Here is a 68861-nt window from a genome sequence, read left to right on the forward strand (position 1 = left end):
GGAGAGTCTGTGAGACACTTATCTCCAATAAACCACTAGAAAATTGGAAATGGTGCTGTGGCTCTAAGTGCTCTCCTTGAGCTGAAGAGCTGAGGGACAGCGCCCAGGCCCAGAGTTCAGGCCCCACAACCAACAAAACCAAAAAATACCCCCTGTAGTCAACTTATGAGGAGCATCTCCAGGCTTTATTCACATCTTCCTTTTTCTTTCTTTCATCCCTCCCTCCCTTTCCTTTCCTTTCTTTTTTTGGCCAGTCATGGGCCTGAACTCTGGGCCTGGGTACTGTTCCTGAGCTCTTCAGCTCAAAGTGAGTGCTCTATCATTTGAGTTACAGTGCCACTACCAGCTTTTTCTGCTTATGTGGTGCTGAGGAGTCGAACCAAGGGCTTCATGCATGCTAGGCAAGCACTCTACCACTGAGCCACCTTCCCAGCCCATCTTTCTGTTTTCTGAGTCATCCCTCTTTTTGAAACTCTTGTCTTGCATGGCTGTTCCCAAAGGAAGCCAGCCTTCCTCCAGCCCCAATATTATCCAGTACTAGTTTCCTTGTAATGGCAGCCACAGCAGAGATGTGGTCATTTTGGTTGGTCAAAGAATATGTTAACAAGGGCAGAGGTAGGTTTGTAGTCAGTACTGGGTCTTGAACTCAGGGCCTTGCTGTCTAGTTTATCCTTTTCACTCAAGGCTGGTACTGTACCACATGAGCCACACCTCCACTTCTATGGTTTGCTGGTTCATTGGAGATGGATGTCTCATAGACTTTCCTGCCCTGGTTGGTTTTGAGTCTTAATCTTCAGATCTCAGCCTCCTGTGTAGCTAGGATTACAGGCCTGAGCTACCAGTGCCCAGCTTTTATTTCTTACCTGAGACCCCTTATTCATCAGATAGGGCCACACATCTGCAGTCACTGGCTTTGACTGGTTTGGAAGAATAGGATTTTTTTCCCAGACCTGGAGCTTGAACTCTGGGCCTAAGCATGGTCCCTGAGCTTCTTTTGCTTAAGGCTAGCACTGTTACCACTTGAGCCACAGTGCCACTTCTGGCTTTTTCTGTGTATGTGTTACTGAGGAATCGAACCCAGGGATCCATGCAAGCTAGGCAAGCACTCTACCATGAAGCCACCTTCCCAGCCCCTGGAAGTATTTAGGCACTTTAGGATTTTTGTCTTTTTATTTTTTGTCAGTCATGGGGCTTGAGATTTGTCCACATAGCCAAGACCTAGGATAACACCACTGTCGCTTGCTGATGTCACCTAATTTTTATTTGGGTCAGTCATAGGGCTTGAACCCATGGCCTGGGTGTTGTCTCTGAGCCACTTCAAGTCACAGTGCCACTTCCAGTTTTCTAGTGGTTAAAGGTCCCATGGACTTTCCTGCTCAGTCTGGCTTCAAATTGTGATCCTCAGTTTTCAGCCTCTGGAGTAAGCTAGGATGACAGGCATGGCCAGAACTTCTTCAAACTGTGCCTCAAGTTTCTGCAGGATTTCCCAGATCTTTAACAAGGGCTAGGTGCTTCCTCTGCACTTTCCTCCTCACTGGTGCCCAACCTTCCTTCTTTCTTTCCTCTAAGTTTATACTCTACTCAGTAGGCTGTGGCAGGCATGGCAGGCACTGTCAAAACCATTCCTGAGAGCCAGGTTCAGGTGCCTCACACCTGCAATCTTAACTACTCAGGGAGGCTGAGATCTGAGGATCTGAGTTTGAAGCCAGGCTGGACAGGAAATTCTGTGAGACTCATGTCCAATTAACCACCAAAATGCCAGAAGTGGAACTGTGGTTCAAGGGGTAGAGTACCAGACGAGTTAAAAAGGTCAGGGACAGGGCCCAGGCCCTGAGTTCCAGCCATAGTACCGGCGGGGGGGGGGCACCCAGTGGCTATCATCCAATGTAATTCCATTTTCAGTGCCTCTTGGAGGTGTCCCACCCCTAACTACCACGTATAAGAGCCCATCATACGGTGCCTCCGACCCAGAACGCCAACCCTAAGCAGGTTCTTCAGATCCAGGAGAACACGGCAGACGAGTTCCCGGTAGCCACGTGGGGGGCCCAGAAGGTGGAACCCGCTGGAGCCCCGCCTCCCGGAAGTCCAAGACTGAGAGAATGTCCTGATTGGTTGCTGGTGATGTCATAGGTGCCCTTAGGGGGGGCGGGCTGGAGATCCGGGTCTGGAGTTCTCGCTCAATCTGAAGCAGGATCCAGGGTGGGATGGGGCGGGGGGTGGGGGGGGTGGGGAGGTTGCACCCAGTGGAATGTTCTGGGTTATTGGTCCTGATCCTCCTCTCCTCTCTGTGCCAGGATGTTCGTGTACCCCTCTGCACTTGCTACTGTAGCCCTTTATTACAGTCGCCCTCGGAGGCTGGTTTGAGACAGAGGCTTCCGGATTCTCCAGGTTGGTTAGAAGCCAACCTCGTCCTTTACAATGAATCGGCCGCGCGGGGCGGGGCTTCCCATTGTGCCAATAGAAACAGTGACTCGCTGATTGGGCGGCTCCGCCCTCCTCCCGCCCTCCCGCGGCTTCAAGCCTGGCCATTGGTCGGCCGGAGACCAGCGCCCCGGACGGGAGTCGATCCCGGGCGGAGGCTGAACCGAGCCCTCGCTCCCTTCAAGGGGTTAAGCGATGATGTTGGTCAAGGGGCGGGGATCTGAGGCAGGTGGGCGCACCTCTGGGGTGGGGGTGGCGGGAGGGGATGGGGGGCAGCTCTGGGCTCCACGTGGCATCCCAGAGCACTCAGGTCCTCGGCCCGCAGAGAGAGAGAGAGAGAGAGAGAGAGAGAGAGACAGACAGACAGACAGACAGACAGACAGACAGAGAGGAAATGGAAGAGAATATTCATCTCCAGCCCCTGCTTCGGGGAGACGCTCTCCCCCCACCCCAATAAAGAAAAAAGTGGGGGGAGCAGATTTGCGACCTGTTTCCCAAGTTGAATTTGAGATCAAGTAGTTCAAGCTATTGTTAGGGCGGCTGACGCCCTGGCATCCCCCCCACCCCCAAATCTGGCCTTCACCTCCCTTCTGTTTCCCCCCGCCCCCCGATTGGTGAGGATACTGACAGCACCTCTTAGGCACCCGAATTTCAGACCAAATTCGGGTAACAGAGTTTGGAACTCGTATTCAGGAGAGGAGGGCAGAAGGAAGGTTCAAGCTGGAACAGCGCCCTAAAGAGAGAGGCGGGGAGTAGGGGGGGGGAGGGCGGCGGCCGAGGGGCGGGAGGGCGGACCCGACGGCGGAGGAACGCCGCGGCCCATTCAGCACCGTGGGCAGCGCTCGCGCCCTCGACCAAAATGGCGGCCACGGCTTCCGTCGCCGGAGTTGCCATGCGCGATGGGTCGTACCACCGGGTTTCGGGCATCCGGGCGGAGGTGGAGCAAACCATCGGGGCGGCCGGGAGCCATGTTGGAGCGTCGGGAGGCGGCCGCCGCGTCGGGGATGCTGCGGTGGGGGCAGCAAAAGCCGGGGCCGTATGCCAAAGGGGCTCTGGCGACGGAGTAGATGGTGCCCAGAGGGCGGTGGCGGCGCGGAGCGACAAGCCGAGGGGTGGGGGGCCGGGCCGGCGGCAGGGGCCTGGGAAGGGGCCCGAGCGGCTGGGCGGGCCCAAGGCCCAATCCCTGGCGGGGGGCGGTGGAGGCTGGACCGGGAGGCGGGGGGTGATGGCGAGGCGGCCACGGTGGCAGGGTCTCGGGGGATCGTCGACCCCGATACTCCTGCTCCTTCTCCTCGTCTCTTTGTTCCCCCTCAGCCTGGAGGAGCTGGGGGGCGGCTGGGACCCCGCTGTTGCGACGGGGCCAGGGGCGCAGCAGATCGGTGGCGAAGCCTTAGCTCTTTGTCCCGAACCGCCTGAGGCCCGGGAGGATGGAGAGCCTGGCCTAGAAGTGCCGGAGTCTGTCTTCATGGGGCTCCGAGCCGGGCGGCGAAACATCCGGAACGGTGGAGGTGCCCCCGAGCTGCAGCCCGCCCAGCCCGAGGTCCCGGCAGCGCACAGCCGAGAGCCAGGGGCAGGACGGGGGCCGGGGGCACCGGCATGCTGGCACCCGGAGGTGTCTTCCTGCGGGTGGCCCGGGCCTAGGCGGAGAGGCAGTGTGTCGCCAGAGGCTGTGCCCCCAGGGGGGACGGGACTGGGGGACATGTCTCCCCTCCCATCAGACCTTCCGGCTCCATCCGATGACCCCGAGTCAGGGTCCTCTCGGCCACCCTCGAGGCGAGGAATCGGCCAAACAGTGGAGCCCTCCCGCTGCTGCAGGGAACCGTGGGCCCCAGGACCCCAAGGGCAGGGCGGAAGAACGGCCCTTCGACGGGATTGTCTCCCCGGCGGCGGCGGTGTGGCCTCCGGTCCCGGGTGGGATTCAGCACCTCGGGCGGTGAGGAGAGCTCCTCCGCCCGCTTCAGCACCCCACGAGTCGCGGACAGCTCCCCGGCGGGTTTCGGAGCGCATGCGCTTCCGCGGTCTCTTTCGCCTCCGCCGCCGCCGGCGCCGCCGCCGCCGCCACCACCACCACCATCACCATCATCTCCGCCGCCTCCTCCCGCAGCCGAGGCGCGGCCCTGGCGGCCCCGCGGTGCCCGAAACCCGACGGCGGCGGATGGCCTCCGAGGAGCGGCCGCGCCCCCGTCGCGCCGCCAACCGTCACCCCCAGTTCCCGCAGTACAACTATCAGACCTCGGTCCCCGAGAACGAGGCGGCGGGCACGTCGGTGCTGCGCGTGGCGGCCCAGGACCCGGATCCCGGCGAGGCCGGGCGGCTGGTGTACTCGCTGGCGGCGCTCATGAACAGCCGCTCGCTGGAGCTGTTCAGCATCGACCCGCACAGCGGCCTCATCCGGACCGCGGCCGAGCTGGATCGCGAGAGCATGGAGCGCCATTACCTGCGGGTGACGGCGCAGGACCACGGCTCCCCCCGCCTGTCGGCCACCACGATGGTCGCCGTGACCGTGGCCGATCGCAACGACCACGCGCCCGTGTTCGAACAGGCCCAGTACCGGGAGACGCTGCGCGAGAACGTGGAGGAAGGCTACCCCATCCTGCAGCTGCGGGCCACCGACGGCGACGCGCCCCCCAACGCCAACCTGCGCTACCGCTTCGTGGGGCCGCCGGCCGCGCGGGGCGCCACGGCCTTCGAGATCGACCCGCGTTCCGGCCTCATCAGCACCAGCGGCCGCGTGGACCGGGAGCACGCGGAGAGCTACGAGCTGGTGGTGGAAGCCAGCGATCAGGGGCAGGAGCCGGGACCCCGCTCGGCCACCGTGCGGGTCCACATCACGGTGCTGGACGAGAACGACAACGCGCCCCAGTTCAGCGAGAAGCGCTACGTGGCGCAGGTGCGCGAGGACGTGCGCCCGCACACGCCGGTGCTGCGGGTGTCCGCCGCCGACCGCGACAAGGACGCCAACGGCCTGGTCCACTACAACATCATCAGCGGCAACAGCCGCGGCCGCTTCGCCATCGACGGCCTCACCGGCGAGATCCAGGTGGTGGCGCCGCTCGACTTCGAGGCGGAGAGGGAGTACGCCCTGCGCATCCGGGCGCAGGACGCGGGCCGGCCCCCCCTGTCCAACAACACGGGCCTGGCCAGCATCCAGGTGGTGGACGTGAACGATCACGCTCCCATCTTCGTGAGCACGCCCTTCCAGGTGTCGGTGCTGGAGAACGCGCCCCTGGGCCACTCGGTCATCCACATCCAGGCGGTGGATGCGGACCACGGGGAGAACGCCCGATTGGAGTACTCCCTGACCGGGGTGGCGGCCGACACGCCCTTCGTGATCAACAGCGCCACCGGCTGGGTGTCCGTGAGCGGGCCCCTGGACCGCGAGTCGGTGGAGCATTACTTCTTCGGCGTGGAGGCCCGGGATCATGGCGCCCCGCCCCTGTCCGCCTCGGCCAGCGTCACCGTGACGGTGCTGGACGTGAACGACAATCGGCCCGAGTTCACCACGAAAGAGCATCACCTGCGGCTGAACGAGGACGCCGCCGTGGGCACCAGCGTGGTCAGCGTGACGGCGGTGGACCGCGATGCCAACAGCGCCATCAGCTACCAGATCACGGGTGGCAACACCCGGAACCGCTTCGCCATCAGCACCCAGGGCGGGGTGGGCCTCGTCACGCTGGCCCTGCCGTTGGATTACAAGCAGGAACGCTACTTCAAGCTGGTGCTCACCGCCTCCGACCGGGCCCTCCACGACCACTGCTACGTCCACCTCAACATCACCGACGCCAACACGCACCGGCCCGTCTTCCAGAGCGCTCACTATTCGGTGAGCATGAACGAGGACCGGCCGGTGGGGAGCACCGTGGTGGTCATCAGCGCCTCCGACGACGACGTTGGGGAGAATGCCCGGATCACCTACCTTCTAGAAGACAACCTGCCTCAGTTCCGGATAGATGCAGACTCCGGGGCCATTACCTTACAGGCCCCCCTGGACTACGAGGACCAAGTGACCTATACCCTGGCCATTACTGCCCGAGACAACGGTATCCCACAGAAAGCAGACACTACTTACGTGGAGGTGATGGTCAATGATGTCAATGACAACGCGCCACAGTTCGTGGCCTCCCACTACACCGGGCTGGTCTCCGAGGATGCGCCACCTTTCACCAGTGTCCTCCAGATCTCAGCCACCGACCGGGATGCCCACGCCAACGGCCGGGTTCAGTATACTTTCCAGAATGGGGAAGATGGCGATGGGGATTTTACCATCGAGCCCACCTCCGGAATTGTCCGGACGGTCAGGCGGCTGGACCGAGAGGCAGTGCCCGTGTACGAGCTCACTGCCTACGCGGTGGACCGTGGTGTGCCCCCGCTACGGACGCCGGTGAGTATCCAGGTGACTGTCCAAGACGTGAACGACAACGCACCCATCTTCCCAGCCGAAGAGTTTGTAGTGCGAGTCAAGGAGAACAGCATTGTGGGCTCAGTGGTGGCTCAGATCACCGCGGTAGACCCGGATGAAGGCCCCAATGCCCATATAATGTACCAGATCGTGGAAGGGAACATCCCCGAGCTGTTCCAAATGGACATCTTCTCTGGAGAGCTGACAGCACTCATTGATCTAGATTATGAAGCCCGCCAGGAATATGTGATTGTGGTCCAAGCCACCTCTTCTCCCTTAGTCAGCAGAGCCACCGTGCACGTCCACCTCGTTGACCAGAATGACAACAGTCCCGTGCTCAACAACTTCCAGATCCTCTTCAACAACTATGTGTCCAATCGCTCAGACACCTTCCCCTCAGGCATCATCGGCCGCATCCCAGCCTATGACCCGGATGTCTCTGATCATCTCTTCTATTCCTTCGAGCGTGGCAATGAATTGCAGTTGCTGGTTGTCAACCAGACCAGCGGGGAGCTTCGACTCAGCCGAAAGCTAGACAACAACCGCCCACTGGTGGCCTCCATGTTGGTAACGGTCACAGGTAAGAGGCAAAGGGTAAGCAAGGCACTGCATGTCCCAAAGCTACCAGGGCCTCAAGCCAAAAAGGGACTCCATAGAGTACCTCAAAACAGAGAATTAAGATGGGCTTCAGTGGCTCACGCCTGTCATCCTAGCTACTCAGGAGGCTGAGATCTGAGGATCACAGTTTGAAGCCACCCTGGGCAGGAAAGTCCATGAGACTCTAATCACCAATAAACTAGTCAGAAAAAGCCAGAAGTGGCGCTGTGGCTCAAGTAGTAGTATGCTAGCCTTGAGTACAGAGAGGCTCAGGGACAGAGCCTAGGCCCTGAGTTCAAGCCCCAGGTGTGGCAAAAAACCAAACAAACAAAAAACAAACACCAAAAGCATAATTACTTTCAAGAGTCCCTTTTTGTGTGACTTGGCTAGCACTGAGGCTTAAACTCAGGGCCTGGGTGCTATTCCTTAACTTTTTCACTTAAGGATAGTTATACTGTTTGAGCCACATTTCTAATTCTGGCTTTTTGCTGTTTAGAGACTAGAGTCTCCCGCTTCAGGTGGCTTCAAACTACAATCCTCAAATATCAGCATTCTGAGTAGCTAGGATTATAGATGTGTGCTGATGCCCAGCTCCCCCCCATACCCCCCATCCTGGGCTTTGAACTCAGGGCCTGGGTGCTGCGTCTGAGCATTTTTGCTCAAGGCTAGTGCTCTACCACTTGAGCCATAGCTCCATTTCTGGCTTTTTGGTGGTTCATTGGAGATAAGAATCTCATGGACTTTCCTTCCTGGGCTAGCTCTGAACTGTGATCCTCAGATCTCAGCCTCTTGAGTAGCTAGGATTATAGGCATGAGCCACTGGCACTCATGATTATTTACTTTTATTTTGTTTTTTGTCGGTTGTGGGGCTTGAACTCTGGGCCTGGGCACTGTCCCTCAGCTCTTCAGCTTAAGCCTAGTGCTCCATCACTTGAGCCACATCACCACTTCCAGCTTTTTCTGTTTATGTGATGCTGAGGAATCAAACCCAGGGCCTCATAGGCAAGCACTCTATCACTGAGCCACCTACCCAGCTCCCCCCCCCCCGTGATTATTTACTTTTAACAACCATTTTTGGTTAAGTACCCAATATGTAATTGGTTTGGGGACAAGGTAATCACCTCACCATACTAAAACTACAGGACTCAGGTTTAGAATTGCAAGCAGCTTGCTACTCAAAAAAGTGTGTGTGTGTGTGTGTGTGTGTGTGTGTGTGTGTGAGAGAGAGAGAGAGAGAGAGAGAGAGAGAGAGAGAGAGAGAAAGAGAGAATGAGAATAAAAGTACAAAGTCTTCCTTGAGCTTGCTGCCCCAGGGGTTCTGGGTATTGAGTATTTATTCACTGGCCCCAGACCCCTTCTAGTGTCACGGAAGAGCAGTTTGCTGACTAGAGTCAGGGGCATGGGTAATTCCTGATGTAGAATCCTCCTTGTTGCTTGGAGAAGACAGTTTGCTGATTCTGCTATGCTGAGGGAAGGGAAGAGGGAGGCAGCCAGGAATGAATGGCCCTGGCTTGTCTTGTGTCCCGATTGAAGGTAACCTGCTGATCATAATCACAAGAACTGTGGGTTATCAGAATGGTTAGCTGCCCTGTGGGTGGAGACTCCCAGAGTTGGGATCCAGACCAGAGCTTGGGTGAACCTGTCTGATCAGCCCCCTTGCTTGTGTTGGCAATGTGGGTAGGTGCATCCAGCCTTGGTGCTGGGTGGGGAGGTCAGCCTGTTGACTCAGAAAAAAACAAAAAACAGCTACCGACCCCCCCCCAATGACCACTTACCACTGCCCCTTCCCCCGCAGATGGCTTGCACAGCGTGACAGCGCAGTGCGTGCTGCGTGTGGTTATCATCACCGAGGAGCTGCTGGCTAACAGCCTGACGGTGCGCCTGGAGAACATGTGGCAGGAGCGCTTTCTGTCACCGCTGCTGGGCCACTTCCTTGAGGGCGTGGCCGCGGTGCTGGCCACGCCCACCGAGGACGTCTTCATTTTCAACATTCAGAACGACACGGACGTGGGAGGCACCGTGCTCAACGTGAGCTTCTCGGCGCTGGCACCTCGTGGGGCCGGGGCGGGCGCGGCAGGGCCGTGGTTCAGCTCCGAGGAGCTGCAGGAGCAGCTGTACGTGCGCCGGGCCGCCCTGGCCGCGCGCTCGCTGCTCGACGTGTTACCCTTCGACGACAACGTGTGCCTGCGGGAGCCCTGCGAGAACTACATGAAGTGCGTGTCCGTGCTCCGGTTTGACTCCTCGGCGCCTTTCCTGGCCTCGGCCTCCACGCTCTTCCGACCCATCCAGCCCATCGCCGGCCTGCGCTGCCGCTGCCCGCCCGGCTTCACCGGCGACTTCTGCGAGACGGAGCTGGACCTCTGCTACTCCAACCCGTGTCGCAACGGGGGCGCCTGTGCGCGGCGCGAAGGGGGCTACACGTGCGTCTGCCGCCCGCGCTTCACAGGTAAACATCTTGCGGGGGGGATTTCTGGCAAAGCTTGGGGTGGGGAGGGGGGCAGAACGGGGACGGAGCCTCTCCTCTGGGGGAGGCAGGCCCTCCCCGCTTCCCGCCCAGTGGTTTAGGTGCACTTTGAAGCTACTGGAGCCTTGATGAGCCCTGAGGAGGCGTGGTCAAGGGCGTGGCCAAATATGGGATTGGAGTATGGGCGTGTCCGGTTGGGTGGGACCTGGATAGGGTCAAACGGTGGGCGTGCCCATCCGGGTGGGGGGCGTAGTCTAATCTGGGATTGGTGGATAGGGCGGCCTCAGGCTGGTTGAGGGCGTGTCCACAGGCAGCTTAACCATTCAAAAGGCTCGTAACCCGGCCCGGCCTCCTCGCCCCACCCCTTTCTCCCCCCACCTTTGGAGGGGCGGGCCGTCTGGGGCGTGGGCGGGGCCTGGTAGCCGCAGCGCTGACTGGCTCTGGCTCCCGGCAGGGGAAGACTGCGAGCTGGACACGGAGGCCGGCCGCTGCGTGGCGGGCGTCTGCCGCAACGGGGGCACCTGCACCAACGCGCCCAACGGCGGCTTCCGCTGCCAGTGCCCCGCGGGCGGCGCCTTCGAGGGCCCGCGCTGTGAGGTGGCAGCTCGCTCCTTCCCGGCCAGCTCCTTCGTCATGTTCCGCGGCCTGCGACAGCGCTTCCACCTCACGCTGTCCCTCTCGTAGGTGCCCGTCCCGTGTGTCTCCGAGCGTTGCTACGCTGTCGCTACCGTCGTTGTCTCTTGGTTTCTCACTGCCCCCCCTCACTGATGTCCCCACGGGGGGGGGGACGCCACACCCTCCCCTGACACCCATGCGGCCCTCAGAACATCCGGGTATCCAGGGGCCGGCACCTTCCCCGCCTCGGCTCCGCTTAGGCCGAGGCCTGGATGGAGGGTGTGCGGGTTCCGTTCGGCCTCGAACTCCTGCTCCTCCTAGGTTTGCCACCGTGCAGCCCAGCGGGCTGCTGTTCTACAACGGGCGTCTGAACGAGAAGCACGACTTTCTGGCCTTAGAACTTGTGGCTGGCCAAGTACGGCTCACGTATTCCACGGGTGAGTGCTTCCACGCATGCGCATGACACTGACCTGGGTACAGGTGTTGCCAGAACAGCTGACAGGAAAAAAAAAAATCCATGAATTCCCTCAGGTGTCCCTCACTGTACATATAAACTCATAGCTCTGTGGCCATTCTGTGTGTGTGTGTGTGTGTGTGTGTGTGTCTGTGTCTGTGTACGCGCGTGCACATGTGCTGTTACTAAGGTTTGACCTCAGGGTCTTGAGCCTTTTTTTTTTTTTTTGGCCAGTCCTTGGGCTTGAACTCAGAATCTGTCCCTGAGCTTCTTTTTGCCCAAGGCTAGTGATCGACCACATGAGCCACAGCACCACTTCCAGCTTTTCCTATTGGTGTGGTACTGAGGAATCAAACCCAGGGCCTCATGCATGCTAGGCAAGCACTCTACCACTAAGCCACATTCCCAGCCTTCCTTTTTAAATTTTATTTATTTTTATTGTTATTATAAAGGTGATGTACAAAGAGGTTACAGTTGTAAGTCAGGTAAAGAATGCATTTCTTTCTTTCTCTCTCTCTCTTTTACCCCCATTGGTCACGGGGCTTAAATTTAGGGTCTGGGTACTGTCCCTAAGCTTTTTTGCTCAAAGCTAGAGCTGTACCACTTTGAGAAGAGCACCACTTTCTGGTGATTACATGGAGATAAGAGTCTCATAGACTTTCCTGCCTGGGCTGGCTTTGAACCACAATCCTCATATCTCAGCCTCCTGAATAGCTAGGATTATGGGCATGAGCCACTAGATCCTGGAAAAAGTACATTTCTTCGTGGACAGTGTCATCCCTTCCTTCGTGCTCTTGAAGTTTTTCCCCTCCTGTCCCCACATACAAGTTGTATAGTTCATTTTTCACATAGTATCCAGTGAGCACTGCTATTATATTTGTTCACCTTTTGTGGTCTGGAGCTTTTTCTTAGCATTTTCATGCCTCCAGTCCTTTGGACATTCTCTCTGGGAAGGTCTATTTCTCCAGGACGTGTGGGTTGCTCTTATCTATTTAAGGGAACCCCAATCCTGATGGTGTGTTCACTAGAAGGTATCCTAATCAGCCATACACTGTGTTTTTATTGTTTTTTGTTTTTTTGTTTTTTTTTTGGTCAGTCATGGGGCTTGAACTCTGGGCCTGGGCACAGTCCTTGAGCTCTTCAGCTCAGGTATCCTAATCAGATACATTCAGGATGACCCTGGGAATAACTGTGCATAGATGACTAGGGTGGGGGTGGGATAATCCCAACAGCTCCAGACTATCCTCTCCATGCATATTTACTTCCCTTATGCATATTTATTTCCCTCATGCATATTTATTTCCTCACAGGTGAATCGAACACAGTGGTCAGCCCCACAGTTCCAGGGGGCCTGAGTGATGGGCAGTGGCACACAGTACATCTGAGATACTACAACAAGGTGGGCACCGCCCTTAGCATAGTGTTTGTGGGGTAGGGTGGGGGTGGGAGTTAGGATTCTGAGTTCTGTCCCTCAGGGGTTACCCTAGGGGCATTGTTGACTGCTGTGCCTGGGTCTTTAGCCCCGGACAGATGCCCTAGGGGGTGCTCAGGGCCCTTCCAAGGACAAGGTGGCTGTGTTGAGCGTGGATGACTGCAATGTGGCTGTGGCTCTGCAGTTTGGTGCCGAGATTGGCAACTATTCATGTGCGGCTGCTGGTGTACAAACAAGCTCCAAGAAGTGAGGCCCCTACCCCACCCCCCATCCCTATGCCCACTGCTAACCACAGCCCATCCCAATGCTTCACATACCCCAGCCTGCCAAATTCCCTGTCCTCTCCCCTACACTGCCAGGGTTCCCTCTCCAGTCAAAGATCCTAATGCCTACTCACTCTAGCCCCCGATCCTGTTTTTACCTCTTGAGTTCATGCTTCTACACACAAATAAGTCTTTTGGTAATCGTCAGGCATCTGGTCTACCAAAGTCTCCACCTCCGCCCCCCCTTACCCCTCCACCCAAGTGTCTAATGTCACACATCCCCAGCCTTGTAACTTCACACCCAGCCCTACTGATCTCACTTCCCAATCCCACTTCTCCATCTCCTATGTCAGCTACCCAAGTGCCTCTCCTTCATCAGAGTCCTTACCCCCCAACTCCCCAATCTTTCCCCAGACCATCTGTTCATCATGATCTCTCCTTTGCACCCCTAAACTCTTTCCCCTAGCTTGCCCTCTTTCCTCAATCACTCTGCCCTCAGTTTTTACCCCCTCCTCCTCTCCCCCCATAATTCCCAGTGGCTCTCCACAAGTGACTCTGTCCTCTGGTCCCAGTCCTACCAATGACCCAGACCACTGACCCCCAGGTCCCTGGACCTGACGGGCCCTCTGCTTCTGGGGGGTGTCCCCAACCTCCCGGAGAACTTTCCCGTGTCCCACAAGGACTTCATTGGCTGCATGCGAGACCTGCACATCGACGGCCGCCGAGTAGACATGGCGTCCTTCGTCGCAAACAATGGCACAGTAGCAGGTAGGCCTGAAGCCTCCACTAGCCTCCCCCACCCCCCAATTCCCTTATGGCCTTGTCCCCATAAGCAGTGGGTGGAGGGCTGCACAGGGTGACTCTGTATCTGACCCCAACGAAGTGCCTTTAGGGCCTTACCTCTCTACAGCTCCATCTCTAACCCAACATGAGGCTGAAATCTGGTCCATTTTCAGTCCTTCTACACCCCAGTATCCTGAGATCACGTACCCTTTTGTCATGTTCTCGTATCTCCCACACACCTTCCTCTCCCAGGCTGCCAGGCCAAGCTGCACTTTTGTGACTCAGGTCCCTGCAAGAACAGTGGCATCTGCTCAGAGCGCTGGGGTGGCTTCAACTGTGACTGCCCTGTGGGCTTTGGTGGCAAAGATTGTCGGCTCAGTGAGTTGGACAGACAACACAGGGCCGGAGGGGGCTCAGAGGGGAAGGTCTGTTTCTAGGGAGGGGCCTATAACCCTGCTTCTCTTATCCCCCTCAGCCATGGCCCATCCTTACCATTTCCATGGCAACGGCACACTGAGTTGGGACTTTGGAAATGACATGGCTGTGTCTGTGCCGTGGTACCTGGGGCTGGCATTTCGGACACGGGCAACACAGGGGGTCCTGATGCAAGTGCAGGTTGGGCCACACAGCACGCTCCTCTGCCAGGTGTGTCTGTTCTTCTAAATCCTTTCCTATCCCTTTGATTCTCAGTCTCTGATGAGAAGTTTAGGCCTGGTCACATATCATATTTCTCAGATATCCTGGAAATATGGATAACCCCTGCCTCGGGCCCCTTGACTCTTTTCCCCTCTGCAGGTGCAAGAGATAAGCGTAACTCTTTCTTGTTCTAACTGACCCTTGGTCCTGCCCTTTGCCCCCAACCCACACCAACAACACAATGCCACCTGGCATAGTACCCTGGCTGCAGGTAGATCTTTGACTCTCTTGTTCTGCTCTTTGATCTTCCTGATTGCTGAACCCTCTGATCTGATCTCCTAGCCTCAGCCCAATGTGGGGCTATAACCCTAGGATTCTACATCTCTACCCACAGGTAGATCAGGGGTTGTTGTCCATAACAGTAACCAGAGGCTCAGGCCGGGCTGCCCACCTCCTGCTGGATCAGATGACTGTCAGTGATGGCCGATGGCATGATCTGAGACTGGAACTGCAGGAGGAGCCAGGTGGCCGGAGGGGCCATCATGTCTTCCTGGTCTCCTTGGACTTCAGCCTCTTCCAGGTCTGACCTCTGACCCCATTCTCGGTCTTCCAATCAGACTTCACCTCATTTGACCTTACCCCCTAGCCCACTTCCTCTCTGTTCCCTCTGATGTTCTTCCTCCAGTCTCTCTACTCATATCCCTGCTCTAAGCCCACTCTAACAGCCAGGTGAGCCCATGGGGAGGTCTTCATGTCAGGGAAGCTAGTCAGAATCCTGGCCTAGTCTTGAGGAGTCTTTATATAGCCAGAACTTTGCCTGACCTCTTAAAAGCTCCTGATCCCTTCCCTAATCCCACCCTACTTCAGATCAAGATTGTAATAGTTCAAAGTTGGCTCCAAGAAGGAAAAGCCCTCTCTGAGCACTGGTTCATACTAGGCTAGAAGAAGGCCAATGCTGACTCTAGGATATGCTAGGGTTCCATTAGGTACCCCACTCTTAGGACTGATGATCTACCTCCTCCAGGACACCATGGCTGTGGGGAGTGAGCTTCAGGGCCTGAAGGTAAAGCAACTCCATGTGGGCGGCCTGCCCCCCAGCAGTAAGGAGGAGGTTCCTCAGGGTCTGGTCGGCTGTGTCCAGGTGGGAATCAGCATGGGAACTTGGTATGGGGGCCATTAAGGGTCATGAGTGGGATATTAGCAGCTCCTAGGGACTTGAAAAGCAGCATTAAAGTAGGTTGGCTTGGTGGGGTGTGGGGGAGAGGAGGAGGGAGGGAGAATAAAGATCCAGAGCAATCAGGAATAGCTCAATCCTTTGTGTGTGGTAATGGAGGTGAGAGTCATTAGGAATCTCATTAGGGCAGCGTTTCAATGTGTGGGTGCTATGTTAGGGCTGTCTTTAAAGGACAGGGGAGACTGCATGTCAGGGAATCATCAAACAGAGTGCCTGGCTCTGGAGCGCTTGATGTTGGGGTACCTTGACCTGGGGCTTAACCCCTTGCTGGCTGTATCCACAGGGGCTGTGGCTCGGCTCAACACCTTTGGGGTCCCCAACCCTGCTACCTCCCACCCACTGTATCCACAGGGGCTGTGGCTCGGCTCAACACCTTTGGGGTCCCCAACCCTGCTACCTCCCACCCACCGAGTGAATGTGGAGCCGGGCTGTGTCGTGACCAACGCCTGCGCATCGGGACCCTGTCCATCTCATGCTGACTGCCTTGACCTCTGGCAGACCTTTTCCTGCACCTGCTGGCCAGGTAGGGCCGTGAGGTGGGGTGTGGGGGGGGTGGAGACTGGAGGGCGCAGAGACCTGGCTGCTGTCCCTCAGCTCTTCAGCTCAAGGCTAGCGCTCTACCACTTGAGCCACAGTGACACTTCTGGCTTTTACAGTTTATGTGGTGCTGAGGAATTGAACCCAGGGCCTCATGCATGCAAGGCAAGCACTTTACCATTGAGCTACCTTCCCAGCCCCGTTCTAAGCTTCTTGACCCTATCTGTAGGTTACTATGGCCCGGGATGTGTGGATGTGTGTCTCTTGAACCCGTGTCAGAATCAGGGGTCCTGCCGGCACCTCCCAGGGGCTCCCCATGGCTATACCTGTGACTGTGTAACTGGCTATTTTGGTCACCACTGTGAACACAGGTGAGAGGCTGGAGACTGAGAGGCTGAAGGGGTCAGGGAGGGTCACTGAGCTAAAGGGAAGGCCCTTATACTTCATTTCATCCCCAGGATGGACCAGCAGTGTCCTCGGGGATGGTGGGGGACCCCAAACTGTGGGCCCTGCAACTGTGATGTCCACAAGGGTTTTGACCCCAACTGCAACAAGACGAATGGGCAGTGTCACTGCAAGGTTTGCCTGGCCACTGACCTTTTTTTTGGGGGGGGTCGGGGGAGGACCGTAATAGGACTTGAATTTAGGGCCTTGGTTACTGTCCCTTGTTTACCCAAGGCTGATGCTCTACCCTTTGAGCCAAAGCTCCACTTCAGGATTTTGCTGAGATAAGAGGCTCACAGACTTTCCTGCCAGAGCTAGCTTCCCTGTCAGAGCTAGCCTCGAATTGTGATCCTCAGATATCAGCCTCCTGAGTAGCTAGGATTACAGGCACAAACACTTGGCTCCCCTTGACTTTTTATTTATTTTTATTCTATCTATCTATCTATCTATCTATCTATCTATCTATCTATCTATCTATCTATCTATCTATGTTGGCTGTAGGGCTTGAACTCAGGGCCTAGGCGTTGTCCCTGAACTCTTTCAGTAAGGCTAGTGTGCTACCACTTTTTTTGGGGGGTCTGGTCATGGGGCCTGAGCTCTGGGCCTGGGCGCTGTCCTTCAGCTCTTCAGCTCAAGGCTAGCGCTCTACCACTTGAGCCACAGCACCACTTCTGGCTTTTTTTTTTTTTTTGCTTATGTGGTGCTGAGGAATCAAACCCAGGACCTCAGGCATGCAAGGCAAGTGCTCTACCACTGAGCCACCTTCCCAGCCCCTGTGCTACCACTTTGAGCCACATAGTGCCACTTCCAGTTTTCTGGTGGTTCATTGGAGATGAGAGTCTTGGGGGACTTTCCTGCCCAGGCTGGCTTTGAACCACGATCCTCATATCCTCAGCCTCCTGAGTAACTAGTGTTACAGGTGTGAGCCACCAGCTCTTGGCTTTCCCCCTGACTTTTAAATACCTTCCTTAGACAGCTAGCTAACCTCTACTTCTTGATTTGGGGCTTTTACCTGTGTCTTGTGACTTAATTGCCGCCTCTTTTCCTTGGCCCCTAAGCCTTCTCTTGTCTTCCTATGAGGCTAGTCTTCCTTTGGGCCTGTGAACCCCTAATTCTTTCACCCTTTGGTTCTATGTATTCCCCTAAAGTCTTGGCCTAAGATCCCTACCTTAAACCCTGACCTCTGACTTCAGGCCCCTGACCTATCCTCAAACAGGAGTTCCATTACCGACCTCGGGGCAGCGACTCCTGCCTCCCATGTGACTGCTACCCGGTGGGTTCCACCTCGCGCTCGTGTGCACCCCACAGTGGCCAGTGTCCCTGTCGCCCAGGAGCCCTTGGCCGCCAGTGTAACAGCTGTGACAGTCCTTTTGCAGAAGTGACAGCCAGCGGCTGCCGAGGTGAGCAGACTCTACCCAGTTCTACCTATAGGTTCCATCCACCACCTTCTCCCTCCCCCTCCTCCCCACTGGTCATGGGGCTTGAACTCAAGGCCCCAGTGCTGTCCCTGAGCTCTTTTTTGCTCAAGGCTAGCGCTTTACCACTTGAGCCACAGAGCTACTTCTGGCTTTTTCTGCTTATGTGGTGCTGCGGAATCGAACCCAGGGCCTCATGCATGCAAGGCAAGCACTCTTACCTCTGAGCCACCTGCCCAGACATCTGGCCTGTCTTCTTCAGTGCTTTTTCTCTCCGTAGTGCTCTACGATGCCTGCCCCAAGTCCCTGAGATCTGGTGTGTGGTGGCCTCAGACCAAATTCGGTGTCTTGGCAACAGTGCCTTGTCCCCGGGGGGCCCTGGGTGAGTATGTAATGATGAGCAAAACATTGCTCAGGGAAGGGGCAGGGACTGTTCCCTCACTGCTAGAGCCACCTCTTTTCCTAAACTGGGGGGCCTTGTATCTGCCAAGAGGTGGGAGTTGGGTAGGAATGTGTGTGAGGTCCTTCCTACCCCCTGGGGACTCTGGGTCTCTCCCTTACACCCTCATTAAGCCTCCATCTGTTTCTCTTGGCTTCTGGGCAGGATTGCGGGGTACAGGTAAGGGGTACGTGTTTGCTCAGGTGCGCTGCCCCCCCCCCCCCACTGCCAGAGCTTTTGCAGATCCCTCATGCTGCTTAAGGTCCTTGCAGCCCTCCCTTCCCTACTGCCGGAGGTCCCTAAAAAAAAAAAATCCATTCCCCATTACCAGAAGTCTCTGGAGGCCTCTACTGGTTGCCAGATCTCCTGGGTTCCCTGCAGATTCTTCCCTACTGCCTATAACCTATGGAGACCCTGCCCCACTCCCTGAGGCTCTTCCCTAATTGGCTGAGGCCGCAGCCCCGCCCCTCTGACTGAGGCCCCCAACAGCCCCTCCCTGCTGCTTGGGATCTGTGCCATGGCTGAACAGAGATCATCTGTGTGCGCATGCTCCTGCATATGTCATTCTGTGCCTGTGCATGCGTCTGTGGGTCTGTCTTGAGGGGATTCAGGGTTCTGTATCTAGGTTAGGGTCCCTTCTGTTTGCTAGTTAACAAGCCCAGGTCACCTTCTATCCCAACCCCACAGACAGGGGAGAGCAAAGTCACCATTGGGATAACTAATTAAAATGTATGAAGGATTCTAAATCCCACCCCCACGTGGGTCCCACATAGTCCTGGATGACCTTGTCTGTGTTGGTGTGTTTGTGTGTGATTCAGAGAGTACTATGTGTCTGTGTGCTTGTCACATATGTGTGTGTGAGCAAGAGTGTATATGTGTGTATGAGCAAAGTGTGTGTGTGTGTGTGAATGTGAATCTGGCCTGTCTGTGAACTCATCCTGGCCCATGTGTGTGTTGGAATGAATGTGTGTGCACATGTGCACGCCTGCTCAGTTCATCCTTGTGCTCTTTATGTGTGTGGTGATAAGCATGGTCCACAAAACCTCTCAGGTTTTGGCCAGCAAAGCAAGCCCCTGGGGACCCATCTGGATCTGGGCTGCAACATCTAGGTATCAAGCCATAGAGGCCCATACTGCAGGGTGTCCCCCCCCAGAATTAGAGGGGGCTGTGGTCACCCTGTTAGCAAAGGTAAATCAAGGGGTTACCTGCCCCTAGGTGCTGCTGTGCGGTTGTGTGATGAAGACCACGGATGGCTGGAGCCTGACCTTTTCAACTGTACGTCCCCCGCCTTTCGAGAACTCAGCCTGCTGGTAAGGCTCTGCCCAGACTTGTACTCAAGGCTTGGGGTGGGCTCCAGATCCCACATCCTATCTCTTGATGACCCCCCCACACCCTGGGCTTTTCCTTCAGTCTAGTCAAACCTTTCATCCTGGTGTGTGTGTGTGTGTGTGTGTGTGTGTGTGTGTGTGTGTGTATGTGTGTGTGTGTGTGTGTGTGTGTGTGTGTGTGTGTGTGTGTGTGTGTGTGTGTGTGTGCTGGGGCTTGAACTCAAGGCTTGGGCACTGTCCCTAAGCTCAAGGCAAGCACCCTACTGCCGTGGACCGGGTTCTGTCGGGACGACGGAGGATACCTAGGGGAGGAACCTGGAATAGGATGGGGAGATGGCAAACAGACAACTCATACACATTAGGAGTGGATGCTGAGTACGATTTAATGCAGAGGATAACAAACTTTTATAACAGAAGTCTTCATAAGAAAAGGGCAAAAGGTTACACAATCTTGCTACAGGGCTTCATTCTTGGATGGTCACCAGCTGGTCCCCTGAAAGGGCAAAAGTTTACACAATCTTGCTGCAGGGCTTCATTCTTGGGTGGTCACCAGCTGGTCGCCTGAAAGGCACTTGTTTCCGGCTTATTTCTAAGAAATATAATGGGTTTCGGTGTTTGTCACCATCTTATTTCTATAGAGGCCTTAATTATCCCATAAGATTTTTCCTGTTCCTTCTTTAATAGTAAGGTCACGGAGGCCTAGATCTAGCAAGTCTCAGTAAATGAGAGTACCAGGAAGTTCTTTCTCCTAAGTAGTTATCTCCGCAATTGCCATACATTCTTTCTGTTCTAGCTGCGCCTACAGTTTCTTGTAAATCTCTTACAATTCCTTCTGCTGGAGTGACTTTGTGAAACCCCCAATACTTTTATATTTACTTATAACTTGTCTACTAGCCTTCATAAGAGGGGTTGCAGGGTAGCACTTAACTCTGGTGAGTTAGTCATATTTTTGAGACACTCATCAGATATTGGAGTCGTCAACACTCTTAAGAAAGAGCTTTGAATAAGGGAACGTTGACAATGAGTAAGCACAATGAGCAGCAGAAACAGTAAAAGATTAATAGGCACTCTTATGAGGAGAAGAAAGACAGAAACACATCTTTCCCAGGGGCTTGCCAGCCTTTTTCCAGGAGTAGGCCTCTTAGAAGCCCTATTCTCCGAGGTAGACTTCGGTGAAGTCCCAAAACTCAGAGATAGGTCTCTGAAGCCCCTATCTTGGTCTGATAGATGGTTTCCCATGCTAAGCAGACTCCACTGGAGTCGGCGTGGCATTTGCCCCTTTTTTATTTTTTATTTTTTATTTTTTTTATTTTTTATTTTTAATTTTGCCTCATTTCTCTAAAACTGACTCTTATGAGGAGAAGAAAGACAGAAACACATCTTTCCCAGGGGCTTGCCAGCCTTTTTCCAGGAGTAGGCCTCTTAGAAGCCCTGTTCTCCGAGGTAGACTTGGGTGAAGTCCCAAAACTTGGAGATAGGTTTCTGTAAAGCCCCATTCTCTGAGATAGACTTCAGTGAAGTCCCAAAACTCAGAGATAGGTCTCTGAAGCCCCTATCTTGGTCTGATAGATGGTTTCCCATGCTAAGCAGACTCCACTGGAGTTGGCGTGGCACCCTACCACTTGGGCCACAGCGCCACTTCTGGCTTTTTTCTGCTTATATGGTGCTGAGGAATCGAACCCAGGGCCTCATGCATGCGAGGCAAGCACTCTACCACTGAGCCACCTTCCCAGCCCCAACATTTGCATTCTTGTCCCGGCAGCTGGATGGTCTAGAGCTGAACAAGACGGCACTAGATACGGTGGAGGCCAAGAAGCTAGCTCAGAGACTACGTGAAGTGACTGGCCAGGCTGACTACTATTTTAGTCAAGATGTCCGCGTCACTGCCCGCCTGCTGGCTTATTTGCTGGCCTTTGAAAGCCGTCAACGGGGATTTGGCCTGACAGCCACACAAGATGCCCACTTCAATGAGGTAGGCCTACATCCTGTGTTCCCATAAACTAGCTCTGAGATTCCCCCTGTTCTGTTGCATCCCAGCTCCCTCATCTCCCAGCCCTAGATCCTCAGCTCAAGAACGGACCTGCAAGCCAGGTGCTGGTGGCCTGTATTCCTAGCAACTCAGGAGGCTGAGATCTGAGGATCATGGTTCAAAGCCAGCCCAGGCAGGAACGTTAGTGAGACTCTTCTCTCCAATTAAGCACCAGAAAACTGGAAGTAGAGCTGTAGCTCCAAGTGGTAGAGCGCTAGCCTTGAGCTGAAGAGTTTAGGGACAGCATCTAGGCCCTGAGTTCAAGCCCCATGACTACAATTGACCTGTAAGAGATAATTAAATCAGACCTGTGGGGAAATAAATGTTCTGGATTGTTTTCCGTCCTTTGTACTATCTAGCCCGCCTTCTTGCTTCCTGGTTTCCTTTCTGAGTAACTGGGCAGTCCTCTTATATCTGCCCTATCTCTTTAAACATTCTCACTACCTAGTTAAACCCAACTGTATTATCTCCATCCTTCCAGAATCTACTGTGGGCTGGCTCTGCACTGCTTGCTCCAGAGACCGAGGACTTGTGGGCAGCCCTGGGGCAGCGGGCCCCCGGGGCCTCCCCTGGCAGCGCAGGACTGGTACAACATCTGGAGGAATACGCAGCCACACTGGCGAGGAACATGGAACTCACTTACCTGAATCCCGTGGGGCTAGTGACACCCAATATCAGTGCGTGGTGGAGAGGGTAGGGCGGGACGGGGATGGGAAAGAGCAAGGGCTGCTGGGTAGCCTAGTGGCTTACACCTGTCACCCTAGCTACTCAGGAGGCTGGGCTCTGAGGATACTGGATTAAAGCCAGTCTGAGCCGGAAAGTTCCGTGAGCCTCTTATCTCCAATGAACCACATGAAAACTGGAAGTGGAGCTGTGGCTCAAGTGGTAGGGCACTAGCCTTGAGCTCAAAGAGCTCAGGGACAGTGCTCAGGCCCTGAGTTCAAGCCCCACAACCATCAAAACAAAAAGACAACCTAAAGAGGGGGTGGGGGGGAGAGCAAGAATTTGTAGATCCAAAAGGCTGACACTACTGATGCCATCAGCACTTGCTAGAAAAAGGCCTTGCACTAATAGCAAGGAAAATGTGGCTCAGAAAAGTAAGGTGCAAGGGCTGGGAATGTGGCTTAGTGGTAGAGTGCTTGCTTAGCATGCATGAGGCCCTGGGTTCGATTTCTCAGTACCACATACACAGAAAAAGCCAGAAGTGGCGCTGTGGCTCATGTGGTAGAGTGCTAGCCTTGAGCAAAAAAGAAGCTCAGGGACAGTGCCCAGGCCCTGAGTTCAAGCCCCAGGACTGGCAAAAAATAAATAAGGTGCACCATGGGGTAGATGGGAGTGGGATCCTTGTTATAGGAAGAAAGGTCCTTGAAGGGGTCACTTTTCTCTCTTCTGGGCAGTGCTCAGTATCGACCGCATGGAACACCCTAGTTCTGCACAGAGTACCCATCGCTACCCTCGTTACCACAGCAACCTTTTTCGGGGCCAGGATGCCTGGGATCCTCATACCCATGTGTTACTGCCTTCCCAAACTCCACGGCCATCCCCATCCCAAGGTAAGAGCCCTTGAGGGCTGGGTACATGGCTTAGTTGGTAGAATGCTCGCCTAGCATGCAGGAAGCCCTGGGATCTATTCCTCAGTACCACATACACAGAAAAAGCTGGAAGTGGCACCGTGGCTCAAGTGGTAGAGTGCGAGCCTTGAGCACAAAGAAGCTCAGGGACAGTGCCCAGGCCCTGAGCTCAAACCCCAGGATCAGCACAAAAAAACAAAAACAAAAAACCTTGAGTAATGCCCACAACAGGTCCTGTCTTCTTGTCCTTCCCTACAACAAACATGTTGCCTTCTATTTTAATTTTAATTTTTTTGGTTTTGTGCCATCCTGGAACTTGAACTCAGGGCCTAGGAGCTGTCCCTGAACTTTTTTTGTTGTTGTTCATGGCTAGCACTCTACTACTTGAGCCACATCACCTTTCCCTTCCCCCTTCCCTCTTCTCCCCCTTTTCCCTCCTCCTCCTCTTCCTCTTCCTCTTCCTCCTCCTCTTTTTTTCTGGCTTGTTTTTTGGGGGTAAATTATTGGAGAGAAAAGTCTCACAGACTTTCCTTCCCAGGCTGCCTTTAGGCCACGATACTCAAATTTCAGCCTCATGAGTAACTAAGATTACAGGTATGACCTACTGGTATATGGCTCTTCTTCATTTTTTTTTTCTTTTTTCTATTTTCTTTTCCTTTTTCCTTTTTTTAAAAAAATTTTTTCTTTTCTTTTCTTTTCTTTTTGTGCCAGTACTTGAGCTTGAACACAGGACCTGAACACTGCCTCCTACATTTTTCACTCAAGGCTGGCACTGGGCCATTTGAGCCACAGTGCTATGTCCTGCAGTTTTCTTTTTGTTTTGCTTTGTTTTTTCAGTTGTGGGGTTGAACTCTGGGCCTGGGCACTGTCCCTCAGCTCTTCAGCTCAAGGCAAGCACTCTACCACTTGAACCACAGCGCCACTTTTGATTTTCTGAGTGGTTTATTGTAGATAAGAGTCTCAGGGACTTCCCTGCCCGGGCTGGATTTGAACCATGATCCTCAGATCTCAGCCTCCTGAGTAGCTAGGATGACAGGCATGAGCCATGGGTGCCTGGCTTGAACGTTTCTTTAATAGGCCCCTTCCCCACTTCCTAGCAGTGGACCTGCAGGGACCAGATCCCAATGCTTGGTACTGGGATTGTGGGTGCTCAGGTTCAAAGGTCACTGACAATGACTTTCCCTTCTGCCCCAACAGTTCTGCCCACAGGAAGCAGCACAGAAAACTCCAGTGTCTCCAGTGTGGTCCCCCCACCAGTTCCCCCAGAACCCGAACCGGAACTCGGCATCTCCATTGTCATCCTCCTCGTGTACCGCACCTTGGGGGGTCTGCTCCCTGCCCAGTTCCAGGCTGAGCGCCGAGGTGCCAGGTACCATGGGTAGAGGTACTCCCAGTTTGGTCCCGCCCCGAACTTCCTGTGAGTTTCTACCTGGCCTAACTGGCTGATAGAGATAGGCAGACCCTGACTGTTGGAGTCCTAAGGGTGATGGAAGGGAAATTTTGAGGCAGAACTGACCAGACAGAGTTACTCGGGCCTCAGGCCTCAGTCCAGGGAGTGAGTCTTCAAATCCCAGCAACCCAGCAGAGGCTGGAAGTTTTCTTAGAAAACTTCCTAGAGGGGGTGGGAAGGTGGCTCAGTGGTAGAGCGCTTGCCTTGCATGCCTGAGGCCCTGGGTTCGATTTCTCAGCACCACATAAGAAAAAAGCCGGAAGTGGCGCTGTGGCTCAAGTGGTAGAGCGCTAGCCTTGAGCTGAAGAGCTGAGGGACAGTGCCCAGGCCCAGAGTTCAGGCCCCACGACTGGACCAAAAAAAAAAAAAAAAAGAAAAAAAGAAAACTTCCTAGATCCTAGATCCATGGTTAGCTATAACAACTGCTATGGGGTGGGTAGATTGTCAGACCTTATGTGGGTGGGGTTGGAGGTGTGGCTTAGCTGGTAGAGCACCAGCAAATGAGCCAAAGCATCAGGTACCAAATTCAAGACCTGGTCTTCCACTTTTAAAACAAGAGCTTAAGTAGGTGTGTTTGGTGGTGGTTGGGGCAGGGGCGGGGGTAGTGGTATTGTAGGTGTCCAAACTCAGATGTGTGTTTCCTCAGGCTGCCCCAAAACCCTGTAATGAACTCTCCGGTGGTCAGCGTGGCTGTGTTCCATGGACGCAACTTCTTAAGGGGTGTCCTGGAGTCCCCCATCAGCCTTGAGTTCCGCCTGCTACAGACAGCCAATCGGAGCAAGGCTATCTGCGTGCAGTGGGACCCACCTGGCCCGTGAGGACTCCATTCTGGAATTCTTTTGGTCCCTCTGTTAGGCCCTAGGAAGCCAACTGATTGTCCCCCACTCCCCCGCTTGAGGCCCCTGTCTGTGTCACTAAACCCGTTAAGAATGTTCCTATAGCTGTGAATGTGGCTTAGTGGTAGAGCGCTTGCCTAACATGCATGAAGCTCTGGGTTCGATTCCTCAGTACCACATACACAGAAAAAGCCAGAAGTGGCACTCAAGCGGTAGAGCACTAGCCTTGAGCTGAAGAGCTGAGGGACAGTGCCCAGGCCCTGAGTTCAAGCCCCACGACCAAAGGCTCAGCTCCTCTCCCATGAACCTCTTCCAAGACAGTCCTTCCTTGTGGTGGGGCACAGGTGGGGAGGAGAAGGCAGGTCTATGTGTCCTGTGGTTTCAGGGAAGAGCAGCATGGCATGTGGACAGCGCGGGACTGTGAGCTGGTGCACAGGAACGGGTCCCATGCCTGGTGTCGCTGCAGCCGGACAGGCACCTTCGGGATTCTCATGGACGCCTCACCACGTGAGGTGAGACTGTGTGCAACATCTGGAAAAATGGGGCAAGGAAAGTTCTGCTCCCATTCCCAGTGACCACCTCTGTGTGTCCCCAGCGGCTGGAGGGCGACCTGGAATTGCTGGCTATATTCACGCACGTGATCATAGCCGTGTCAGTGGCTGCCCTGGTGCTGACAGCAGCCCTCCTACTGAGCCTGCGCAGCCTCAAGTCCAATGTGTGTGGGATCCATGCCAATGTTGCAGCAGCCTTGGGGGTGGCCGAGCTCCTCTTCCTCTTAGGGATCCACCGGACCCACAACCAGGTTTTCTTTTTTCTATTTTTCTCCTGTCAGTCCTGGGGTTTGAACTCAGGGCTTGGGTACTGTCCCTGAGCTTTTCAGCTCAAGGCGAGTGCTCTGTTACTTTGAGCCACAGCTCCACTTCTGGTTTTCTGATGGTTCATTATAGATAAGATTTCATGATCTTTCCTGCCTGGGCGGGCTTTGAACCACGATCCTCGGATCTCAGCCTCCTAAGTAGCCAGGCGTCAGCCACTGGCACCTGGCTTAGGTTTTCATGTTGTCCTGTTGTCTCCAATCTGGGGGAGTTGAAAAGACTGGGGGCAAGGCTCAGGGTCTGAGTTCAGGAACGAAGGTTTGGGGTAAAAGATGCTGCGGTTTTGGGGGCAGAGGTGGGAAGCAGATGTTTGGGGAGGGGTCAGGAGAGGTCCTGACCACCACCCCACCCCCAACATACACGCTCTGCCTTCAGCTGGTGTGTACTGCGGTGGCCATCCTCCTGCACTACTTCTTCCTCAGCACCTTTGCGTGGCTTCTGGTGCAGGGCCTGCACCTCTACCGCATGCAAGTTGAGCCACGCAACGTGGACCGTGGTGCCATGCGCTTCTACCATGCCCTGGGCTGGGGCGTCCCTGCTGTGCTGCTGGGTGAGGCCACGCCCACTCACCGTTATGACCCCGCCCCCAACCTCTGTCCATCACATGATCCGACCCAGTTCCATGCTCCTCATTCTGGATCATATTCGCCAACCTTAACCTCCCTGCAGCTTCCCTCCCCGCCCCCCATGTCCACAGGGAGGAACCCACTTACTCTTACGCTTTTCTGTTGCTCACTCGTGGGCAGTCTGAACTCTCGGTCTATCCTTTCTTTTTTCCAAGGTCTTGCTGTTGGCCTGGACCCCGAAGGCTATGGGAACCCTGACTTTTGCTGGATCTCTATCCACGAACCTCTCATCTGGAGTTTTGCCGGCCCTGTCATCCTTGTCATAGTGGTAAGTGCCCGGCACTAGGCACAACTTGTGTGCCACCTGTGGGCTTCCCTCCCAAGGGGAGGGGAGGGTGTGAGGGAGAGTGCTGAGGGCGCCAGTATCTGGCCCTAGATTCAAGTTCCCACTCAATTAGAGGGAGGTAGGAGCAGGCACTACGCCAGGCTTCTCCTGCCTCCTTCTTTCTACATCTCTGTCTCTGTCTCTCTCTCTCCCTCTCTTTCTCTTTTGGTCATTATTTCTTTTTTGTTGTGTTGGAGCTGCTGCTCCTGGGGCTTGAACTCAGGGCCTGGCTACTGTCCCTGAGCTTTTTCATTGAAGACTAATATTCTACCATTTTGAACCACAGCTCCACTTCCACTTTCTGGTGGTTCATTGGAGATAAGAGTCTGACAGACTTTCTTTTTTTTTTTTTTTTTTTTTTGGTGGGCCGTGGGGCTTGAACTCTGGGCCTGGGCGCTGTCCTTCAGCTCTTCAGCTCAAGGTGAGCACTCTACCACTTGAGCTACAGCGCCACTTCCAGTTTTCTGGTGGTTTTATTGGAGATAGGAGTCTCACAGTCTCTCCTGCCCGGGCTGGCTTTGAACCGCGATCCTCAGATCTCAGCCTCCTGAGTAGCTAGGATTACAGGCGTGAGCCACCAGCACCCGGCGAGTCTGACAGACTTTCTTACCCAGGCTGGCTTTGAACCTTCATCCTTAGATCTCAGCCTCCTGAGTAGCTAGGATTATAGACATGAGCCATCAGCACCTGGCTTTGGTCACTCTTTCTTTCTTTCTTCCTTTCTTTCTTTCTTTCTTCCTTCCTTTCTTCCTTCCTTCCCTCCTTCCTTCCTTCCTTCCTTCCTTCCTTCCTTCCTTCCTTCCTTCCTTCCTTCCTTCCTTCCTTCCTTTCTTTCTTTGTCAGTTGTGGGGCCTGAACTCTGGGTGCTGTCCCTCAGCTCTTCAGCTCAAGGCTAGCGCTCTACCACTTGAGCCACAGCACCAGTTCCAGTTTTCTGAGTGGCTTATTGAAGATAACAGTGTCACAGGCTTTCCTGCTTGGGCTGGCTTTGAACCATGATCCTGGGATCTCAGCTTCCTGAATAGCTAGGATTACAAGTGTGAGCTATCGACACTGGCCCCGTGTGTGTGTGTGTGTGTGTGTGTGTGTGTGTGTGTGTGTGTGTGTAAGCCTTTTTTGTTCAAGGCTAGTGCTTTAACAATTGAGCCACACCTCCACTTTCAATTTTTTGGTGGTTAGGTGAACAAGAATCTCATAGACAGCTTGGCACTGGTGGCTCAAGCCTGTCATCCTAGCTAATCAGGAGATCTGAGGATTGCAGTTCAAAGCCAGCCTGGACAGGAAAGTCCATAAGACTTTTTTTTTTTTGCCAGTCCTGGGGCTTGAACTTAGGGCCTGAGCACTGTCCTTGAGCTTCTTTTTGCTCAAAGCTAGTGCTCTAGTACTTGAGCCACTGCGCCACTTTCGGCTTCTTCTGTGGATGTGGTACTGAGGAATCGAACCCAGGGCTTCATACATGCTAGGCAAGCATTTTACTATTAAACCACATTCCCAGCCCCCATAAGACTTTTTTTTTGGGGTCCGGTCATGGGTCCTGAACTCTGGGCCTGGGCACTGTCCCTCAGCCCTTCAGCTCAAGGCTAGCGCTCTACCACTTGAGCCACAGCACCACTTTCAGCTGTTTTCTTTTTGCTTATGTGGTGCTGAGGAATCGAACCCAGGGCCTCAGGCATGCAAGGCAAGCGCTCTACCACTGAGCCACCTTCCCAGCCCCCCATAAGACTTTTATCTCCAAATAACCACCAGAAAACTGGAAGTGGAGCTGTGACTCAAAGTGGTAGAGTACTAGCTTGGAGTAGAAAAGCTCAGAGACAGTGCCCAGGCCCTGAGTTCATGCCCCACAACTGACAAGGAAAAAATAAATAAAAAACCAAAAACCAAAAAGTAGAATCTCATAGATTTTTTTCCCCCCTGGCTGGTTTGAACTGTGATTCTCTGATATCGCCTCCGGAGTAGCTAGGTGCCAGCTACTTGGTGCCAGCTCCTGTGATTTGAAGCTCCTTTATCTCTTTTTGTTTCTGATCTCTCTCTCCCCCCCCCCCACCACCTCAAGGAGTATGGTTGTGTGTATGTTTCTCACTTTTTCTGCCTTTTGGTATCACTTGGTCTGTGTCTCGTTGTCTCTCACTATTCCTCTCTCTCCTTTTCCATCCTGCCTGGCTGGACACGCCGATCATGGGTCCAGATGAATGGGACCATGTTTCTCCTTGCTGCCCGCACAGCCTGTTCCACAGGGCAGAGGGAGGCGAAGAAGACCTCTGTGTTGTGAGTTGGCTGGGATGATTGTCAGGATGACACACCTGCATGGGTGGGGTCAGGCCCAGACCCCCACTCCCCATCCCAGAAGATCCCTGGTGTCATTTGAGCTCCAAATTCTGCATGAAGGGAAAAAGTCACACCTGCCTGGCCTGTGGTCCCTCTCTGTGCCTTTGTAGTATGTTGCTCCACATTCCCGTTCTGTCTTCATAGTTCTCCTGACCTGTCTTTATTTATTTATTTATTTTGGTCAGTCGTGGGGCTTGAACTTAAGGCCTGGGCGCTGTCCTCAAACTCTTTCATTGAAGGCTAGCGTTCTAGCACTTGAGCCCCAGTGCTACTTCCGGTTTTCTGGTAGTTCATTGGACATAAGAGTCTCATGGACTTTCTTGCCCTGGCTGGCTTTGAACCATAATCCTCAGATCTCAGCTTCCTGAGTAGCTAAGATAACAGGCATGAGCCACTAGCACCCAGCTTGCCCTGTCTTTTCTTTCTTTTCCTTTCCTGGGGCTTGAACTCAGGGCCTGGGCGCTGTCCCTAAGCTGCTTTTGCTCAAGGCTAGCACACTACCACTTGAGCCACAGTGCCACTTCTGGCTTTTTCTGTGGACATGTTACTGAGGAATCGAACCCAGGGCTTCATGCATGCTAAGGCAAGCATTTTACACTAAGCCACCTTCCCAGCCGTTGCCCTGTCTTTTCTATGATTTCAAATCGCTCCATATTCCTGTGTCTTCCCCATGTTTTTCCATGGCTCCCATAGTGCTCTTCCCGTTCTTTGCGTGACTGCTCCTCTTCCCTAGTCTCCTCAGTGCTCCATGTTTCTGTGTGAGTTCTTTCTCTTCCACATCTCCATGTGACCCCTGCCCTGTTGTGTCCTGGCGTGGCCTTCCTCCAGCCCTGCTTGACCTCTGCATGTCTTCCCGCCACAGCAGGACACTGCGCAGTTCCTTTCTGCTCCTTCTGCTGGTCAGTACCTCCTGGCTCTTTGGCCTCCTGTCAGTTAACCACAGCATCCTGGCCTTCCACTACCTCCATGCTGGACTCTGTGGCCTCCAGGTACCTTCGGCACCCTAGATAGGGCATTGTCCTAAGGCCTGGAGTTCCTATTGACTGGATGATGGGTGCTGGTTGGGTGTTCTTTTCAGAACCAGACAGGACAGCTGGAGTTCTCAGCTAGATCCACTGAGGTCAGGCTGGGTATTGACCTTGGATTGACCTTAACCCTACAGCTCTCCTTTTTTTTTTTTAGTTGGGCATGGGGCTTGAACTCTGGGCCTGGGCACTGTCCCTGTGCTCTTCAGCTCAAGACGAGCGCTCTACCGCTTGAGCCACAGCACCACTTCTGGTTTTCTAGTGGTTTATTGGAGATAGGAGTCTCACTGACTTTCCTGCCCAAGCTGACTTTGAACTGTGATCCTCAGATCTCAGCCTCCTGAGTAGCTAGGATGACAGGCGTGAGCCACCAGCACCCGGCTGCAGCTCTCCTGATCTCCAGTTGACCCCCAGATTGTCAATGACCCCATGCACTCCTGCCTTTGACCCCTTCCCTCCCCGCCCCTCACTGCCTCACTGCCTTTCCCCAATTACCTTTCTGAGCCCCCTTTCTCCCAACTTGGACTCATCACTGACTCCCTACAGTGACTTGATACCCCACTGTTGACCTTTAGAAATGTCTACTGGCCCCACTAGACCTCCCAGTGGGCCCTCCTTTGACCTTCTGTGATCTCTCAATGACCCTTCTTTGATTCTCGCTGACCCACAGGGCCTGGCAGTGTTACTGCTCTTCTGTATCCTGAATGCAGATGCCCGGGCCGCCTGGACACCAGCCTGTCTAGGCAAGAAGGCAGTACCAGAAGAGCCAAGGCCAGCACCAGGGCCGGTGAGGGACTGCCAGGGCCCAGATAGGTTGGGATTCAGAGTCCAGGGAGGTCTCTCCGTTCCTCCCCCCCTTTTTTTGCCACTCCTGGGGCTTGAACTCAGGACCTAGGCACTGTCTCTGAGCTTCTTTTTGCTCAAGGCTAGCTCTCTTGCCACTTGAGCCACTGTGCCATTTCTGGCTTTTTCTCTGTCCATGGTACTGAGGACTTGAACCCAGGGCCTCATGCATGGTAGGCAAGCAATCTACCCCTAAGCCATATATACCCCAGCTTTCAGTTTTGAGGTTTCCTCCAGCCTGGCCTCACATCCCTGTCCCACCCATCTTCCCCTCCTCCCCAGGGGCCTGGGGCCTATAACAACACGGCTCTCTTCGAGGAGAGTGGCCTCATCCGTATCACTCTGGGTGCCTCTACTGTCTCGTCAGTGAGCAGTGCCCGTTCTGGCCGGGCCCAGGACCAGGACAGCCAACGGGGCCGAAGCTACCTCAGGTAAATGATCACCACCCAGAGCTTAGTCCAGTTCCATTTCCCCAGAGCTTCTTAGCATGATCCCCTCTTCTGCACTTCCAGGGACAATGTCCTGGTTCGACATGGCTCGGCTGTTGACCACACTGAACACACCATCCAGGCTCATGCTGGCCCCACTGACCTGGACGTGGCAATGTTTCATCGAGATGCTGGTGGAGTTAGAGCCCTGGGTCAAGGGAGGAGGGAGGCAGTGGGTCTCTCCCTGATCCCATTTCTTTGGCTAAAATTGGGGAGCTGTGGCTGAGTGGGATGAGTACTCCCCCCGCCCCCCGATCATTACCTCAAGGAAATCACCTAAAACCCAGCCCTGGCTCTCCCAACCCACTGTGAACTCATCCCTAAGAAGTCCCAGCTCTGTTGCTGCCAATTCTATCCCAAGTTCTTCCTAGTCTCTTATCCTAGGGCTTTAATTCAGGGCCTGGGTGTTTGTCTCTGAGCTTTTATGCTCAAGGCTAGAGCTCTCCCACTTGAGTCACAGCTCCACTTCTGTCTCTTTTGGGATGGTTCATTGGAGATAAGAGTCTCATGGGTCTTCCTGCCCAGGGCTGACTTTGAACCACAATCCTTAGATCTCAGCCTCCTGAGTAGCTAGGATGACAGGCGGGAGCCACCAGTGCCTGGCTTCTTGCCCTGTTCTATCCCCTGGGACTCACCTCCCCAGGCAACTGCTGTACTTTCCTCCTGCCTTTTCCAACTCCAGGAGCAGACTCTGACTCTGACAGTGACCTGTCCTTAGAAGAGGAAAGGAGTCTGTCCATCCCATCTTCAGAAAGCGAGGACAATGGCCGGACACGAGGGCGCTTCCAACGTCCACTCCGCCGGGCAGCCCAGAGCGAGAGGCTCCTTAGCCACCCCAAAGGTGACAAGAATCCTCTGCCCCCATGGATGACGAAGGGGCACCTCATATTTCACTTGGATGTGAATCAGGGACCCTGTCTGTCCTCAGGATGTCTGGGTCTGAGACCCATTGGGATCCTCTCAGGTCATCCCCATGTACAAGCTTTCGTGTGTGTGTGTGTGTGTGTGTGTGTGTGTGTGTGTGTGTGTGTGTGTGTGTGTGTGTGTGTGTGTGTGTGTGTGTGTGTGTGTGTGTGTGTATGTGTGTATGCGTGTATGCGTGTGTGCACTGCTGGGGCTTGAACTCAGGACCTAGGCACCATCCCCTGAGTTTTTTGCTGAAGGCTAGTGTTTTGAGCCACAGCGCCACTTCTGGTTTTCTGATGGTTCCTTGGAGATAGGAGTCTCATCATCTTTCCTGCCCGGGCTGGCTTTGAACCGTGATCCTCAGATCTCAGCCTCCTGAGTAATGAGGATGACAGGTGTGAACCACTAGCACCTGGCTCCTGTCTAGGTTTCTAATGGTGCTCAGGGGGCCTGGGAACTACAGGATGAGGTCCTGGTTGATAGGATTTCCCTCCAGCTTCTTGGCTTTCCTGTAGATTGGAGTTCAGTCTGGTTTTTCTGATTCCTCAGCCAAACCACTTTCTCTTGTTCGCCTTCCTGCTCAGTGCAAATGGCCAGGGTTTAAAGGGTTACAAGAGTCCAGGGGTCAGCTGGGAATATGGTTTAGTGGTAGAGTACTTGCCTAGCATGCATGAAGCCTTGGGTTCCATTCCTCAGTACCCCATATACAGAAAAAAGCCAGAAATGGTGCTGTGGTTCAAGGGGTAGAGCATTAGCCTTGAGCAAAAGAAATTCAGGGACAGTGCCCAGCCCCAGGACTGGCAAAGAGAAAGAGTCGAGGGGTCACTGTGTGTGACAACCACCCTGATCAAAACCAGATCATCCTGTTCCCTGCTCTGGCTTCACAGATGTGGATGGGAATGACCTCCTCTCCTGCTGGCCAGCCCTGGGAGAGTGTGAAGCAAGCCCTTGTGCCCTGCAGACCTGGGGCTCCGAAAGGCGTCTGGGCCTAGACACCAGTAAAGATGCAGCCAACAACAACCAGCCCGAGCTGGCCCTGACCAGTGGGGATGAAACCACCCTGGGCAGAGCCCAACGCCAGAGAAAAGGTATGATCTCTGACCTTTCACCTTTGGATGCAATTGGGTTTGAGGAAAGGGAGGGGGGAGCAGATTTCAGCTTCCTGATCCCAAATCCCAAGAGCTCAGCTTCCTCTGATTTAGAAATCCCTCCACCCCTCTCCCCCACCCCCGTGAGACTTGTATCTCCAATGAACCACCAGGAAACTGGAAGTGGTTGGAAAAGCCGGAAATGGTGCTGTGGCTCAACGTGGTAGAGCTCTAACCTTGAGCAAAAGACCTCACTCAGGAATAGCACCCAGGCCCTGAGTTCAAGCCCCACTACTAACAGGAAAAGATGGGCTGGGAAGGTGGCTCAGTGGTAGAGTGCTTGCCTTGCATGCATGAGGCCCTAGATTCGATTCCTCAGCACCACAGAAGCAGAAAAAGCCGGAAGTGGTGCCGTGGTTCAAATGGTAGAGCGCTTGCCTTGAGCTGAAGAGCTGAGGGACAGCACCCAGGCCCAGAGTTCAGGCCCCATGACCGACAAAAATAAAAAAAGAAGAAGAAGAAAAAAAAGAAACACTTCCTGTCCATGGACACTGGGGAGTGGGAGTCAGAGGTGTTGAGTTTGTACTTGGTGTGTCACGGGTGTCTGGGGGGTGTCTGGGGGACAGAGAGTGACAGACAACAATTAGAAGTAGCTGGATTCGTGAGTGTCCTCTCAGAGTTGCCTCTGCCCTTCCCTAAGTTTTGTTTTGTTTTGTTTATGTTTGGGGTGGCATGCGCGGTTGTGCACCAGTCCTGTGCCTTGAACTTGGGGCCTGAGTGCTGTCTCTGAGCTCTTTTTTTTTTTTTTTCCACCAGTCCTGGGGCTTGGACTCAGGGTCTAGGTACTGTCCCTGACCTTCTTTTGCTCAAGGTTAGCATTCTACCATGCCATAGTGCCACTTCCAGCTTTTTCTATTTATGTGGCACTATTTATGTGGAATTGAACCCAGGGCTTCATGCATGCTAGGCAAGCATTCTACCACTAAGCCACATTCCCAGCCTTATCTAGGAGCTCTTTAGCTCAAGGTTAGCCCCATGTCCATTTCCAGCATTTTGGGGGATGATTAATAAGAGAAGAATGTCACAGGTTTTCCTGCCCAGGGCTGGCCTCCTGAGTAGCTAGGATGACAGGTGTGAGCTACCCGTGCCCAGCTCAACTCCATTATAGGGACTCAAATGGCTTGTCACAAGCCCCGATCTAGGGGATCTTTTCCCCTCTTCACCTGCACCCCCACCCCGACACCCCCACCATTCCCTGGCTGCTGTTCTGTTTGTCCCTAGGCATCCTGAAGAACCGGTTGCAATACCCACTGATGCCACAGACTCGAGGCGCTCCAGAGTTGTCCTGGTGCCGGGCAGCCACGTTAGGCCACCGTGCTGTGCCAGCTGCCTCTTACGGTCGCATCTATGCTGGTGGGGGCACTGGCAGTCTTTCCCAGCCAGCCAGTCGCTATTCTTCTCGAGAACAACTGGATCTGCTCCTTCGGCGGCAGCTGAGCCGAGAACGACTAGAAGAGGCCCCTCTCCCTCGACTACACCCCCTGAGCAGGCCTGGTTCCCAAGAACGCCTAGATGCTGTTATACCATGCCGCCTCGAACCCCGAGATCGGGGCAGTACCCTACCACGGAGGCAGCCACCCCGGGACTATCCTGGTACCATGGCTGGTCGCTTTGGATCACGGGATGCATTGGATTTAGGGGCACCCCGAGAATGGTTGAGCACCTTGCCCCCACCCCGCCGTCCCCGGGACCTTGAGCCTCAGCACCCACCTCTGCCCCTCTCTCCTCAGCGGCAACTCTCGAGGGATCCCCACTTGCCATCCAGGCCCCTGGACACTCCATGTAGGAGTTCAAACTCTCGAGAACCCCTGGATCAGGGGCCTGGTCAGCATCCCTCACAGGAGGCCCTGGGCCCCCCGCCACAGCCGCTCAGAGCTAGGGAGGAGCTGGCCAGCGGCCCCAGCCATGGTCCTTCCACAGAGCAGCTGGACATCCTTTCTTCCATCCTTGCCTCTTTCAACTCCTCAGCCCTCTCGTCTGTGCAGTCATCCAGCACGCCCTCCGGCCCGCACACCACCGCCACCCCTTCCGCCACAGCCTCAGCCCTGGGACCCTCCACGCCTCGCTCTGCCACATCACACAGTATTTCAGAGCTGTCACCCGACTCAGAGTAAGCGAGGCCCAACACCCTCCTCCACTCAGGGCAACTTCCTGCGTACCTGGCTTCCATCACAGAATGGGGGTGGGACTGGCAGGCAAGTAGAGATGACTTCTGGCTGGCCCCGCATGGTCTCTGGCAGGCAGTGGGAAAGTAACCAGCAGGGACTTGCCAAGCTTGTGATTATTGCGGCCAGCCTCCCTTCCCCCAACCTCCCAGATAAGAGCCTCCCAAAAGGCTGGAGCAAGAAGAAAGAGCGAGTAGGGAGTCAAGGCCTCTAAGTGGGAGATAACCCAGTATTTGCAAGGGGCAAGGAAGAAAAGGGGAGTCTTTGTTCAAGGAGGCTCTGATTAAGAGGTCATGTGGGGCCCAGGATATGCCAGACTGAAAAGCCTGCTTTTGTGTGTTTTTGTACTACTGCTGGGGCTTGAACTCAGAGCTTGGGCACTGTCGCTCCGTTTTTTGTTTTTTGGGGTTTCTTTGCTAGGTCTGGAGCTTGAACTCTGGACCTGGGTGCTGTCCCTGAACTTCTTTTGCTCAAGTCTAGCACTCTACCACTTGAGCCACAACACCACCTCCAGCTTTTTCTGAGTAGTGTTTTTGGGAAATAAGAGTCTCACAGACTTTCCTACCCAGCCTGGCTTTGAACCACGATCCTCAGATCTCGGCCTCCCAAGAAGCTAGGATGACAGGCGTGAGCCACCGGCACTCAGCTATCCCTTAGCTTTTTTACTCTGGGCTAAAGCTCTACCCATGAACCACTGCTCCACGTTTGACTTTTTAGTGGTTGATTGGAGATAAAAGTCTCATGAAGGGGCTGGGAATGTGGCTTAGTAGTAGAATGCTTGTCTAGCATGCATGAAGTTCTGGGTTTGATTCCTTAGTACCACATACATAGAAAAAGCCAGAAGTGGTATTGTGGCTCAAGTGATAGAGTGCTAGCCTTGGGCACAAAGAGGCTCAGGGAGAGCATCCAGGCCCTGAGTTCAAGCCCAGAATTAGAAAAAAAAAAAAAAAAAAAAAAAAAAAGACTCATGGACAACTGGGTGCTAGTGGCTCACGCCTGTCATCCTAGCTATTTAGGAGGCTGAGATCTAAGGACCACAGTTCAAAGTCAGCCTAGGCAGGAAAGACTGTGAGACTTATCTCCAATGAACCACTACAAAACTGGAAGTGATGCTGTGGCTTGAAGTGGTAGAGTGCTAGGCTTGAGCAAAAAAATGCTCAGGGATAATCCTCAGGCCCCACAACTGACCAAAAATAATGGGTCTTATGGACTTTCCTGCCTGAGCTGGCTTCAGACTGTGATTCTCAGATCTCAGCCTCCTGAGTAGCTAGGATGACAGGCCTGTGCTTTCCCCCCCACCCCCCTTGCCGGCACCCTGCCATTCAAAGGGCTTTTGTTAAGGGATTATGTGGGCATCAGGATATGCCACATTGAAGAGACTACATGAAGGACAAATAATTCATTCGCTGCTGTATTCAGTCACTATTAAGTTCCTCCCCACTGGGGGCACTATAGGGTGGGGCTTAGAAGGTTAAATTGCAGCCTGAATGGCAGTTGAGTCCAATAGGAATGGTAGATGTGGAAAGGGATGAGGGGTTTCCAAATATTGTAAACTAATAGGAGTTTTAAAGATAAGACTTCTGGCTGGGTGCTAGTGACTCATGCCTGTCATCCTAACTAGTCAAGAGGCTGAGATCTGAGGATCACAGTTCAAAGTCAGCCCGGGCAGGAAAGTTCCTGAGACTCTTATCTCTGATAAACTACTCAGAAAAAGCCAAAAGTGGCCCTGGGGTTCAAGTGGTACAGCACTAGCCTTGAGCAGAGAGGCTTGGGGACAGAGCCCAGGCCCTGAGTTCAAGCCTTAAGATCAACACACACACACACACACACACACATACACACACACAAACAAACTACACAAAAGGAAGCTAGGCACCTGTAGCTCATGCCTATAACCCTAGCTACCCAGGAGGTTGAGAGCTGAAGATCGTGGTTCAAAGCCAGCCTGGGCAGGAAAATCCATGAGAGTCTTATCTCCAATGAGCCACCAGAAAACCGGAAGTGGCTCTGTGGCTCAACAGCTGAAGACCTCAGGGATAGTAATGCCCAAGTCCAGAGTTCAAGCCCCACAACCAACAACAACAGAAAAGACAAGAGGAGGAGGGAGAGCCATTGGGGTTGGGGTCTGGAGCTCTGAAGGGATGCTGAAGGGTAGGGAAGAGAGAGAGCTGATTTACCACCTGGATCCCCTTGTTTTCTAGACTTGGGGTTTGGCCATGTGGCAGGAGGATGGGGGGACTGAGCAGGGGCTCAGAACTCTCAATACTCTGAGTTTAAGTTTCTGTCAGTTCTCTGAGCCTTAGTTTCCTCATCTTTATAAGGGGTCTATAGAGACAAATTCCTTGGATGTGATGACTGGTGACATTACCTGTGTCACATGTGGTTAGTAGGTGCTCTTAAGCCAGGCGCTGGTGGCTCACGCCCATAATCCTAGCTACTCAGGAGGCTGAGATCTGAGGATCACAGTTCAAAGCCAGCCCAGGGAGGAAAGTCTATGAGACTCTTATCTCCAATAAACCACCAGAAAACCGGAAATGACACTGTGGCTCAAGTGGTAGAGCGCTAGACTTTAGCTGAAGAGCTGAGGGACAGCGCCCAGGCCCAGAGTTCAAGCCCCACAACTTGACAAAAAAAAAAAAAAAAGGTAGGTGCTCTTAAAAGACCTAAGCCAGGCACTGGTAGCTTACACCTGTAATTTTAGCTACTTAGGAGGTTGAGATCATGGTTCAAAGCCAGTTTGGGCAGGAAGTCTGTGAGACTCCTATCTCCAATGGAAAAAAAAAAAAAGAAAAAGATCAGAAATGGAGCTGTAGCTCAAGTGGTAGAGCACTATACTTCAGCAAAACAGCCTAGGCCCTGAGTTCAAGCCCTAGTATTAGCACGAGAGAGACAGAGACAGAGGCGAGATGGACAAAGAGAGAGAGAGGTAGGCAACCATGGAGCCTTGCTGATGAGTTTGGGAGAGTTGAAAGTGGTAAAGCCCAGAAATACCTGACATTAGGTCCTCTCAGCACTGACTTTTCCTTTCTACCTCCAACTCTACAGAGTTCCCAGAAGCGAGGGTCATTCCTGAGGACCAGCCGAGGGCAATGGAGGACTTGGGCCAACAAGAAAGAGACTCCAGGAATCCGGGACATGGATCCCAAGGCAGACTCCAAGGAGCCCTCTCTCTCTCAGCTCTCATTGCAGGGCAGAGATTCCTTGCACATCTGCGAGCATGCGCGTGACAGGTGCCCAGGAGGCAGGGACTAAAGGGGAGGACTTTTATATGTTTTGTACCTTTGTAACCAGAGAGAGAGATGCTTATGTTATTTTTCAGCTTTTCTGTCTCCCAAGGGGGTGGGAAGGTGAGAGAGGATGGGGGAAGGGAGGTGGTGGCGTGGTGTCTGAGGCTGAGCTGGGAGGGGGGAAGGGGACAGAGGGAGAGGGAGAAAGATGTGGTTTGGTCCCATTTGACTCCTTAGACCATATGCTCTTTTTTTTCCTCATCTGTCACAGGCAACAGATACAGGCCAAGTCCCCACCCTCTACCCTACCCTAAGGTTGATCTAAAGATTGTCAGGACCTAAAGTACAGAATTTATCTTTGGTTTTCTTTTCCTTTTCTTTCTTCTTTTTTTTTTCTTTTTTCTTTTACCCTCAGTGCCCTACAGACCAAACTTCTTGAACTGCGGTGGGGGTGGGGTGGGTCTTGCAAACAGGTCCTCTGATTTCCTCTTGGGGGCTCATCCGGGCCCATCTTCCCTGTAGATGTGTGTGTTTAGTATATGGGGTCCCTGCCACTTACTGCCTTATGACCTAGGACAGATGCTGCAGGTGCTTGGTGTAGCAGCAGCTGTCATGTTTACAAAGCAAGGCTTCCCTTTCTCCCTCAGGGAGGGGGCTCAGGCCTCTCCCGACACAGCCCTGCAGACAGTGGGTGGAGGCCGAGGCATCTGCTGCTGGCCCCTGCTCCTACCTGAGCAAAAGTTGTGGTGCCATTTGATTCTCTGAGGGGTGGTTGAACTAAGGGAACAGGAATAAGGGAATTCAAGACCTAGAATGTAGATGCTGGGGGGCCTGGGCCTCTCATGTTTACAGGATTCCCCTCCCCCCCAGCCTCCCAGTCCCTCTGGTCCCAGGGCTGCAGAATCAAACTCCTTCCATCCCTCTGTTATTTATTCCCTTATAAAGGGGGGAAAAAAGGATTGTTAGGACCTGTTCACAAAACTCACTTGTGTTACTGCTCTTTGTCTGATGTCCAGATCTGTGGACTTAAAAAACAAAAAATTGTTACTTTGTTTACAGGTGGGGATTTATTTTTTTTAACTTTGTTTACAACTTACAGCTTTTGAGCTTTTATACTTTGTTTACAATTGAGAATTTTGTTGTTTTTTAACTTTCCTTTGTCTACGTGTGAAAGGTAGGGAAAGTGGGAGAGGGGCTTGGACCTAGCCTTTTTTTTTTTTTTTTGCCAGTCCTGGGGCTTGGACTCCAGGGCCTGGATACTGTCCCGGAGCTTCTTTTGCTCAAGGCTAGCAATCTACCACTTGAGCCACAGTGTTACTTCCGGCTTTTTCTGTGTATGTAGTACTGAGGGATCGAACCCAGGGCTTCATGCATGTTAGGCAAGCGCTCTACCACTAAGCCACATTCCCAGCCCAGGACCTAGCTATCTTGAGGGGGAGTTTTTACCATCAGCCCCTCCCCAAGCTCCCAGGCCAAAGGTCAGTCTTGAGTCACCCCCCTTTAAACAGCACACCTAGGAGGTCTGAAAGTATCCTCTGACCTCCAAGAACCGTGGTTTATGCAGGATTTGGGGTGTTCTGTGCAAAGACCTCCACACCCTACCCCATGCATACTTTTTGGAGTAATTTCGGAGGAGATTAAAAAAAAAAAATCCTGTTTCACTGACTGGTGCTAAAACTCACCAGCCAGCACCCCAGCTAGCTCTCCTTTACCCAGAATTCCAGCCTTTGAAGGGCTGTGGCCTGCTGTGGGTGGGGGGGTTTCCTTGCTATGCCCTAGGTTCTGTAGATCCCCCTTTCTGGAGAGGTTCCTCTCCCCCCCCCATTCCTCCAGCCCAGCAGCCCTCTTTTCCTCTCTGTGTAAAATTGTTCCGTGAAGCCACACGCTCTGTTTTGGGAATAAACTTCTATAGAAAACAGATGGTTGCCTCTTTCTGTTGGGGTTGGCTGGTGGCTGTGAAGGGACTGATTGGTCAGACTGACCTTTGAGAGGAATCTCAGCCTTCCTGGCTCAAGAAAATCCAGTTATTTTTAGACTGAGCTTCAAGGGAGAGTGGGACTAGGTTCCTACCTCTTTATACTGTGAAACCTGGCGCCCTTCTTCTTGTGATGGGGGCTCGAAGTTGGATTTACAGATGTTGGAGTTAGGGTACCAAGGGAACCCCCCCTTCCTGATCATGGCAGTAGTATTGCAGGACCTCGTATTCAGGGCCAGGCATTTGTGGCTCTATCCAATTTTCAGACCAGCTCTCAGAGCTGACCTTACAGTTCCTGCTTTGCTCATAGGGCAGCACCAGCCCCCCACTAGGCCTTTCTGGCTTGAAGCTAGCCAGAAGATGGACTTCCTCTTAGGATCAGCAACATTCAGACTGTGATTTCTGAGGAGGTGAAGATCCTCATGCTAAGTAGCTAAAGTTGAAAAAAAAACAGACAAAACAACACAATTTGGGAATGAACCATCATCAGCTTGAAGGCAGGGGAGGCTCCACAGACCTGGATTCCACCCCCACCCCCGCCCCCCACCCCACAGGGTTAAGGCCGGATTATTCAGGGATTTTCTCCTCACCCTCTGGCAAACCCAAGACCTAGGACCAGCTCCATCACACGCTCATACGGGCTTGGAGGCCTTCGGTTCCAGTTCTTGTATCGTTCCCAAGAGAGGAGCATTTTGACAGGCGTCCATCAGCCAGGCCGCCGGGGAGGAAAGGGTTAAAACTCCCCCCACCCCGTTCGTCCCTCGGCCACACCCCGTGCTCTGATTGGTCCAAAATGACGCATCCTCCCTCGCGCCGAGTAGCGGCTTTCTGCCTAGCCCGCGCGTAGCCAGCCGACCGCATCCGGGCTGTGGCGCCGCCTTCCGGCCGGGTGGTCTCGGCGCTCCGAGCCCGGATCCGCAGCCGCCCCCCACCCCCCAGCGAGCAGCCATGGGGCTGGTGGAAGCTTCTGAGTGAGTGCAGGGCGCGGGCTCGGGCGTGGTGGGGGGTGAGGGTGGGGAGGGCTTCCCGGGTCTCGGCCCGCCTGGGTCAGTTCTGAAAAGGGGAACCGCCGGACCCGGGGCAGCGATTTCCTCCCGCTTTGCAAAACAGCGTCGCGCTGGCGGGTGGCGCTGGAGGCCGGGGTTTCTGCAGCCAGGGATGGGGGCGGGAGCCAGGATGACACCCTCCCCCCCCAACACCCATCCACGTCCCCCCCATCATCATCCCACCCCTTCCATCCCCACCATCCCCCCGATCATCATCCCACCCCCATCCCCCCCCCGTCCCCACCCACCCATCCCCTTCCCCTGGTCCCCACCCCCACCATCCCACCCCCACCATCCCACCCCCAGCCCCAGGCCTGAGGCTGCCGGGAGGAGGGAGGGTGCTAGGCCCTCTGGAGATGCTCCAGCTCGGGGGTGCTTGGGGGTGCTTGGGGGGTGCTTGGGGCGGCAGATTGCTCACCGCCTCTGGCTGCCCCCCACCCCCTACCCCGTTCCGGAATCCGTAGACGAGTGGTGCAGTTAGCCGGGAGTAGAAAGGAGCGCTCGGGAGCTGGCCGGCCATGGGTGTCCTCCCCGGGAGCTCCGCCCTCCAGGCGCGTGTCCCGCCTTAAGGGGGAGGGGGGGAGGGAACCCTTTTAAAAAAGACAAGATCGGAGCGGGTGCTGAGGACCGTCCCGGCACCCTGGGGACCAGCCACTCGGTGAGTTCCCGTTCCCTAGGTGGGGACCCGGGTGAATCCCCCCCCCCCCTCGATCAGACTTAAAAGTTTTCTCCCAACACGCTAAAACGGCTTCTCCTCTCCCTCCTCCTCCCCACCCGAAACCTCCTCCCCTTATCTGTTCTAGGGCAGAGCTTCCCCCCACCCCCACTCCTAGCCCATGAGAGAGATTCCTCCCAGTCAGAGATTTTTTTTTTGGGGGGGGGTGCGGGGTAAGGGGGTGCGGGGTCGGTCGTGGGGCTTGAACTCTGGGCCTGGGCTGCTGTCTTCAACTTAAGGCAAGCGCCACTTCCAGTTTTCTGGCCTGGTTCATTGGAGATAAGGGTCTCACAGACTTTCCTGCCTGGGCTGGCTTTGAACCATGATCCTCAGATCTCAGCCTCCTGAGTAGCTAGGATGACAGGGGTGAGCCGCAGGAGCCCCTCTGGAGATTTTTTTTTTTAACCCTCAGGTTAGATCTTTCCAACAGATCAGAACTTGTCTTCTGGTGAATACTCTCTCAGGATTCCAATTCCCTCTTGCTGAGACTGGTCCCTTGTAAGCTTCATTTCTAGAGATCATTCCCTACTTAACGTGAGAGCCTCTCCACTCCCCCTTCTCTTCAAATGAGAACTTGCTATTTCTAGAAAGACCCTTTTTCTCAGAGATTCCCCTCCCTCTCCCTACTATTGGCTTTCTCTGTCTAGGCCTCACTTTCTCAAAATCCGGACTTTAGAGGCCAGAGGCTCAGGAACAAAACCATTCTTCCCTATGCAGAGAATTGTCTTATCTGCAGACCTGTGGCTTGCTGCTCTTAGCCAGCCAAGGCCGGGCTCATAGGGCATCTGGAGAAGAACTTAGGAGGGATTGGACAAGGATCTGATCCCAGAGGGCAAGAGCCAAGGAGGAGGGAGCTAAGAAAGGCAGTCAGCCTGGACCTAGACCTGGACCTGGACTGGTACTCGGGGCTGGGCAGCCACACCTAAGCTGAATGTGTAGCACTCATCTCGCTATCCCTCTATAAGGGACTTTGGCCCAGAAAGAGGCTTCTACGAGCCAAAGTTCAGGTACTACCCCTGCCTGGGTGTGAGCATGGGGCCCTGCAGGGACTGAGCTGGGAGCCTGAGTCTTTTATTTTATTTTTTTTGTCAATTGTGGGGCTTGAATTCTGGGCCTGGATGCTATCCCTGAGCTTTTCAGCTCAAGGCTAGCGCTCTACCACTTGAGCCACAGTCTCACTTCCGGTTTTCCGGTGGTTGATTGGAGATAAGAGTCTCACAGACTTTCTTGCCCCTGCTGGCTTTGAACTATGTTCCTCCGATCTCAGCCTCCTGAGTAGTTAGGATGACAGGCGTGAGCCTCCAGTGCCGGGCTGGGAACCTGAATCTTAACTTGATCTTTGGGATCTAGTGAAGGAAAACAAATCAAGTAGAAGTATAAAGAAGGTTACACTTGGGAGGTACCCTCACTCTGTCTCTTCTTGTCACCCCAGACCAAAGGATACACAGACACTGCTGTCTGCTAGGCCAGATGGAGCTACACAAGCGAGACTATCACGTGGAAAGACCCTTGCTGAACCAGGAGCAGCTAGAGACACTGGGACACAGGAGCTCAGCCCCTAAGACCCGCCAGTGGCAAACTTGGTTTCAGTAAGGCCCAAGATTAAAAAAAAAAAAATGGGGGGGTTCCAATGGGGTCCAAATAATTCCCATCTTTAATAGGTATCAATACCTGCTTCTAGATGCTCTCCATCTTGCGCCCGTGCCTTTTTGCTCCAACATCTTCCAGTCTTAGCTTGGTTACCCCGCTATCGGGTACGTGACTGGCTCTTGGGTGATCTCTTATCTGGCTTGAGTGTGGCCATCATGCAACTCCCACAGGGTAAGTCACCTTGAAAGCACTGGCCTACTTCCAAGTCTAGGATACCCCATGCTTGGAACTCTCCACTTCTGACCCTTGACCTATAGCCCCCTGACCTAGGGTTTGAATTCCTCCCCCCCCCCCCAACCTTTTGAGATCCTCATCTCCAAACTTGTATTGCTTCCATTCCACCTAAGGCTTGGCGTATGCCCTCCTGGCTGGATTGCCCCCTGTGTATGGCCTCTACAGTTCCTTCTACCCCGTCTTCATCTACTTCCTCTTTGGGACTTCCAGACATATCTCTGTGGGTAAGTAGGAATCAGACCTAGCCTTCCAGGAGGCTGTCCATCTCTCCCCTGGAGGATAGGGAGACAGAGGGCTGAGCAGAGCTGAAGAGCTTGGGGGAGAGGGGAACGTGCATGTCAGGTCACTAGGAAGCTGGCTGATGGGGTATCCCAGACAGAACCATTCCACTAACTGGGGTCCCAGATTAAGGGCATCTCCAACCTCCTGGTATCTAGATTAGGAGGAAGTGAATGGATGAAGCAATTCATGCCCAGTAAGTGTGACGCAGGCTCTGACTCCCTTCTTCATTCCACTGTCCTTAGACTAATAGACAAAGGAGGGGCCCGAGTGCTAAGCTGGGTGCCAGTGGCTCACGCCTGTAATCCTAGCAACTCAGGAGGCTGAGATCTGAGGATTGCAGTTGGAAGCCAGCCCAGGCAGAAAAGTCTGAGAAATTCTTTTTTTTTTTTTTTGCCAGTCATGGTGCCTGAACTCTGGGCCTGGGCACTGTCCCTCAGCTCTTCAGCTCAAGGCTAGTGCTCTACCACTTGAGCCACAGCACCACTTCCAGCTTTTTCTGCTTATGTGGTGCTGAGGAATCGAACCCAGGGCCTCATGCATGCAAGGCAAGCACTCTACCACTGAGCCACCTTCCCAGCCCCATCTTTTTTTTTGTTTTTGTTGGTTGTGGGACTTGAACTCTGGGCCTGGGCTCTGTCCCTCAGCTCTTCATCTCAAGGCTAGCACTCTACCACTTGAGCTGCAGCACCACTTCTGGTTTTCTGCTGGTTTATTAGAGATAAGAGTTTAATGGACTTTCCTGTGCGGGCTGGCTTTGCAGGCTGGCTTTGAACCACAATCCTCAGCTCTCAGCCTCCTAAGTTGCTAGGATTACAGGTGTGAGCCACCAGTGCCCCCGGCTTGTTTTTGTTTTTTTGTTGGTCATGGGGCTTGAACTCAAGGCCCCCGGCACTGTCCCTGAGCTCTTTTGCTCAAGGCTAGCACCCTACCATTTTGAGTCATAGCTCCACTTCCCGATTTTGAGTGGTTCATTGGAAATAAGAGTCTCATGGACTTTCCTGCCTGGGCTGACCCCCTGAGGAGCAAGGATAACAGGCATGAGCCACCAGCACCTGGCTTGTGAAATTCTAATCTAAACCAGAAGTGGAGCTATAGGCCGGCTTTGAAAGAATGGCACCCAATGCTACTGGCTCACGCCTGTCATCCTAGCTGCTCAGGAAGCTGAGATCCAAGGATCAGGGTTCAAAGCCAGCCTGGGTAGAAAAGTCTGTGAGACTCTGATCTTTCATTAACCACTAGAAAACCAGAGATGGTGGTGTGGCTCAAAGTGGTAGAGTGCTAACCTTGAGCAAAAGAAGCTTGGGGACAATGCCCGGGCCTTGAGTTCCAGCTCCACAACTGATAAAACAAACAAAAACAGAAAGAATGACTCCCCCCCCCCGCCCCCAGGCCCTGAGTTCAAGTCCCAGTCCTAGTACACACACCCCTAAAGGAACCTTGTTGGGCTGGGAAAATGTGCCTAGTGGTAGAGAGCTTGATTAGCCCTGGGTTCGATTCCTCAGTACTACATACACAGATAAAAAGCTAGAAGTGGAGCTGTGGCTCAAGTGGTAGAGTGCTAGCCTTGAGCAAAAGGAGTTCAGGGACAGTGCCCAGTCCCTGAGTTCAAGCCCCAGGACTGGCAGAGAGAGGGAGAGGGAGAGAGAGGGAGAAGGAGAGGACCTTGTGAGCTCAGGGTTCATTTCTGACTTTGGTTTACCTAATTTGCCAGCCCTGACCCCATTTGTATAGCCATAGTCTGATGGCATTCATGAAGACCAAGGCAGACCTCTCTTTCAGTGGTGTCCTGCTTTCCATCCAGGGACTTTTGCTGTCATGTCTGTCATGGTGGGGAGTGTAACAGAATCTTTGGTTCCGGATAATGGCTTCGCAAACGGGACAGACAGTGACAGTCGTGTGCAGATCGCCTCTACACTGAGTGTCCTGGTCGGCCTCTTCCAGGTGTGGAAGGTGTTTGTGTCTTGCACTCTCTGCCCCCCCCCCCATTTCCTCCCAGATCTGTCTGATTGTGTCTGATGGCCATCACTTTTCCTGTTGGCACACATCCTCCTCCGATCCCACCTATCTTGGGCTCTGCTTCCTGGCCTTGACTTCTGTTGTATCTACAGGTGGGGCTTGGCCTGGTCCACTTCGGTTTCGTAGTCACCTATCTGTCGGAGCCTCTGGTCCGCAGCTATACCACGGCTGCATCTGTGCAGGTGTTCATCTCCCAGCTCAAGTATGTGTTTGGCATCTCTCTGACCAGTCGCTCTGGGCCACTGTCCCTCATCTATGTGAGTGAGGGTAGAGGCCGGGTGAGGAAGGTCTGCCCCATGACTTGAGTATTGGCTGACCGCATCTCTCCCCAGATGCTGCTAGAGATCTGCTCAAAACTGCCAGAGACCGTGGTGGGCACGGTGATCACCGCATTGGTGGCTGGAGTGGTGCTTGTGTTGGTGAAACTATTGAATGACAAACTGCAGCGGTATCTGCCCCTGCCCATACCTGGAGAGTTGCTCACGGTGAGAGGGTCAGGGTGTGTGTGTGGGTGGAGGGCAGAGGACAAGGGAACACTTAGAAAGATCCTTGCCAGGGGCCGGGCATGTGGCTTAGTGGTAGAGTGCTTGCCTAGCATGCAGGAAGCCCTGGGTTCCATTCCTCAGTACCACATACACAGAAACAGTTGGAAGTGGTGCTGTGGCTCAAGTGGTAGAGTGCTAGCCTTGAGCAAAAGAGGCTCAGGGACAGTGTCCAGGCCCTGAGTTCAAAGTCCAGGACGGGCACCAAAAGAAAAACGAAATCCTTGCCCAAGGGTGAAGCCTCACAGTATTTCAGAGTGACTTGGGGATGTCTCTGTGGGAGGTTCCTGTGTATTGGGGGTTGGGATTGCAGTAGAAAGCCATCTGGTTGACCTGGCCTCTGTAGCTCATGCCTGTCATCCTAGCTCCTCCAGACACTGAAATAGGAGGATCATGGTTCAAAGCCAGCCCTGGGCAGGAAAGTCCATGAGATTCTTATCACCAATGATCCGCCAGAAAATTGGAAGTGGTATTATGACTCAAAGTGGTAGAGTGCTAGAGTTGAATAAAAGAGCTCAGGGTTAGCACCTGTGCCCTAAGTTCAAGTCCCAGGACCGACACACACACACACACACACACACACACACACACACACACACACACACACACACAGAGACACACACACACACACACACACACACACACTTTTCTATCTCTGGGAAGAAGGCTTTATCCTGGTGCCCCTTCCCCAAAATGTCTTTTTTGTGAGGCCTGACTCTGGGCCTGGGCACTGTCCTTCAGCTCTTCAGCTTAAGCCTAATGCTCTACCACTTGAGCCACAGCACCACTTCCGAATTTTTCTGCTTATGTGGTGCTGAGGAATCGAACCCACGGCCTCATGCATGCAAGACAAGCACTCTACCACTGAGCCACCTTCCCAGCTCCTAAACTGTCTTCTTCATCTCCCTGAAAAGAATGCCAGCACCTCCTTACCCCTAACTCTGTCGTTCTCCACATTGCCCTTCTCTATCCCCTCCAGCTCATTGGGGCTACAGGCATCTCTTATGGTGTGGAACTGAAGAAAAAATATGGGGTGGATGTTGTGGGCGATATTCCTGCAGGGTAAGGTGGACCTCAGTTGGGGTATGGAGGTTGGGGCAGCCAGAGGTAGGCCCTTCCTCTGACCTCCTAGGTCTGTTTTTGTAGGCTGATACCTCCAAAAGCCCCCAAGCCTGAGCTGTTTGCACAGCTCGTGGGGAATGCCTTTGCTATTGCTGTAGTTGGATTTGCCATTGCCATCTCTCTGGGGAAGATCTTCGCCCTGAGGCATGGTTACCGCGTCGATAGCAACCAGGTTTGCATGGTGTGGGCACCACAGTTGGACAGAAGCAGCCCAGGAATTGGTGGTAGGGAGGAAGTGGAGAGGGGGGGCCCAGGTGAGACTCAGGTGGGACTGAGAAGGGGAAAACAAAGATATGTAGGACACCAAGCGCTGATGGCTCACTCCTGTCATGCTAGCTACTCAGGAGACTGAGATCTGAAAATCCGCTGTTCAAAACCAGCCCAGGCAGGAAAGTCTGTGAGACTCTTATCTCCAATGAACCACCAGGAAACCGGAAGTGGCGCTGTGGTTCAAAGTGGTAGAGTGCTAGGCTTGAGCAAAAGAGCTCAGGGACAGCGCCCAGGCTCTTGAGTTCAAGCCCCACGACTGACCAAATAAATAAAGAAATGAATGTGTAGGACAGGCAGACACCCAAATCTTTGGAGGCCATTGAGTGGGTGTGAAGGGTTGGGGGTGCATTATCCTGATCAGGCACCTCTTAATGAGTTCCTCACATTCACCCTCCCCTACCAGGAGCTGGTGGCTTTGGGCCTCAGTAACTTCATTGGGGGCATCTTCCAGTGTTTTCCCGTGAGTTGCTCTATGTCTCGGAGCCTGGTCCAGGAGAGCACTGGAGGCAACACACAGGTGGGTGTTTTGGAGTTGTAGGTAGAGGGAAAGACATAGCTTGACGTACAAAGATGTAGCCTGGCCTGGGAAGGTGGCTTCATGGTAGAGTGCTTACCTAGCATGCATGAAGCCCTGGGTTCGATTCCTCAATACTACTTCAAGCTGGAAGTGGCATTGTGACTCAAGTGGTAGAGTGCTAGCCTTGAGCAAAAGAAGCTCAGGGACAGTGCTCAGGTCCTGAGTTCGAGCCCCAGGACTGGCAAAGAAAAAAAGAGAAAGGAAGAAAGAAAGGAAGGAAGAAAGGAAGACAGAAAGACAGACAGGAAGGAAGGAAAGGAAGGAAGGAAGGAAGGAAGGAAGGAAGGAAGATGGATGTGGTCCCCACATCCCCACCCCCATAGCCCCTACCGGGTTCACCTCCACTCCCTTTTTGTCCGTACTCTAGGTTGCAGGGGCTGTATCTTCCCTTTTCATCCTCCTCATCATCCTCAAACTTGGGGAGCTCTTCAAAGACCTGCCCAAGGTGAGTTCTCACCCCTCCCAATCAGGCTTCAGGACCTGGGCCAAGCCAGGGCTCAGATTGGTCAAGCTTCATTCCTAGTGAAGGACACAGATTCATGATACCATGGGGTTCAAGTTGAGGGCTTTAGGATATGAGTTTAGAAGCAAAGATCAGAGGTTAGAACTTTTCAGAATCATGAGCTGGGAATGTGGCTTAGAGGTAGAGTGCTTACCTAGCATACACAAAGTCCTGGGTTCGATTCCTCGGTACCACTTTGACAGAAAAAGCCAAAAGTGTCACTGTGGCTCAAATGGTAGAGTGCTAGCCTTGAGCAAAAGAAGCTCAGGGACAGTGCCCAGGCTCTGAGTTCAACCCAGGACTGGCAAAAAGAAAAGAAACAAAGGCTTTTCAGAGTCAGAGCCAAATGGTTAGGGTCACATTGGGTGGTAGCTGCTGTGGGATGGGGCTGTGCTCAGTTTTTGGAGTCAGGCCTGGGTGGTTGGAGTTGTCAACATCTGGGTACCTCTCAGCCATCCTGGTGACATTCCTTCTACCACAGGCAGTCCTGGCAGCTACCATCATTGTCAACCTAAAAGGCATGATGATGCAGTTTTCTGACATATGCCGGCTCTGGAAGACGAATCGAATGGATCTGGTGAGGCTCAGGCACCTGGGGCTGGGAGCTTCAGGTGGTGCAGTGGTCCTTCTGGACGTGTGTGTGTGTGTGTGTGTGTGTGTGTGTGTGTGTGTGTGTGTGTGTGCGTGTGCGTGTGCGTGCGCGCGCGCACACGCGCGCGCGCCCATTCAGCTTTTCCATTCAGCTTTTCCACTCCAGGTTGGCGCTCTGCCACTTGAGCCACAGCTCCACTTGGAGCTTCTGGCTGGTTCATTGGAGCTAAGCGTCTCATGCACTTCCCTGCCTGGGCCAGCTTCAAGCCATGATCCTTCAATCTCAGCTTCCTGAATGACTCTTGATTCAGGTTGGGAACCATTAGCTCCCCTGGACCCGTTGACCCTTGGCTTCTCTGTTTTCAGCTCATCTGGCTGGTGACCTTTGTGGCTACCATTCTGCTGAATCTGGACATTGGCCTGGCGGTTGCAATAGGCTTCTCTCTGCTGCTTGTGGTGGTCCGGACCCAGCTGTGAGTCACCTGTTTCTTGCTCACCCCTCAATTCCAGCTGGTGAAGGAATAAGTTCCACACTGGCTCCCGCTAGCTTTGTGGGGAGGTGAGGATCACAGGCCCCTTTCTGTGTCTCCTCTTCTTCTTTTTATTCATTTATTTTTGTCAGTTGTGGGGTTTGAATTCACAGCCTGGCTGCTGTCCCTGAGCTCTTTTCCTCAAGGCTAGCACTTTACCACTTTGAGCCACAGCTGTACTTCCGGTTTTTGAGGGAATTCATTGGAGACAGGAGACTCATGGGGGTCTTTCCTGCCCGGGTTGGCTTTGAACTGCAATCCTCAGATCTCAGCCTGTTGAGTGGTGGGATTATAGGTGTGACCCACCAGCGCCTGTCTTTTTTGCCTCTTTCTTCTTGTGCTCACTTTCTCCTCTACAGGCCTCACTACTCTATCCTGGGGCAACTTCCAGACACGGATGTTTACAGAGATGTGACAGAGTACTCCGAGGTGAGTGACCGGCTGAACAGGAGACCTGAGGGGTGGGGTAGGCCAACAGAGCAGGATTTTGTGAGTCTGTTCCATACTGACAGGGGACTGAAAGCACTTTGTGTCTGTGCTTATTTGTTCTGTTTTTGTGCCAGGCAGAGAGAAAGCCTAGGTAGGGTTGATATAGAAAGACAAGGAAGCCAGGTGCTGGTGGCTCACACCTGTCATCCTCACTACCCAGGATGCTGAGATCTGAGGATCATAGTTCAAAGCCAGCCCAAACAGTAAAGTTCATGAGACTCTTATCTCTAGTGTTGATTTGGTTTGTTTTTTTCGTGTGTGTCAGTGATGGGACTTGAACTCAGGGCCTAGACACTGTCCTTGAGCTCTTTGGCTCAAGGCTGGCACTCTACCTCTTTGAGCCACAGCACCATTTCTGGTTGTCTGGTAGTTCATAAGAAATGTCTCCCAAACTTTTCTACCCAGGCTGGCTTTGAACTGGTATCTTCATCTCAGCCTCCTCAGTAGCTAGGATTACAGGCATGCGCCACTGATGCCTAGCTTCTTATCTCCAATTTTAACCAACAGAAAACTGAAAGTGGAGTTATGGCTCAAGTGGTAGAGTGTTAGTCTTGAGGAAAAACAAAAGTTCAGGGACAGTGCCCAGGTCCTGAGTTCAAGCCCCAGAGCTGACAAAAGAAAGAAAGAAAGAAAGAAAGAAAGAAAGAAAGAAAGAAAGAAAGAAAGAAAGAAAGAAAGAAAGAAAGAAAGAAAGAAAGAAAGAAAGAAAAGAAAGGAAGGAAGGAAGGAAGGGAAAAAGAGAGAAGAGAGAAAGAGAGAAGAGAGAAAGAGAGAAGAGAGAAAGAGAGAGAGACAGAGTCAAGATGCTACCATAAGGCTCATAGTTCAGGTTCTGGGAAAGGCATGAACTTTAGGCTGGGGGACAGAAGGTAGGGTGATGTGTATCAGGTACTCTAGATGAGAAAAGGAGATGCAGCAGAAGGCAAGGATAGTTTAACCTCAACTACACCTCATTCCCAGGCTAAGGAGGTCCCAGGTGTGAAGGTCTTCCGCTCCTCAGCCACCATGTACTTTGCCAATGCAGAGCTCTATGGCGATGCCCTGAAGAAGAAGGTGAGGCTGGACTTCCCCCAGGGAGAATCCAAGGATCCTTCACTTGCCCAGAATACCCCCCAATCCCCACCTTTGACTCTTGCCTTTAGTGTGGTGTGGATGTGGACCATCTCATCGCTCAGAAGAAGAAGTTGCTGAAGAAGCAGGAGAAGAAGTTAAAACAACAGCAGAAAGATCAGAAGTCTCAGAAAAAGGCAGGCCCTCCTCAGAATTCTCAGTATCTGAGTCTTGACCCTGCCTTCTGCTTGTCTCCTGCCTTGCTGTGGACCCCAGCCAATCTGTACCTTGACCTCTACCTCCTGCCCTGCTGTTGCTCTTCCCAGGCTTTTCTATCAGGCCTTTGTTATTTATTTTCTTGGTCAATTGTGGAGCTTGAACTCAGGGCTTAGGTATTGTCCCTGAGCTCTTTTTTTTTTTTTTTTTTTTTTTTTGCCCAAGGCTGATGCTCTACTACTTTGAGCCACAGTTCCACTTCTGGTTTTCTGGTGGTTGATGAAAGATAAGAGTCTTATAGACTTTGCTGTCCAGGTTGGCTTTGAACCTCAATCTTCAGATCTCAGACTCCTGAGGAGCTAGGATGACAAGTGTGAGCTACCAGTACCTGGCTTCCTTTTCCATTTTTTTATGACTATTCCCAGGATTTAATCAGTACCCTGACATCATCAGCCTGGCTGCCCCAGATCCTGAAGCTTTGAGTCCTGGCCTTACTATTTGCCCACAGCCAGAGAATGGTGCCTCTCCTGCCTGTTATAGGCAGCTGGACAAGTTCTACAATGTCTCTCCTTTTCCCCCCGGTTTAGGCTTCCCGTTCCAAAGGCACGTCGGTTTCCATCAATGTTGACACCAGCCTTGGAGATATAAAGAACAATGATGTAGAAGGCTCCAGAGTCAAGGTGAGGAGAGAGGAGCAGAGGAGGGGCCAGCCATGTGCTGTAGATCCACACATGCACTGTGAAAAAAGCCAAGGAGCTTTGGTACCAGTGGTGGGAGGAATGGAATGATGGCTGCGACACCACAGGAAGATTGCTGATAATGTAGAATGCTATGTATTGACACTTTCGTCCATAATCTCAACTTTAGGTGAAAAAGACCTAGAGTTGCCCAGCCCTGGTGGCTCATACCTGTTATCCTAGCTACTCAGGAGGCTAAGATCTGAGGATGGCAGTTCAAAACCAACGTAGGCAAGGATGTCCATGAGACTCTTATCTCCAATTACCCACCAGAAAACCGGAAGTGGTACGTGGTTCAAAGTAGTAGAGCACTAGCCTTAAGATCAAGAGCCCAGGGAACAGCACTTAGGCACTGAGTTCAAGCCCTGTGACCAACAAAAAACAAGCAAACCTAGAGTTATAGAAGCCCTAAGTTCCTAATCTGGTAGTCAGGCACTGGTGGCTCACATCTGTAATCCTAGCTACTCAGAAGACTAAGATCTGAGGGTACTGATTCAAAGCCAGCCAGGGCAGGAAAGTCTATGAAACCCTTCTCTCCAACTAACTACCAAGCAAAGCCTGAAGTGGAGCTGTGACTCAAGTAGTAACATGCTAGCTTGAGCTAAAAAAGGTCAGGCCCAATGTGGGAAATGGGCTGTATAACTTGTAGGTAGGGACAGGAGAGAAAAACTGGGAAAAAGTAAAGAAAGGGTGACATTGTCCAAAAAGAAATGTACCCATTACCTGACTTAGGAAACTGTACATCACCTTTATAACATTGAAAAAATATTTAATTTAGGGCTGGCAACGTGGCTTAGTGGTAGAGTGCTCACCTAGCATGCATGAAGCCCTGGGTTCAATTCCTCAGTACCACATACACCGAAAAAGCTGGAAGTGGCGCTGTGACTCAAATGGTAGTGTGCTAGCCTTGAGCAAAAGCAGCTCAGGAACAGTGCCCAGGCCCTGAGTTCAAGCCCCAGGACTGGAAAATAAAATAAGAGCCAAATTCAATTCAAGACTTAGCCAAGTTGAGGTACCAAGGTGTATGAGTACACGGTTTTGTTTTTGCCTGTCCTTGGCTGGCTGAGGGTGAGCTGTGATCTCCCCAGCGTCTTCCCTTCTTGTGTCTTCAGTAAGCCTAGAACAGTTGTGCATGTATGTTAGGCTCTCCTGTCCTGTATCTCTTGCTGGTCTTTTTGTTGTTGTTGTTCATGAGGCTTGAACTCAGGGTGCTGTCCCTGAGCTCTTTCACTCAAAGCTAGTGCTCTATCATTTAGAGCCACAACACCACTTCTGCTTTTCTGGTGGTTCATTAGAGGTTAGAGTCTCGTGGGCTTTCCTGCCCAGGCTGATTTTGAACCATGGTCCTCAGATCTCAGCATCCTAAGTAGCTAGGATTATAAGTGTGAGCCACCAGCACCTGGCTCTCTTACCTATCTTTGTGTTCTTGCTAGCTCTGAGACTTGAACTCAGGGCCTAGATGCTGTCCTTAAGCTTTTGTGCTCAAGGCTCGTGTTCTACCACTTTGAGCCACAGCTCCACTTTGGGCTTTTTTGGTTCACTGAAAATAAGATTTTCAGGGGTTTCCCTACCCAGAGCTGGCTTCAAACAGTGATCCTCAGATCTCAGCTTCCTGAGTAGCTAGGATTACAAGTGTGAGCCACCAGTGCCTGGCCCTAGCTTTGTCTATATTCTGTTCCCTCCACTATCTCAGTCCTCAGAATCTCTGATTTCACCCTATTGTTAGGGGTGCATTCAGCATGTGTATCTTCCCCACACAGGTGAACACAGGGGACGAGATTGAAGATGCAACAGTCAACGATCAAGAAGCTACCAAGACCCCCAGTGTGTCCACACTGAAGTCCCTAGGTCTGCCTCAGCCAGACTTCCACACTCTTATCCTGGACCTGGGCACACTCTCTTTCGTGGACACTGTGTGCATCAAGAACTTAAAGAATGTAAGGGGGACTGGCAATGTGGCTGTGGCTCAGTGGTAGAGTGCTTGCCTAGCATGCATGAAGCCCTGGGTTCGATTCCTCAGTCCCACATCCACAGAAAAAGCCGGAAGTGGCCCTGTGGCTCAAGTGGTAGAGCGCTAGCCTTGAGCAAAAGAAGCTCAGGGACAGTGCCTAGGCCCTGAGTTCAAGCCCCAGAACTGGCAAAAAAAAGAAAAAAAAAAAAAGTAAGGGACCAGGTACCATTCATTAGCTTATTCCTATAATCCTAGTTACTCAGGAGACTGAGGTCTGAGGATTGTGATTTGAAGCCAGCCCTGAGCAGGAAAGTCCATGAGACTTTCATCTCCAATGAACCACCACAAAAGCCAGAAGAAGAGCTGTGGCTCAAAGTGGTAGAAGGCTAGCCTTGATCAAAGGAGCTCCAGGGACAGTGCCTATGCCTTGAGTTCAAGCCCCATGACTGACCAAAAAAAAAGAAAAAGAAAGAAGAAGCTCAAAGACAGCACCCAGGTCCTGAGTTCAAGCCCCAGGACCAGCCCTTTGAGCCCTCTGTCCCTCCAATCCCACAAGCTCCCCCGTTGTGGGTCTTGAAATCTGGGCCTGAGCGCTGTCCCTCAGCTCTTCAGCTCAAGGCTAGCGCTCTACCATTTGAGCCACAGCACCACTTCTGGTTTTCTTGGAGACAAGAGTCTCATGAACTTTAACTTCCCAGGCTGGCTTTGAACTGCGATCCTCAGATCTCAGCCTCCTGAGTAGCAAGGATGACAGGTGTGAGCCATCGGCGCCCAGCACCTCTCCCCCTTCTTAAGTCTGCCTGACTGCTCCCCTGAATCCAGCCCCTTTGTTGCTACAGATTTTTCGTGACTTCCGGGATTTGGAGGTGGAGGTGTACCTTGCGGCCTGCAACAGTATGTTGAGTGGGGGGTCAGTGGGAGAAATTGAGGAAGAGCGGATGGGACTTGTGGGCAGTGCTAAAGACTGAACCAGGGTTTTGTCCTTGCTAGCTGAAGATCTTCTATTTATGTTTAGTTTTTCTGAGATATGATCTTGCTTCACATTGCCTGAGATGGGTCAGAGTATCTTCCTGCCTATCCCTCCCAAGTAGCTGAGATTACAGGTAGGGACCACGCTACTTGGCTTAGAGGTTAAGACTCTGTGGGCTAATCAGTTAAGCATTTAACACCAAGAAACTGGAGGTCAGAGATAACCTGGGGGTCAGGAGTCAAGAAGGGTTGGGTGGCAAGGTGTTGGTAGCTCACACCTGTAATCCAAGCTACTTAGGAGCGTGAGATCTTAGGATCCTATTTCCAAACTAGGCCAGACCAGAAAGTTTGAAAGACTTATCTCTAATAAACTACTCCCCAAAAATATGGAAGAGGAGCTGTGGCTCAAGTGATAGAGTCTCAACTTTGAGCACAAAAGCTTAGGGGCAGTGCCCAGGTTCTTAAGTTCAAGTCCAAGGACTGGTACCAAAAGAAAGAAAGAAAAGAAAAGCCAACCGTAGAGCTGTGGCTCAAAGGGTAGAGTACTGGCCTTGAGTAGAAAAAGCCAAATGAGGAGCTGGGACGGTGGCTCAGTGGTAGAGCGCTTGCCTTGCATGCATGAGGCCCTGGGTTTGATTCCTCAGCACCACATAAGCAGAAAAATCCAGAAGTGGTGCTGTGGCTCAAGAAGTGGTAGAGCGCTAGCCTTGAGCTGAAGAGCTGAGGGACAACGGCTAGGCCCAGAGTTCAAGCCCCATGACTGGCAAGAAAAGAAAAGAAAAAGTCAAGTGAAGCTAAATGCTGGTGGTTCATGCCTGTCAACTTAACTACTCAGAAGGCTGAGATCTGAGGATCGTGGTTCAAAGCCAGCCTGGGCAGGAAAGTCTATTGGACTCTTAGCTCCAATGAGCCACTCAAAAACGGGAAATAGCGCTATGGCTCCAGTGGTAGAGGACTAGCTAGCCTTAAGCACAAAGAGGCTCTGAATTCAAGCCCCAAAACCTACCCCTCCAAAAAAGAAAAAAGCCAAGTGAAAGAGCATGAGGGCATGAGTTCAAGTCCCAGGACACACACACACACACACACACACACACACACACACACACACACACACACACACACACACATACACACACACACACACACACAAATAAAACAGAGGGGCTGAAATGTTGAAGAGGGCACACACACACACACACACACACACACACACACACACACACACACACACACACACACACACACACACACACACACACACACACACACACACACACACACACACACACACACAAATAAAACAGAGGGGCTGAAATGTTGAAGAGGGCCAGAACATTCTCGAAGGGTTGATGAGAGGAGGGGAAAGGTTGCAGCTCCTCATGGTCCCGAGAGTTAAGAATGACTTTCTTCTTGCCTATAGGTCCCGTGGTGGCCCAGCTTGAGGCTGGGCAATTCTTTGATGCTTCTATCACAAAACAGCATATCTTCGTTTCCGTCCATGATGCTGTGACTTTTGCCCTTCAACACTCCAAACCTGATTCCATCACTTGCACTTTGGTAAGCTTTCTGGCTCACTGAGCTATTTTGGTGGGGTTTGTTGTTGTTGTTGTTAATTTGTTGTTTGGCCTAATTCTGAGACACCCCCCCCCCCCAACTCTAGCTGCTCCATGTCAATAACCATAGCTCTGTCTCCAGGAGACACATCATACCTTTTCCCTTCCTGCCCTTTGAGGGGAAAAATCTGTTCCCTTCAGGGTGGATGGGGGTGGGGTGGCAGTCCCCAAGAGAAGAAATTGGAGGGGGTCCATTGGAAAACTAACTAGAATCTTCCTTCCTCTGCCTACTCAGGCCACCAAACTCTGAACATGCTGCTCCCCAGCCCACCACTGCCTACCTCGGGAAATTGGAACTGGTCATTGGTGAGAAACTTTCCTGCCTCTTGGCCAGGTCTAGGTGCCACCCAGAAGAATCCTCCATGAACAAAAAACGTCATAACTCAGGGACAGAGAGCCTGGAATTCTGCAATCACTGCTGCAGGCCTGGGACAGGGCGCTGAAGTCAAGCTGGTCTTGGCTGGATTACAGGGAGGAAGCAGTGCCTATTTTCAGCACCAGAAATAAAGACTTGTGTACATAAGTCGAGGCTGTACTATAAGCATGGCGGCTGTCTGGCTGGCAGAGGGGTAGAAGTTGGGAATATCTGGGGGAGGGCAGTGTCAGGGAGACATCATAAAGAACCAAGGGATGGGAATGTGGCTCAGTGATAGAGTTCTTGCCTAGCATGCATGAAGCTCTGGGTTCAATTCCTCAGCACCACATAAATAGAAAAAGCTGGAAGTAGTACTGTGGCTCAAATGGTAGTGCTAGCCTTGAGCAAAAGAAGCTCAAGAACAGCACGCAGGCCCTGGTCCTGGTGCCGGTGGCTCATGTCTGTCATCCTAGCTACTCCGGATGCTGAGATCTGAGGATTGAGATTCAAAGCCAGCCTGGGCAGAAAAATGAAAGACTCTTATTTCCAATGAACCATTTAAAAACCAGAAGTAGGGGCTGGGAATGTGGCTTAGTGGTAGAGTGCTTGCCCTGGCATGCATGAAGCCCTGGGTTCAGTTCCTCAGTATCACATAAATAGAAAAGGCTGGAATGGTGCTGTGGTTCAAGTGGTAGATTGCTAGCTTTGACTAAAAAAAAAAAAAAAAAATGCTCAGGGAGCCAGGTGCCGGTGGCTCACACTTGTAATCTCAGGAGGCTAAGATACCAGGATTGCAATTCAAAGCCAGCCCAGGCAGGAAAGTCTGTGAAATTCTTATCTCCAATAAACCACCAAAAAACCAGAGTGGTGCTGTGGCTCAAGTGGTAGAGCACTAGCATTGAGCTGAAGAGCTGAGGCCCAGAGTTCAAGCCCCATAACTGACAAAAAAAAAAAAACAAACAAAAAAAAAAGCTCAGAGACAGTGCCCAGGACCTGAGTTCAAGCCCTAGGAGGCAAACAAAAACACTTCAGCTAAGAAGCAAGTATAGATTTATAAAATATGAACATTCCCATATGGCCCTGGGAGAAGTAGGGCTTCTTTTCTGATCAGCTAACATGAATGACTGGAAGGAACCCTTGGATCCTTCTAGGCTTCCGTGTTGTCCTGATCAGTAGAGGAATGGCTGTATTGACCTCATGGGCTGTTCGGTAAATATTATGTGACTAAGTATCTGGGCATACTTTGAACACTGTAGGGTTCCGATCACCTGCTCAAAAGGTGAACTTTGCCATTCATTAGGTCCTGATCGGGTACTGCCCAGGCGCCAGGCTTGTGTGCTGGGCACTAGGCAAGATCTCCAGGGTGAACAGAGGCTGTCCTGTCCTCCAAGCCACCCAGGCGCCTTGCCCGCTTCTATTTTTAATCATGGCCTCTGCCAGTGCCTGGCACTATATTTACACACCACTTGTCCTTCCCCTCCACCCGCTGCCAACCTCAACCCAGGAAGTCAGAACTTTTTGTCTGTTTCTGTCCCACTTTCCTTTGGTGCCAGGAATGGGCAGTTGGTAAATATTGGCTAAATAGAAGGCAGGCTAGAAAGGGGAATTGGAATAGAATTGCAAATAGAAGAGCTTTGAAGAAAAATGCACAGGTCACACTAGAGAGATGGGTCTGAAGAGGAGTTAACTATTAGGAGGTGATTTTATTATTATTATTATTATTAATTTTTGTCAGTCATAGGGCTTGAGCTCAGGGTCTGGGAACTGTCCCTGAGCTTTGTCACTCAAGGCTAGCACTCTACCTATTGGAGCCACAGTGCCACTTCTGGTTTTCTGGTGGTTCACTGGAGAAAAGAGTCTCATGGACATTTTTTCTCCCTGGCTGGCTTTGAATCCTGATCCTCCTATCTCAGCCTTTTGAGAAGCTAGGATGACAGGTGTGAGCCACCAGAACCCTGCACTAAAAGGTGAGTTTCTAAGAAGTAAAACATGCCAAAAATCACAAGCCTGCTGGATTCTTCAGGAAGTCAAGGAAGGAAGCCTTTTTCTTTCTTTCCTTCCTTTCTTTCTCTCTCTTTCTTTCTTTCTTTTCTTTCTTTCCTCTTTCTTTCTTTCTTTCTTTCTTTCTTTCTCTTTCTTTCTTTCTCTTTCTTTCTCTTTTTTTCTTTCTTTCTTTCTTTCTTTCTTTCTTTCTTTCTTTCTTTCTTTCTTTCTTTCTTTCTTTCTTTCTTTCTTTCTTTCTCTTTCTTTCTTTCTTTCTTCTTCCCTCATCTTTCCTGTATGGGTAATGGCTCCTTCATCTGAGACACGAGACCCCTGATTGCAGGATAGGAAACAGTGAACATTAGAGATTGTGGAGGGTGTTTTAGATTTTTAGAGGGGTGATAGTTGAGGGTGGAGATACAGAAGGAGGTAAGAGACTCCTTCAAAGCCAAATGCTAATGGCTCACACCTGTTTTCCTAGCTACTCACGAGACTGAGATCTTAGGATCATGGTTCAAAGCCAACCAGGGCAGGAAAGTCTTTGAGACTCTCCAACTGCAACGAACAACCAGGAAACCAGAAGTAGCACTGTGGTTCAAAGTGGTAGAGCACTAGTGTTGAGCAAAAAGAGCTCAGGGGCAGTGCCCAGGTCCTGAGTTCAAGCCCCATGACTAACCAAAGAAAAAAGAAAAAGAGAAAAGACTCCAGGAAGAGTCTTTTGGAAGAGTGGTACCCACCCCCACCCAGTTACCCTACCACCTCTGATTTTTCTGGCCAGGCTGCTTCATCAAAAAATTAATTAATTGCCAGGTGCCGGTGGTTCACGCCTGTAATCTTAGCTACTCAGGTGGTTGAGATCTGGTTCAAAGCCAGCCTGGGCAGGAGAGTCCGTGAGACTCTTATCTCCAATAAACCACTAGAAAACTGGACGTGGCCCTGTGGCTCAAAGTGCTAGAGCACTAGCCTTGAGCAAAAAGAGCTCAGGGCCAGCACTCAGGCCCTGAGTTCAAGCCCCACTACTGACCGAAAAAATAAATAAGTAAATAAATAAAAAGGGCCATGGGCCCAGCTGGAACTTGGTACCTCAGAGCTGACCCTGCCCTTGGGGGAGGGGTGTTTGCCGGTTGCCAGGCAACCAGGTTCCGGCCTCTTGACAGTGGCCGCAGCTATGCTGAGTGTTCAGTTCTTACTGCCGCTGCTCTTACTAGCAATGTCTGCCCCAACCCATGCCTGGTCACGCCCCGTCTGGTATCAGGTGGGGCTAGACTTACAGCCCTGGGGATGCCAACCGGAGAGGCTGGATGGTTGTAGAGGTGGTCTGGGTTGTCCTGGCTATTGGATGGGCCTGGGAGGGAACCGCATCTACCCTGTGGCTGGGGTCACGATCACTACCACCATGATGCTGGTGATCAGTCGTGTGATGATGCAACGGAAGCGATCTCCCCAGCTCACTACAAATCAGGTGAGCTGCTTCCACTCATGCCCAGAAGACCCGTATCCTCCACCCATTCCTCTCCCACCAGCCTTCCTGCCAGACCTCACTCACCGCCCCCCCCCCCATCTCCTTTCTTGCATCTGTCCACATGTCCTGACCATTCCCTAGGAATGGATCAGCTGCCTGGCTTATTTGTCTCCCTTCTTCCCTCCTTTTTTTTGGGGGGGGGGTAAGTCATGGGGCTTAAACTCTAGGCCTGGACGCTGTCCCCCAGCTCTTACAGCTCAAGGCAAGCGCTCTACCACTTGAGCCACAGCACCACTTCCGGTTTTCTGGTGGTCCATTGGAAATAAGAGTCTCATGGGCTTTCCTGCCCGGGCTGGCTTTGAGCTTTGATCCTCAGATCTCAGCCTCCTGAGTAGCTAGGATGACAGGTGTGAGCCATTGGCACCCGGCTTGTCCCTGAACATTTTTGCTCAAGGCTAGTGCTCTACCACTTTGAGCCATAGCTCCACTGCTGGTTTTCTTTTTTCTTTTCTCTTCTCCCTTCCTTCCTTCCTTCCTTCCTTCCTTCTTTCCTTCTTTCCTTCCTTCCTTCCTTCCTTCCTTCCTTCCTTCCTTCCTTCCTTCTTTCCTTCCTTCCTTCCTTCCTTCCTTCCTTCCTTCCTTCCTTCCTTTCTTTCTTTCTTTCTTTCTTTCTTTCTTTCTTTCTTCCTTCCTTTCTTTCTTTCTTCTTTCCTTTCTTTCTTTCTTTTTTTGCCAGTCCTGGGGCTTGAACTCAGGGCCTGGACACTGTCCCTGAGCTTCTTTTGCTCAAGGTTAACCCTCTAACACCTGAGCCACGGCACCGCTTCTGGCTTTTTCTCTGTGTGTGATACTGAGGAATTGAATCCAGGGCTTCATGCATGCTAGGCAAGCACCCACCCAGTTTTCTGCCAGTTAATCGGAGATAAGAGTCCCACAGACCTTCCTGCCTGGGCTGAGTTTGAACCCTAATCCTCAGATCTCAATCTCTTGAGTAGCTAGGATGACAGTCATGAGCCACAAGCATCTGGCTCATTTATTCTCCTCTAGTACTCCTCCCCATCCAACCCATCCCTCCCCTAGCCATCCATGGGTCCCATGCCCACCTAGTTTCATGGCACACACTCCCCCCCCACCCCCGCCATCGGTCTATCCTCCTAAGTCTCCCTCCCGATCCATCCCCTTTAATCCACTCTACCCCCATCATCCTAGGTCTTTTCCAGAATCCTATTGCTGACATTTGCCTTCCTCCCCCTCCCTCCTGTCTTTTGCTCCTAGTCTCAACAGTCACAAGTGACCCCCAACCCCAGTTGTCCCTGGAAACGGCGGGCCACCGTCTCAGACCGCACCCTCCTCCTAGGGGTCCTTCATATGTTGGATGCTCTACTGATTCATATCGAGAGTCACCTGCAGTGCCTAGCCACCAAGCAGCAAATTCAAATAAAGGGGAATCCCACCCAGTGTGGGTGACCAACATGTGCCTCTATTTTTTTTTTTTTTGTCAGTCGTGGGGCTTGAACTCTGGGCCTGGGTGCTGTCCCTCAGCTCTTCAGCTCAAGGTGAGCACTCTACCACTTGAGCCACAGAGCCACTTCCGGTTTTCTGGTGGTTTATTGGAGATAAGAGTCTCATACACTTTCCTGCTCGGGCTGGCTTTGGATCACAATCCTTAGATCTCAGCCTCCTGAGTAGCTAGGATGACAGGCCTGAGCCACCAGCACCCAGCATGCCTCTTTTTCATGGCTAGCCAAGCTGAGGATGGCCCATAGCTATGTGTCCATTATCCCTCTGGGTCCTTATCTAGATTTGGTGGCTTCTGTTCCCTCTCTAAGAGGCCACATCTATGCTGTAGGTAGAACATCTGGGTAACTCCACTGTCATGATGTTGGTGATACCTGTACAAGGCTGTGATGTTAGACAGGGATGTTGCCAATTCACTGAAGGTGAGGTGAGCCCAGAATTCCTTCAAGGACGGAGGCCAGGATGGGTGTAATCAGATAGGCCCTGGGGAAAACACAAGCTGTACATCAGCCACACCAATCTACCTCCTCTTCCTCCAAGGACCATCCACAAACACAGCCTGAACCGTAACTAAGCACCTGCTAGGAAGGTGGCCTAGTGGTAGAGTGCTTGCCTAGCATGCATGAAGCCCTGGGTTCGATTCCTCAATATTACATACTCAGAAAAAGCCGGAAGTGGCTCTGTGACTCAAGTGATAGAGCACTAACCTTCTGCAAAAGAAGCTCAGGGACCATGCCCAGGCCCTGAGTTCAAGCCACAGGACTGGCAAAACAAACAAACACGTCCCAGTGCTGGGTGCTGTGGCTCATGCATGTTACCCTTGCTATTCAGAAGGCTGAGATCTGAGGATCACAGTTCAAAGCCAGACTCTTATCTCTAGTGGAGATAAACCACTGGAAAGTGACACTGTAGCTCAAGTGGTAGAACACTAGCTTTGAGCTGAAGAGCTGAGGGACAGTGTCCAGGCCCAGAGTTCAGGCCCCATGACCGACCCCCAAAAAAAGAGAGTCTCATGGACTTTCCTGCCTGGGCTAGATTTGAACTACAATCCTCAGATCTCAGCCGCCTGAATAGCTAGGATGATAGCCATGAGCCCCTGGTGCTCAGTGCAATATGCTACAATAAGGGTAAACCTTGAAGACAGGGGCTGGAAATGTGGCTTAGTGGTAGAGTGCTTGCCCAGCATGCATGAAGCCCAGGGTTCAATTCCTCAGTACTACATAAATGGAAATAGCCAGAAGTGGCTCAAGTGGTAGAGTGCTAGTCTTTTTTTGGGGGGGGGGGGTCCAGGGGCCTGAACTCTGGGCCTGGGTACTGTCCCTCAGCTCTTCAGCTCAAGGCTAGTGCTCTACCACTTGAGCCACAGCACCACTTCCAGCTTTTTCTGCTTATGTGGTGCTGAGGAATTGAACCCAGAGCCTCATGCATGCGAGGCACATGCTCTACCACTGAGCCACCTGCCCAGCCCCTTAGTATATTTTTGAAAAGAAGAAAAAAATGTAGGAGAAAACACAGGTGAATGTATGATATAAATATCAAACAAGCCAGGCACTGGTGGCTCACGCCTGTAATCCTAGCTACTCAAGAGACTGAGATCTGAGGATCTGGGTTCAAAGCCAGCCCAAGCAGGAAAGTCTGTGAGACTCTTATCTCCAGTGAGCCAGCAGAAAATTGGAAGTGGAGCTGTGACTCAAAGTGGTAGAGTGCCAGCCTTGAGCAAAAAAGCTTATGGACAGTGCCCAGACCCTGAGTTCAAGCTCCAGGACTGACTAATAATACTAATAATAATGATAACACTAATAATTTTATGATGGCTGATACTATATGCCAGGCTCCATTCATAAAGTCACATTTACCTTAAGGACAATGCAATCTTTGAACTGTGTCATGGAGTATTGATTGTCATCACTGCTTGGGTAATGGAAAATTTAATGAAACCAGCTATGCTATTGGTAAGCAACTGAATTTTATGGGACCACCGCCATATATTCCTCTGTTATAGACTGAAAAAAATCACTATGCAGTGAATGTCTGCATTATGTGGCTTAATTCCTCATCGCCCTGTGATGGCAAATATTGGAGCTAAAAAGACAATACAGAGAGGTTACCTAGGGGCTGGGAATGTGGCTCAGTGGTAGAGTGCTTGCTTAGCATGCATGAAGCCCTGAGTTTGATTCCTCAGTATCATATACACAGAAAAGGCTGGAATCGTGTTGTGGCTCAAGGAGTAGAGTGCTAGCCTTGAACAAAAGAAGCTCAGGGAGAGTGCCCGGGCCCTGAGTTCCAGCCGTAGGATTGACAAAAAAATAAAGAAGGAAGGAAGGAAATGAAGGGAAGAAGGAAATGAAGGAAGAAAGGAAGGAAGGAAGGTTACTTAGCCTTCCATAAATTCCACAGCTAATGGCAGTCCATTTTTCATGATCAAGTGCCAGATATTTCACTTCTTGAATGCTCTTCTTTGGACGTGTGTGTGTGTGTGTGTGTGTGTGTGTGTGTGTGTGTGTGTGTGTGTGTGTGTGTGTGTGTGTGTGTGTGTGTGTGTGTGTGTGTGTGTGTGTGTGGTGTGTGTGTACACCAGTCTTGGGGCTTAACCTCAGTACCTGGGCGCTGTCCCTGAACTTTTCTGCTCAAGGCTAGTGCTCTACCACTTGAATCACAGCTCTACTTCCGGTTTTTTTGGTACTTAATCAGAGATGGTCTCACAGACTTTCCTGCTGGGCCTGGCTTTGAACCATAATCCTCATCTCTTAGCCTCCTGAGTAGCTAAGATGTCAGGTGTGAGACACTGGTGCCCGGCTCATCTGTCTAGTAGGTGACATTTGTTTCCCCATTAGGATCTGGGTATGGGCTGTCTTCCCATTTCTGGTAATTTCCAATCACTTCTATGATTTTCCATATACCAGTCACTCAAGATATTGAACATTTTCACTCTTTTGTTCAATGTGTGTGATCAATCCAGTTCCAAATAGATGCAATATTTATTCTTGTATAATGTTAAATTATTGTTCAAAGCATACACACACATATACACATGTGTAACAAACAAGAAGAGACTAAGAACACAGACAAGTACCATGTGTGCACTCATGGCTCATACTTATAATCCTAGCTACTCTGGAGGCTGAGATCTGAGGACCATGGTTCAAAGCCAGCCCAGGCAGGAAAAGTCCATGAGACTCTGATCTCCAATTGACCACCAAAAAGCCAGAAATGGAGCTGTGATTCAAGTGATAGAATGTTAGCTTTCAGCTCAAAAGCTCAGGACAGCACCCAGGCCCTGAGTTCAAATCTCAGGACTGGCCCACTAAAACAAAAAACAAATGTAATGTGGTTTCCTGAATGGGACCCTAAAATGTAAAAAGGATTGTAAGGAAAAGAAAAAGTTGTGTAAGCCTGAACAAACATGATGGACTTTAGTTAATAATGGTCAGATAAAAGTCCATTGATTGTAACAAGTGGCTGGGTGTGGTAGTACACACCGATAATTTCAGCTACTGGGAAGATGGAGTTACAAGGACTGTGTCCCAAGTTTGAGAGCCTATCTGAAGAATAAACTCAAGAAAAAAAAAAGCTGGAAGTGTAGTTCAAATGGGAAAGGCAAGATCCTGAGTTCAAATATTGTACTGACAAAAAAAATGTAACAGATAAATTGAGATAATATGAAGTATTAATATGGGAAACATATATGTTTGTGGGCTTGTATAAGAGATTTGTTTTTTTATTTATTTTTGTCAGTTGCTGGGCTTGAACTCTGGGACCTGGGCGCTGCCCCTCAGCTCTTCAGCTCAAAGCTAGTGTACTATCACTTGAGCCGCAGTGCCACTTCTGGTTTTCGGGTGGTTCATTGGAGATCAGAGTCTCACAGACTTTTCTGCCCGGTCTGGCTTTGAACCACGATCCTCAGCTCTCACCCTCCTTAGTAACTAGGATGACAGGTGTGAGGCCTTGGTGCCCGGCTGTAAGCGATTTCTATATCAACAGCTCAACTGTTCTGTAAAGTGAAGATGGAGTTTGGTAGATTTTTCTGCCCCAGCCACCTTCAAACCTTTAATCTTCCAGGTCTCAGACTCGTGAGTAGAAGAATTGCAGATGTGAGCAACTATCACCAGGCCCCACAAAGATATTAACACACACTAAACATCCCATTTATCCCATTTATTTTTATCCCATTTTATTTTTATTTTATATTTATTTTTATCCCATTTATTTGGGGGGGCAGTCCTAGAATTGGGTTCTGTCCCTGAGCCTCTCTGTGCTCAAGGCTAGCACTCCACCACTTAAGCCACAATGCCACTTCTGGCTTTTTCTCAGTAGTTTATTAGAGATAAGAGTCTCACAGAAGCGGGCTCTGGGGCGCGCTGGTCCGCCTGCCATCAGATGGACTTGACAGACAGACACCTTTGCAGACAGACTGTAAAGGTGTATATCCTCCTCGCTCCCGCTAGGGGGAGACCGAGCGCCACGCTGTCCGTGCTGCGCCTGCGCCTCAGGCTCCCACCGCCGCCCTTCCGCGCATGCGCGACGCACGGCGTCACGTTTGACGGAAGCTGCAAGATGGCTGCGTCTGCGGTTTGCCGGGCGGCAGGCGCCGGGGCCCAAGCGTTACTGCGCACCCGCCGTTCGGTGAGACGGCGAGGAGTACTCTCCTTGGGCTCAGGGTTCGGGGCTTAGGGCGACCACGGACGAGGGACGAGTCGTTCGCGGTGGCGAGTTGTGGCCGGAGGCGCGCGCGCGGGGTCAAGGGTCGGGGGAAGGTCACGCCGCTGAGGGCCGGGCTGGGCGGGCGGGGTGTGGGGGGGCGGGGTGGGCGGGCGGGGTGTGGGGGGGCGGGCTGGGCGGGCGGGGTGGGGGGGACGGGGTGGGGGGGGCAGGGTGGGGGGGCGGGCTGGGCGGGCGGGGGGGGCGGGGTGTGGGGGGTGCAGGGTGGGGGGGCAGGGTGGGGGCGTGGGGGGGCGGGGTGGGGGGGCGGGCGGGGTGGGGGGGGACGGGGTGTGTGTGGGGGCAGGGTGGGGGGGCGGGGGGCGGGGTGGGGGGGGTGGGGGGAGCGGGGTATGGGGGGCCGGGAGGGCTCGGGCCCGGGGGGGGGTGGGGGTAGGGCCTCGTCGGGGGGGGTGGGGGTGTGTGGGGGGGGGCGGGGGTGGGGGGCGGGGCTGGGCGGGCGGGGTG

At 52.6% G+C, this 68861-nt stretch overlaps 3 protein-coding genes and 1 long non-coding RNA gene across 4 annotated transcripts in view; 3 read left to right on the top strand and 1 right to left on the bottom strand.

Moving 5' to 3' along the window:
- The first annotated feature begins 3612 nt into the window (after positions 1 to 3612).
- On the top strand, positions 3613 to 58900 carry LOC138818484 (cadherin EGF LAG seven-pass G-type receptor 3-like). Its single transcript, XM_070009396.1, is given in 55 exon segments — positions 3613 to 7400; positions 9213 to 9863; positions 10336 to 10561; positions 10818 to 10933; positions 12261 to 12349; positions 12471 to 12628; positions 13250 to 13413; positions 13681 to 13806; positions 13904 to 14073; positions 14459 to 14644; positions 15089 to 15205; positions 15650 to 15821; positions 16065 to 16206; positions 16294 to 16414; positions 17496 to 17679; positions 17975 to 18076; positions 19349 to 19443; positions 21224 to 21433; positions 21972 to 22167; positions 22888 to 23043; positions 24259 to 24430; positions 25158 to 25325; positions 25733 to 25859; positions 25943 to 26149; positions 26598 to 26772; positions 27004 to 27116; positions 29359 to 29438; positions 30361 to 30487; positions 31194 to 31310; positions 31649 to 31797; positions 31879 to 31988; positions 32537 to 32695; positions 33648 to 33848; positions 35130 to 36018; positions 44469 to 44501; positions 44503 to 44625; positions 44718 to 44857; positions 45034 to 45144; positions 47004 to 47143; positions 47311 to 47475; positions 47551 to 47703; positions 48740 to 48822; positions 48907 to 49054; positions 49556 to 49669; positions 50097 to 50174; positions 50713 to 50808; positions 51189 to 51295; positions 51712 to 51781; positions 52802 to 52894; positions 52984 to 53088; positions 53695 to 53787; positions 55605 to 55781; positions 56635 to 56689; positions 58185 to 58321; positions 58613 to 58900. Coding segments are annotated over 55 exon segments (12165 nt in total). The 5' UTR covers positions 3613 to 3646; the 3' UTR covers positions 58628 to 58900.
- On the bottom strand, positions 19866 to 42410 carry LOC138818485 (uncharacterized). The gene is made up of 5 exons (XR_011369151.1): positions 41866 to 42410; positions 41371 to 41708; positions 40287 to 40325; positions 36068 to 36141; positions 19866 to 20050 (listed from the first exon to the last, which is right to left on the bottom strand). It is a non-coding gene; the product is annotated as an uncharacterized lncRNA (long non-coding RNA).
- Positions 58901 to 61857: 2957 nt separating the features above from the next.
- On the top strand, positions 61858 to 63644 carry LOC138818480 (transmembrane protein 89-like). Its single transcript, XM_070009389.1, has 2 exons — positions 61858 to 62177; positions 63453 to 63644. The coding sequence occupies exons 1-2, from the start codon at positions 61884 to 61886 to the stop codon at positions 63642 to 63644; spliced, it is 486 nt and encodes a 161-aa protein (XP_069865490.1). The 5' UTR covers positions 61858 to 61883.
- A 4579-nt stretch (positions 63645 to 68223) lies between these two features.
- LOC138818498 (cytochrome b-c1 complex subunit 1, mitochondrial-like) overlaps positions 68224 to 68861 on the top strand; it is a 4409-nt gene continuing 3771 nt past the window's right edge. The window contains exon 1 of the mRNA XM_070009422.1: positions 68224 to 68318. Coding sequence (XP_069865523.1) covers positions 68250 to 68318 — 69 coding nt within the window. The 5' untranslated portion in view covers positions 68224 to 68249. The remainder of the gene's footprint in view (positions 68319 to 68861) is intronic.

The sequence above is a fragment of the Dipodomys merriami genome, unplaced genomic scaffold (assembly GCF_024711535.1).
Source record: "Dipodomys merriami isolate MVZ:Mamm:240054 unplaced genomic scaffold, mDipMer1.0.p SCAF_767, whole genome shotgun sequence".
NCBI lineage: Eukaryota > Metazoa > Chordata > Mammalia > Rodentia > Heteromyidae > Dipodomys > Dipodomys merriami.

What these genes read in the sequence shown, in the direction of transcription:
- LOC138818480 (XM_070009389.1), top strand. Translation starts at nt 61,884, where the DNA reads ATGCTGAGTGTTCAGTTCTTACTGCCGCTGCTCTTACTAGCAATGTCT. An exon ending in CCCAGCTCACTACAAATCAG is followed by an intron (nt 62,178 to 63,452) that starts GTGAGCTGCTTC and finishes TTTTGCTCCTAG; the next exon opens with TCTCAACAGTCACAAGTGAC.